Source organism: Polypterus senegalus, chromosome 1, assembly GCF_016835505.1.
Source record: "Polypterus senegalus isolate Bchr_013 chromosome 1, ASM1683550v1, whole genome shotgun sequence".
Lineage (NCBI taxonomy): Eukaryota > Metazoa > Chordata > Cladistia > Polypteriformes > Polypteridae > Polypterus > Polypterus senegalus.
In genome coordinates, this window is record NC_053154.1 from 197,249,227 (window position 1) to 197,310,174 (window position 60,948).

Here is a 60,948-nt window from a genome sequence, read left to right on the forward strand (position 1 = left end):
GCACAGGACCGCACGGAGCCATGCTCTCACTGTCCCACAGATGGTCTGCATAGCACTGCGATTCTTTGCAAGTGGCATGTTTCTGTATTCTGTCGGTGATGCAGAAAACCTCAATAAAGCCACTATTTGCCGCACAATAAGAAAAGTAAGTCTGGCATTGAAATCTCTTGTGCACATATTTATCACCTTCCTGGCCACAGAAGATTCATCCACATCAAGGAGGAGTTCTACAAGATTGCAGGTAACATGAATAATAACAGATTACTACAAAATGTTACATTAGCACAGTCACAGTATGACAGTCATTGTTTTGTGTTATAGCTTTTCCTAATGTAATTGGTACAGTGGATTGCACCCATATTCGTATCCAACGCCCTCAGGGGCACATGAGGGAGATTATGTGAACAGGAAATCCTTCCACAGTGTCAATGTTCAGGTAAGAATAAGTAATGGTTACTGTCAGCTACATAATTATTCTGTGCATTAAATTACCTTAATAGGCTATATATTGTTACAGATGATCTGTGATGCTGACTGCCTTATCACAAATTTAGAGGCAAAGTGGCCTGGCTCAGTCCACGACTCCAGAATCTTTCGGCCAGTAGAATTTACCAGAGACTCTCTCTAGGTAAACCACCCCATTTTTTAAGCACCTTGAACAGCAAGAGTACAGTACTTGTAAGAATTATGTTTTGTATTCACAGGTGAGTTCTCTGGTGTGCTGCTGGGGGACAAAGGTTATGCCTGTGAGACATTTCTGATGACTCCCCTTACAGACCCCCAAACCCCAGCACAGCAAGCTTACAACCATGCCCATGCCAAAACCAGGGCTCGAATTGAAATGACCTTCGGCCTCCTGAAATCCCGATTTCAGTGCCTGCACCACCTGAGGGTCTTCCCAGACAGAGCATGCGACGTGACTGTTGCCTGCACAGTGCTGCACAATATTGCCAGCCTAAGAAAAGAAAGGGCTCCCAGAGTTGCTTTGGATGTTGATTGGGACAATGCTGCCATATTCCCAGATAACAGAAATGGTAGACTTGTTAGAGAACAATACATTGCAAATTATTTCAGTTAATTTAGTTTTGATTTAGCCCATCCCTTAATAAAGGATAATGTAGGCTATATAACTTTTCATGTGTACATGCATTTTATTTGGCATCAGTAGCACACACTGTGGTTATCTTCCCAAATTCTAGTTCCACTTCACTGGATCGATCACTATAAAGTGTACCTGACAGTCATAAAAATTGTAGAAGACCACAATGGTTTTGGAATATTTTTCTTTTATTATTTTGCTGTTATCACTTGTCAGCTTGGAGCTGTGGACAGAACAAATTATGATGATTAATACATTGGGTTACAGTCATGGTTACAGTATGAACTGAAGTCACTTACTTCTGTTTGTAGTTTCTGGATTTCCAGTTCTAGTTTCCTCAGTGTCTTGCGTTTAATTTGCATGTCAAGGTCCATGTCCTGCAGCTTTCTTTTGTTCACATCAATCTTGACTTCTGAAAGCTCGATCTGTCTCTTAAGATGTGTTGTGTAGAGATGTCTGACAGTTTGTGAATTCTGTGAACACCTTTTTGTTAGCATAGCACAATTTTTGCATAATGTAAATTTACTTTAGGCAATACTCACTATGTTACCAGGCTGCTTATCAGACTGCCCAATGTCAGGATCCTTTAACAAATGATATTTTCTATTAGTACCACTTCCTGACTTCTTATCTATTATAAACTTAAAAATGTGTCCATTTCCACAAAATTGACATGATACCTCGAGCCTTCTAGAGTCCAACGACACGGTCTCATCATCGGCAGAAGTGCACTCCACTGCTGTAGATGTGGCTTCCCTCTGCCATATTCATTACTGGTATTGATATTTTTGACAGAACACGCAAAGCCAATGATTTAATAAAGAATACTCACCGGCAAATCATAGTCTGGGGGATCCAAAAGTGTAAGAGTGTTACCAGCCACTGCAAGGTAAAGCAAAGTCACACAGTCCACATAACAAAATATAAATGGATTTTAATATTTTCCATGCGCAGTAGTATGGCAATAATGTACATTGTATGAAGAGGCCAGTATCCCTTGCTGGGCCAGAGTCAGTGGCTGGCCCTCCTGGATCCCTTCAATCACCGGCTTCCCTTTATTTAAGTCCAGGGCCAGCTCCTCTGCTGGGGTGAAGTCTTGGGTTGGAGGGCCACCCCCCGTACCAGTAATATGACTTTTCTTTTTTATGGCTAAAATCAGCACAGATAATAAAATGTCAGCAAACATGTCACTTACCAGCCTGCAAAATATTCTTGTATTTAATCTTGACTTGCTGCCAAGTCCTTTTTTGGCCAGACATGTTTGTTCTTTAAGAGGAATAGAAAGATACAAATGATAAAATAGATTAGATGGATAAAAATAGAGCAAATTATCTGATTATAGATTACATCAAATTAATTAGAAACAAAACCTACATACAAATAGATAAGAGTAAAAGGATTAAACACATTAGAGACATAAAATAAACTAAATATATCAAATAGATGCATATAGTGGGTAAGTGTTTGCAATTATTCTTCATGTTAAATGCATGTCCACTGGACACATTTAAGGCAAAGTATACAATTATTTTTGAAAATGACAAGTAACTCCTTGAATTGTAATTATGAGGGTTTCAGTGGAGCACTGGTTATTTGGACTACTTACGCATTCAATTGGTCCGCTATTGTTTGCCAGGCATTCTCTCTTTGCTTTATTACAGCAGCTGTATTGCCTTTTTTACATATTATATGTTTCACTTCTTCATACGTTTCCATAAGAAGCTGTTGCTCATTAGGCGAAAAGTATGCCGCACGGGTTTTGTCCATTTTTGCATCGGTGATTCTGTGATCGATTTCGTGATCTTTTTAAGAATACCATGAACGCGCATTTATCCAAACTATATACACCTGGCTTAACATATGCGCGCGTTCTCATCCTGGCTCAGCAAACGTGCAACGGATTAAGCCAGGATGCACTGATTAAACTAGGTCAAGCCGCGACTGTTCTGTTATCCTGGCTTTCTTAATTCTACTTTTGTGCAATACCCCACAGTGGGGTCACTGATTAGGAAAAGATTTAGAATGAAAACCTGTACCCACTTCGGCACTCCAGGCCTGGAGTTTGCCACCCCTGTACTAGTATCTGGACTGAAATAATCCTGGACAGTCTCGAAATGTGAATTTGTTTTGTTCTTAGTTAGGATTGGTTTGTACAGACACGGTGTTATGTGTTCTATTTTTATCTATAATTTGAATTTTAAGTAAGTCACAATGCAAAGGAAAAATACTGCCATAACCTTTCAAATCTCTTAATGTAATAATCCCATGATGAAAAGAAATTGTGTATATCTATGCGGGGGTTGACTGAGAGAGTCCTGCAGAGATTCACTTGCCAAATTGGTTTCAGGAACTTCCCCTGACTTGTCATAAAATTTACAAAGACTGGAGGTTGTGCATTACATCAAACCATTGCTGTTCTTATCGATAATGTAACACTAATATTACATTGCTTTGTCTAAGTTACAAATAAAGACATTCAAAATATTAATATTAACTTATATGCAAAATTTCACACTACAGCAATACCAGTACTGGGTAGGGCCTTCTTTTGCTGTCAAATGAGTCTGTCCTTTGTGGAGTGAATTCCACAAGATGTTGGAAACATATTTTTAAGATTCTGCTCAATGTTAACATGATCCATCATACAATTTCAGCAGATTTATTAAGGTGTTCTACTGGATTCACATTCAATGAATGGGAGGGACAGTGAAGATCACTGAACTCATTCTTATATTCGTGAAACCATTTTAAGATAATTTGTGCTTTGAGACATTGTGCATTATCATGCTGGAGGTAGCCATTAGAAGATGGGTAAATTGTGGCCGTGAAAGAATACAAATGGTCAGCAACAATACTCAAATAGGCCTTGGCATTCAAGTGATGATTGATTGGTATTAATGGGCCCAAAGTGTGCTACGAAATCATTCTTCATATCATTACGCTGCCACTACCAGCCTGGACTGTTTTCACAAGACTTTGGTTGGGGGCATGGATTCATACTGTTGGTGCGAATTTCTAACTCTACCATCCGTGTGCCTTGGCAGATATTGAGAGTCATCAGACCAGGCTGTGTTTTCAACTGTCCGGTTCTGGTGAGCTTGTACCAACTGCAGCTTCAGATTTCTGTTTTTGGCTGGCAGAAGTGGAACCCAATGTGGTCTTCTATTGTTGTAGCCCATCTGTTTCAACATGTGATGTGTTGTGTCTTTTGAGGTGCTTTTCTACCCACAAGAGTTGTACAGAGTGATTATCTGAGTTACTGTAGGCTTTCATTCAGCTCAAACCAGTCTGTCCATTCTCCTTTTAACTCTTTCATCAGTTAGGTTTCTTCTAACCACATAGCTGTTGCTGTTACTTTTTTTTTTCACCATTCTGAGTAAACTTTAGAAAGTGAAAATCCCAGACGATCAGCAGTTACAGAAATTCTTAAACCAGCCCTTCTGGCACCAACAATCATGCCTCATTTGAAATAAATAAGGTTTCTCCATTGACTGGCTGATTAGATAATTACATGGATAAGCAAGTGTGCAGGAGTTACTAAAAATGTGTTCAGTGACTGCATATCACTGTTCGGAGATTATGTTGAAATTCATATGACACAGTGATTAGTGCTCTTACTTAGGAGCTTCTGAAAGCAACGTCTAAATACCAGTCTAGTTACTGCCTGGGTTGTCTTCATGTTCTGTTCATGTCTGCCTGCGGTTTCTCCTACATCATAAAGATGTGAAAGGTAGATGTATTATCATAGGGTGAGTGGTGTTCACTAGATTCATTAATGGTTAGTCTATGCTGTGCACCTTAAGCATAACACACACACAGGGCTCACGCATATAGGCACTTATTAGCACTGATTATGAATGATGGCTGCATGCCCTACTACTTCTTAGTACTCCAGACAAGGACGCTCCATAGCTTTAGCCTGAGCAGACAAGAGGGGTGTCCCCTAGACACTGTAGACTTATGCACCTTGTTTATTGCTATTTTCCATCACTACTCTACTCATTCCCATGCTACTCAGTATTGTAGATGTCCCTCCTCATGCACTAACCTTGTGGCAGAGAAATGGCAATCTGCTCAGAACTTAGTGGCTTATAGTACTTTATTGGCTCAATCATTCAAGATATGCAAAGTATAGTAAAACAGTATTGGTAAAGCAATATTTATTAAAGAAAAGTAAAAGAGTAATAGCAAAATATAAATAAAGAATATAAAAGTGTGCATATAAAGCCCACGTAAAAATAAACCTTTATTTAAAAATCAGAAGGCTTCCATCCATTCATCCATTATCCAACCCGCTATATCCTAACTACAGGGTCACAGGGGCCTGCTGGAGCCCATCCCAGCCAACACAGGGCGCAAGGCAGGAAACAAATCCCGGGCAGGGCGCCAGCCCACCACAGTCAGAAGGCTTCATGCCAGTAAAATAAAAAATGATATTTTGTTTAAGGACATGAAAGCCAACAGGTATCACCAAAGGAAGTAACTGTCTCATCAGCTACTTGTCTTAATTCATAAGTCAGGATGCTGCATGGACATTGGGACTTATGTCAGAAAAAAAGTTCACACAGTTCAGTTACTGCCTCACTGAGGCTTGTCTGAGCAACTTACAGCAAAATGCATTTCACTGTAGTTTTTAAACAAAATGTCTGCAGTCACAAAATAGTGATTTGTCCTTCGGACACAATAGGTTCATTGGAAATTTTAAACTAGCCCAGTGGAAGTTAGTAAGGGTATGGGCGTGAGTGAGCCCACTGATAGAGTTGTACCCCTTCACTTTTGACTCTAGCCTCCAGGATTTGAAAATGGGTGGATTAAAGGGAGTTTTAATTCCACCACTTTCTAGGGATAATAGTAAGTTCAACAGCGACTTTAAAATGGGTGTATGTAAGTATCACCTGCATCTCCTCTCTCACCACATTCATAAACCTTCTAGGCCTTCCTCTTTTCCTCTTCCCTGGCAGCACTATCCTTAACATCCTTCTCCCAATAAAACTCAGCATCTCTCCTCTGCACATGTCCAGACTCACACAATCTCACCTCTCTGACTTTGTCTCCCAACTGTCCAACTTGAGCTGACCCTCTAATGTACTCATTTCTAATCCTATCCATCCTCATCACACCTAGTGCAAAAGTAGCATCTTTAATCTGCCACCTCCAGCTCTGTCTCTTGCTTTTTAGTCAGTGCCACTGTCTCCAACCCATATAACATAACTGGTCTCACTACCGTCCTGTAGACCTTCCCTTTCACTCTTGCTAATACCCGTCTGTCACAAATTACTCCTGACACTCTTCTCCACCCATTCCACCCTGCCTGCACTCTCTTCTTCATCTCTCTTCCACAATCCCCATTACTCTGTACTGTTGATCCCGAATATTTAAATTCACATTTGCTAACTCTACTCTCTGCATCCTCGCCATTCCACTGACCTTCTCATTTACACACATGTATTCTGTCTTGTTCCTACTGACCTTCATTCCTGTCCTTTCTAGAGCATATCTACATCTCTCCAGGGTCTTCTCAACCTGCTCCCTACTATTGCTACAGATCACAATGTCATCAGCAAACATCATAGTCCATGAGGACTCCTGTCTAGTCTTGTCTGTCAACCTGTCCATCACCATTGCAAATAAAAAAGGGCTCAGAGCTGATCTCTGATGTAATCCCACCTTCAACTTGAATGCATCTGTCACTCCTACCGCAGACCTCACCACTGTCACACATTCCTTCGTACATATCCTGTACATCTCTTATGTACTTCTCTGCCTCTCTCGACTTCCTCATACAATACCACAGCTCTTCTCGAGGCACCCTGTCATATGCTTTCTCCAGGTCCACAAAGACACAATGCAATTCCTTCTGCCCTTCTCTAAACTTCATCAACATCCTCAGAGCAAACATTGCATCTGTGGTGCTCTTTCTTGGCATGAAACCATACTGCTGCTCACTAATCATCACCTCACTTCTTAACCTAGTTTCCACTACTCTTTCCCATAACTTCATGCCGTGGCTCATCAATTTTATTCCCCTGAAGTTACTGCAGTCTTGCACATTCCCCTTATTCTTAAATATGCACCAGTACACTTTTTCTCCACTCCTCAGGCAACCTCTCACTTTCCAAGATTCCATTAAACAATCTGATTAAAAACTCTCCTAGACACCTCCATGCGTCCATAGGCATGTCACCTGGACCAACGGCCTTTCCATTTTTCATCCTCTTCAAAGCTGTCCTTACTTCCTCCTTGCTAATCTGTTGCACTTCCTGATTCACTTTCTCCACATTATCCAACCTCTCTCTCTCTCATCGTTCTCTTCATTCATCAGCCTTTCAAAGTACTCTTTCCATCTGCTCAACACACTCTCCTCGCTTGTGAGTACGTTTCCATTTTTATCCTTTATCACCCTAACCTGCTGCACATCTTTCCCAGCTTGGTCCCTCTTTCTAGCCAATCGATACAGGTCCTTTTCTCCCTCCTTAGTGTCCAACCTCTCATACAACTCATCATACGCCTTTTCTTTAGCCTTCACCACCTCTCTCTTCACCTTGCACCTTATCTCCTTGTACTCTTGTCTACTTTCTGCATCTCTCTGACTATCCCACTTCTTCTTTGCCATCCTCTTCCTCTGTATACTCTCCTGTATTTCCTCATTCCACCACCAGGTTTCCTTTTCCTCCTTCCTCTTTCCAGATGTCACACCAAGCACCCTTCTTGCTGTCACCCTTACTACATCTGCTGTAGTTTCCCAGCTGTCTGGTAACTCTTCACTGCCACCCAGTGCCTGTCTCACCTCCTCCCTAAACTCAACCTTGCAGTCTTCCTTTTTCAACTTCCACCATTTGATCCTTGGCTCTGCCTCACTCTTTCCTCTTCTTGATCTCCAACGTCATCCTACAGACCACCATCCTATGCTGCTTAACTACACTTTCCCCTGCCACCACTTTGCAGTCTTCAATCTCCTTCAGATCAACTCTTCTGCATAGGATGTAATCTACCTGTGTGCATCTTCCTCCACTCTTGTACGTAACCCTATGTTCCTCCCTCTTCTTAAAATACGTATTCACCACAGCCATGTCCATCCTTTTGGCAAAATCCACTATCCTCTGACCTTCTTCATTCCTCTCCTTGACACCATACCTACCCATCACCTCCTCATCTCCACTGTTCCCTTCACCAACATGCCCATTGAAATCCGCTCCAATCACCACTTTCTGTCCCTTGGGTACACTGTTCATCACTTCATCCAACTCACTCCAAAAATCTTCTTTCTCACCCATTGCACACCTAACTTGCGGTGCATATGCACTAACAACATTCATCATCACACCTCCAATTTCCAGCTTCATAATCATTACTCTGCCTGACACTCTTTTCACCTCCAAAACACTCTTGACATACTGTTCCTTCAGAATAACTCCTACCCCATTTCTCCTCCCATCCACACCATGATAGAACAATTTGAATCCACCTCCAATCCACCTGATCTTACTCCCCTTTCATTTAGTCTATTGCATGCACAATATATCAACCTTCCTTCTCTCCATTATATCTGCTAACTCTCTACCCTTACCAGTCATACTGCCAACATTCAAAGTTCCTACCCTCAGTTCCACTCTCTTTACTTTCCTCCTCTCCTCCTGCCTCCAGACACGTCTCCCCCCTCTTCTTCATTTTCTTTGGCCAACAGTAGCCCAATTTCCACCAGCACCCTTTTGGCTAACAGTACTGATGGTGGTCGTTGTTTACCCGGGGCTCGACTGATCTGGTATGGAAATTTGTATTGTTGTCCTTATATTGATTTGGCACAATTTTACACTGGAAGCCCTTCCTGACGTAACCTTCACCATTTGTCCGGGCTTGGGACCGGCATGAAGAAACACACTGGTTTGTGCATCCCCTGTGGCTGGGTTAACAAACTGCAGCTTTCCATGACCCTGAAATTAGGGAAATTCAGAACATGGATAAAAGTTTTTACTAAGCATTTTGTGATGCCCACTGTTACCATGACAGTCCTATTTTTGGTGCTACTGCAGCTAACTTTTGTTTTTAGTGTTTAGTGCAGAGATAAGCTCTTAGCTGTTAAGATACCATAAACATTTTTAAGGTCACAGCTACCAGGAAATTAAAACATAAAATATACAATTATATTGCTTTATTTATAGAGTTATGATTAAGATGGGATTTCTAGGGGAATACCTGACAGATATGTCCTCAGGCATTAACTGTATTAGCAGTGCTTACTAAGGTGTATAAAATTTTAAAAAAGTATTTTAGCCCATGGTAGTAGTTTATGCAATCTCAGTCTGTTTTAGCAAACTATTCACATTTGTTTCTAGGGGGTAACTTCAGACCATCCATTTTTTCTATATCAGCTTATCCTGTTCAGGGCAATGGTGAGCCAGTTCCTATCCTGGCAGCATCATATGCACAAGGCAAGAACCAACCTGAAATGATTTGGGCCACTGTATGATTGGAAACCTTCCCAGGTACACCCACACTTGCTCATCCTGGGCATATTTAGAGGAGCCAACTAGCTTAAGATGCACATCTTTGTAATGTCGAAAGAGAACTGGAGTACTTGGAGAAAAAAATAACTCTGACTCAGGTAGAATCAGCCACACAGACAATGTATAAAAGCTGGGTCTCGAACCCACAACTCTTGTTACTATAAAGCGTAAACATACTGTATCACTCTTAGTAAATTCTGTCTTCTTCATATGCTCCTTCCTTTATTTTAATTTGAAAATCACATCATGTTCCTGCAGCCATTAACCAGAAACAAATACACACAACAGTGATGTACAACAATGTGTGTCTACTCTGAACGTTCATGTGGCATCACCAACTTACCCAGAAGATTCAGCTTTAGTGACTTAAAAGAAATTTGACATCACAATGAGTAATACATAGGAATGTTTGAAAATATGATATACAGAACCTGAAGTATTAATAAAAAGACATACAATTTTTCTTTTTATAATCAGCCTACAGTCAATCTACAACTCCATATGGTTGTTCCTTCATCTGTTAGGAATGAGGCATTCCCTCAAAGTTTGTTACATTGTTTTTGATAAACAAATTTGATGCACATTATTGATTTAAAAGTAGTCCAATAGATAGGTGTGTCAAATTGCACAATTGAAGCACTGAAGAGAGGAGTGCCTACATACACTTTATAAATATATTAGTTTATTGCATCATTTTCTCTGACACACATCTCATGAATGGGTTGTGAATTGTCCATTAGAGCATTTTGTGTTTGATTTTGTCTGAGAACACAGTGAGAGAAGAAAACATATAAACTGGTAGAACTTTACTGCAGCTTGATTGATCTGTGAAAAGAAGTAGATTTTGGTTTCAGCCATTAGAGTAAAGCATGTAGAAGGCAGTAGATGAACAAAGGAAACCCAGAGCTCATGGATTTGAACAGTACATTGTAGGAAGAACATTTTGCTCTTTCTCTTCATTTTCTAAATTATTATAAGGACACTCTTTGTTATACATCAGTTGTCCCCTTCAAGAGGCTGTTCAATACTTATTGTTATGACGGCAGGCAAGTACCACAAACGTGCCTGTAGAGATGTTAGAGGGGAAAGACTTTTACATACACTGCAGAGCAATGATAAGATAATGCTATAAAGTCGCATTGTGTTCTGTGCTGAGTCTGATTGAGTCAAAGTGCCCTACTGGAATGCTTGATGATTTCATTGTACGTTAAAGGACCCCCTATCAAAAATTGGACCTATCTCAGTAGTGCTTAGAAAAAGTCATAGCAACCTTAATTCTACTCAGACTGGAGCAGGTAGTGCAATAGTCTGTGTTGAGTGCTTCTAATTAGGGGAATAATAGTTTTGACTTCACTGGGGGCTCACATTTTGCACCATCAAACACAATCAAGGATTTGTAAGGGGTCAGTAAAGATCATCTCAACTGCAGTATATACTCTGGTTGCAACTAAGGTTGCCAGTTGTCTCCAATCACCATTACGGTTGCTCTGAAACCTAGCTTGCAATTAATTGACCAAAGAGCTCGCTTAACAATGCCTTTTTATCTGAATATCTGTTATTGAATGATGAGTGTTGTAGTTGCTGGAGAGCTGCCAGTTGCTACTTTGAATGCTTAAACCCATAATGAGGTATTAGCTGGAGTTAAGCTGCTGTAGCTACTTTTTTGTGTGACTTCTTCCATGTTCTGATCTCTTAAATGTCAAGGTGCTGCTGTGTAACATGGCATTATATTCCTTGAATACTTGACCACTGCACCAACAATAATTCTGAATGGCTTTTTTTCCATGGGCTGGACATTTGACACTGAGCTTGTCTTTGGATTTCAGAATGATTACCCATGTGTCTCCTGCAGGACTTTGACTTCAATGGCTGTGTGCTTGCTATGATTGCTATCTACCTTTAACTTTGCTTTATCAAGACCAATAAAACAACTGTACTGTATTGGTATATCGGTCTGTGACTTAGTTCATGTTTGGCCATGACTCCTTTTCTACATGTGTGCTACAATGGTTGGTATCTTTGGATATACTCCAATACAGCTATTAGTCTGCGACTTTGTGGTCTGATTATTTCTCTTTCATATAGGTACATGCTGGAATGCTTATCACAATCCCTTCTGTGTGACAATTTATATCAGCTGGATGCTTCCTACTATAGCTATCACATTACCTCAGCTACTAGAGCTAAATGAATACCACACTATAAGACTTAACACTTTCCAGTAGCTGTTGCATAAGTTGAAATTCTATAGGCTGGATGTTTGTTATTATGATAGGTATTTGGTTTATCCACACTGTCTGTATAAATAAGTGGCTTTACTTTTTTAGCTTGATATTTCCCACCATGCATTCTGACAAATTGTGCCTCTGTGCTCTGGACACTTATCATTCTATCTCCTACAACTGGAGGGTTACCACCATGACCTGGGGGTGATCTGGCCCATCATTGCAGTAACTTGTCTTCTGTGACCTCTCCTTCTGTTTAGCACCATGACACTTCTATTTGACGTCGCTAGCATATAATGTTGGTTGGTGCTTTGTAATTTAATACGGCCTCCTCTCTTGTGCCGCTAATTTCATGAGGTAGGCTGTCCAGCACCAGTGTTAACATAGCATTTCAGTCTGGGTGTATGAGTGGAGCTACTATGAAAATTTGCCTGGCTAATTGGATTTTTCCAGTGGCTCTCTGATTTTATAGACTGTTGTGTTTCTTACCAGGAAGATGAGTGACAACAAATATGCCTCCCTGGCGTTGCTCTGTTTTGGGGGTAGCCTTGCCTTATCAGGACTCTTCTACAACTTATACAGAAAGAAGAGGGAAGAAGTGCAGAAGCTTAAGGTAAGGTGTCACCTCAGTCTGCTAGTAAGTGCCATGTAAAATGTGTTAAAAACTAACTTCCATTCAATGTATATGTCTGTGCCCACTCTGCCACAATAGGAAATTCCAAAGGTGGAACTAAATGAAGATTTGATAAACTCCATAGAATCACTGCAGCCAAAGCAAATCAACTATGTGGCAGTTGAAGGTAAGCATCCTTTTGGGCTTGCTTTATTGTTAAAACAGGGATTTCAAACTCAATTTCTGGAGGACTCTACTGGCAGCAGTTTTTCCTTAGAGCAGGTTTTTCAGGTTATTTTCATATTATGTTTGTCAGGTTTGTTTGCTACAGGTACAGCGGGTATACCTCTCTCTAATAATCATTGTAACTCTGAAACTTCTGTTGCCCCTGAAGGGCTAGGACTCTAAGGCAGTCTCTCATGGTCCCATTCCCTTGAAGGAACAGCACAGTCACGTGCTTCTCATTTTTTGCCCATGTATTTACTATTGGATGGACAGAAGAGTACCAGTCCTCTCTAAACTCAGCTTCAGATGGACAATTTAGATCCTGTTTGGCAAGTAGTGGCCATGTGCTCCCACTACCCTACCCCCTGGCTAGTCCCCACAAGCTTCACCAGGAGGTCTTGTGCCCTGGTTCATACCCTCCCATGGGTCCAGCTTTCTTAATGTTCACCGCCACATGTTGACTCAAGTCTGCTCTAATGTCCTCAGAGAACATCGCATGCTTCTGCCATGGTTGAAACTCTCACATGCCCTGTGTTTGGGCAACCAGATTACATATAGGGCTTACCACTATGTAGCATTCCCTACATTCTGACTTTAAGATCTCTATTTCTGTCAGTGTATATCACCATATTTTTTTATTTTTCTGAGGAACCTTCTGTGTGACTTCCACCTGCCTTGTAGTAACGTGGTGGTGCATTGGACTCGGGCAGTTCCTTGGCAACTACACAACCTTTCACATATACAGAAAGTCATAATTGAGTGCTTTATTTGCCTCATTTGGAAACTTCAGCAAATTTGTGCAAGTTGATGTTTACTTCCTAAACACATGCAAACTATAATTAAAGTAGTTCTGTACAGTAATTGAAAGAATTTGTGGTATTTTATTCAGGGGCACTGCATAACTGCATAACCTGTAAGTAAAGAAAGTCAGGGACTTTTTGTGAGACAAGTGCCAGCTTTACTCCTTCCTTATTTACCTTATCTTTTCTTCATTGCATTGCCTTTGCTTGTGCTTTATTAATGCCAGCCAGTTATTGCTGTCTAAAATAATTTACAGTCCTAAGCCTATTTACAGCAAAAATCTAATAAAATACATTCACATTAGTGACCGTACTATAAGTTCCATCAGTAGTGGTCTTGGGTGAGCCTTGGGGGTGCATGTTATTATATTAAGCAATTGTCTTTAATTAAACGTTCTCCTTTAATTTTATGACAGTTTTATAGCTTATTTTGCTGGAAAGACAATGAAGCCCTTGATTTACAAGATTTTAGTCATCATGTTCTATTAACATTTTCATTCATTTTAAATGTTAATAATTTTTAAATCAAAGTCACAAAAAGGACTGCAGTGTATTCCTATATCAATTTCACATCAAAAATGAATGAAATCAAAAAATATTTATCAAATAACTGCATGCAGCAAATACATTAATTAAAATCAAAAAAGTAGTCTTCAATGGACCTGGACACAAAAGGAGGTGAAATGGGAAATTAAGCAGGCAACACAAAACTGTAAGAATGGAACTTTGGAATAAACTGACAACTTGAGTTCATTGTGGAATGGCATGAAGATGATGGGTGGCATTCACACTAAATGCAATAATCGTGTTGAATTAACAGGGGTTTGAAATTACTATCATTTGGCTCAAAAACTCATGTAATTCTATTTAAGATTAGAGATACACAATTTTACTTCAGAAATTAGTTAGCAAAAGAACATCCTCAGGACTGGAGCCAGTTGGAGCCCTTCTTTAAGCAAAACGACTTATAGATTTCCCAGGAGCCTTTAATACAATTCAGTCCCACGTTATAGTTGTCAATCTGATCAGTTTTCTTTGGACCATTACTTGGTGTTAGGGACTTTTTAACTAATAGAAAACAAAGTATTAATGGTTGTTTCTCTGATAGTCTTAAATTATCAATGTAATCACCTCAAGGCTCCTGTCTGTCTTCTCTTCTGTTTATCTTATATACAAAAGACTGCATTTGCACACACAAAGAGAGACTTGTCCTGAAATTTGCAGATGACTATGCTATTGTGAGTATTCTACAACATAAAGAGGCAGCCAATCACCTGTTGCTGATGAGTTTATGCAGTGGTGAATGTCCTTTTTACAATTAAATATCTCTTAAGACAAAGGATATGGCTGTAGATTTATTGTGCTCCCCTCTTCCCACTCTCTCAACAATAATTAAAAGGCAGAAAGTGGACATGGTGGAGCACTGCCCATGTCTATTTACAATTGGTACTTTTCTATTATTGTGACACAATTTTTGGATTTTAAATTATTGGACTGCCATACCCCTACCACAAATACTAACCTTAAAGTACCTATAGGTCCTTAATGTTAATGTTCCCTTTGGGTGCCTAATCTTAAAAACGATGATACGATTTGCTTCACGATAACAGAAAAGTACCTTATAATCATTGATAACAGATTAACTTGTGATCTCAACACAGAACACATTTGTAAGAAGAGGTAATTGTTTTAAAGTAAGTCGACAAAGCCATAATGACACTTTTTCTTGAATCTGTTTTTTATATGTGTTTGTATATATTGGTTTGGCAGCATCAGCATTAATAATTGTTTTGAAAACATAACATGTATTGTAGTCCTAGCTATATGAACCTCCTGTAAAAAGCATCACATAGCATCCAAAATACTTTTCTGACCAGAAAACAAAGAAGGGTTTTCTTACTGACATCTTCCATGACTTTAACTGTCTTTGTGATTTCCATGTCATTAGCTTTGACAACACTTTTCAAAAAGAATAGACTCTAACAACATTTCTAGATATGATTTTCATTGCTCTTATTTATTTTTCAGGTATTGTCCTACCAGATGGTGAAATGCTGACCAGCCATTATGTTCCAACATGTTATGGGGTCATCCAGAAGTCCATTGTTCAGCAGAACAAGAAAGTTTTTAACAAGATTACAAATACATGGTTAGTGTAAGTGGAAGGGCATTGCAAAAAATGAATCTATGGAAAATTCTTAAATTATGGGTCATTTTGGCATGTTCACCACACAACTCCACCAATTCCATGATATATTGTTTGTTGTGTCAATAATGACCTTCTAAACCCTTTTGTATACAAAAAGGAACACAGCAGGTGGGCGCCTTAGGCTGTCAGTGTTCACTTTCAGTGGTGTCCTTAGACATTACCCTTTTACTCCATTGAGTGATATATTAATAGAACAACTTTAAAGGAAAAAATTTTAAATATGCCTTTACTCTTATTATATTCTTAAGAAAATCTTGACTAATATACTATTAACAGTATCTTATTGAGCTGAAAGGCATCATGCAATCATTCTGTTTCCACATTTCTGTATAATGTAATTCCACCAATGCCACTCATTGATGAATGTTTTTGGTTGTACCTGGGATATCATTTGTAACACATGCAGCCTTATAAGACGTACAAACTGCTGAAAGCTGGTTGAATACTCACACAAACTTATTGCTGAACTCATCTGTTTTGTACTAGGCAGATTCATGCCTGCATAATTAGAGAGGCAAATGAAGTGAAGTGATCTTAGTGAATGTTTTTATATTGAATTAAGATCATGACAGTGGCTCTGAGTTCATGTGAGCTGCAGTTGTAAAATTTAAGAAAATCCAGTCTTAACTGAATTAATCTGAAACAAGTTTAGGTTTGTATACCTCATGCAATGTGTAATATTAAGTATCTTAGTAAGAAAAGTAAAAAAATGAAAAGACATTAGTGCAAATGCAAATAAACAGAGAATATTTTTCTCTGTTTTGTTTTATGAAATCCTGAGGTAAAGTTCACCAAAACTATTGACTGGAGATTTTACTCCAACAACTGGAATACTGAAAAGTCTAGTTACACAATTCACAGGACATGCCAAGGTTTTACTCCACTTGTTCTCATTTAAAAACATAATAAAAATAAATCCCACTTGGATACTAGCCAAGCTAGTGTCAAAAAATGTATTGATTGAATCCCATTGTATCATCTGTTACAGTTATGGCTTGGAAACTAAATAGAAAATTGAAGTCCAGAAGGGGTGTAGATCTCTTGAGATTTGCATATTCACATTCCATTTTTACAGTTTCGTTTTTATTGCTGATTCCTGTATTAAGATATCACAAGGCCAATAATCAACATACTTTGTTAGCAACTAATGTATCAAAATATGAAGCTTTTCGTTCAGCTATTTTCTGACAATGGCAATGTGACCTGGACTTGTGATCTCTGAATGCTGAATCCAGGAGGTTGCAGTTGTCTCCAGCTTTCAGTTCATGTTATGCAGTTCAGTAAACCTATGGTGTAACTGTTGCTATAGTTAGCAAAAAATTTGTGCTGAAGACCATTATAGCAACAGGGAATGTACAGTATGCTGCCAACCTAATGGGACACTAAATACTGTAATCACAACTATTATAACGTCACATATGCTAAAAACTCAACTGAGAAAAAGTACTACATGCATAAATTCTGTATTTAAATTAAATACATTGGACAACTTCTGTGGAGACTGACACAAATTCAGCTACAGTATAGATCAATGCTATATTTAAATGAGCCACAAGAAATAATAGTAACATGGAGCTATGTATTTTAATTCTTTCTTGGTTATCGTGGCACGGAGAGTGTTGCATGAAAGAAGGTGGACAGGCAACCAAGTATTTTACTGTACTTCCATACATATTACAATAATAGTTGATCCTGTAGTATATAGAATCTGCAATGAAAGGATTATCTCCAGTTAATAGAGCCACAACACATTACACCTTGCATTGAAGTAGGTTAGAAAATGGATGGATGAATTTTCAGTACGTGTCACTGTTCTTTTCTTACAGAGTTTATTTTTTTTATTAATGTAAAAATATTTTCTAGATATTAAAAATCAGTACAATTATTTTCTTGTTTTTTGGGATCCTTTATTCTTCACTTAGAGTTTAGGTTGATGGTTAAGTTTTGGGCTGTAGTTGTCAATCTAAGGTATAACGCTAAAATATTTTATATTTACTGTATATCTTATTTTTAATTAAACAAGTTAAGCAATATATGAATTTTTCACTATTCTGAACTATGACTTGCAACACATTCATTGACTTCCTATTTTTGTAACAATGCTGCAAGTGGCCAACAAGCGGTCTTTCAACTTGCAAGGAAATCATGGGGGTTGTTGGCAGCCACCGTTAAAAAAAAACTTCACAAAGCTCTGAGACTACAGAAAGGACTTTTTTTTGCTCTCCGCGGGAGTAGCTCTGTTGCAGCCGTCCACAGGAAGGCTGCTCGCATCATGAAGGGGATGGGGGAATGAATGCCCTCGGGAGCCCCATCCCCGGAAGAGTCGAAACCGTTGGAGAGCCAATGGGGTCAGGTCTGTTGGGGATCAGAACTGGTGTGGTGCGGAGGCGTTGCCCGCTGCACAGCAGCACTTGGGTCCCAATTTGAGGCGGCCCATACGGGTAGGCGCATGGAACGTCTTGTCTCTCCTGCAAGATGATCATCTTACTTTGTTGTCTGAGGAGCTGCGTAAACTCTGCATTTCAGTGGTGGCACTCTCTGAGGTGCGCAGACAGGGGACTGGCCAGATCTCTGCAGGTGGACACATATTTTATTGGTCTGGTCAGTCTGATGGCTTTCATACTCGGGGAGTAGCTGTTGCTGTAGTGGACTGGCATCTTCTGATGGTGTCCGATGTCATTCCTTTCAACAAGCATATTATGAAACTCGTCTCAGTGTATGCTCTGACCGCGGTGAGTGATGTCTCAGCGAGGGAGACATTTTATTTGCACTTCGCTCGGTGGTTGATGGGTGCCCACGAGGTGACACTCCTCTGGTCATGGTCGACTTCAATGGAGCCACTGGCACTGATAGGGCTCGCTATGAGGATTGCCAGGGTCCCCATGGGTCTGGTGACCATGGTGAAAGTGGCTCCATGTGCAAAGTCAAAGGCTTTGGATCGCTGGATCTTGGTTCCAGTGCCCAGAACCGCATCATTAGATTTGGTACTCCAATACTGGTGGTGCGGTTAAGGAGATTGATTTCATCCTCGTGGGCAGAGGCTGTAAGCTCTTGCAAAACTGCAGGGTCTACAGAAGTGCCGAATTTATGAATTCTGACCACAGACTTGTTGTTGCTACTCTTAGGATCCAGATAAGGTCCAGTAGGTTACCACCTGCTAGGAAAATTAGCCTGGACTTGACAAGACTCCAATACCAGGCTGTTTCTAATGAGTTTGCACGCAGTTTGTTTGAGGAACTTGTATATTTGGGTACAACTGCCAATCCTAATATGATGTGAGAGACCTTCCATGACAAGACCCTGACGGTTGCTGAGGGTTGTGTTGATGTTACTGGTGTTCCCAGAAGGAGATGGTTCATCTCGCAGGGCACCCTGGATATCATCGAGAGGAGTTGCAGCGCATGGCTCAATGGCAGCTCTGGTCTGTACCGGGAACTGAGAAGGATGGCTGCGAGGGCTCTGAGGGCAGGTAAAGAGACATTTGTTAGAGGAATCTGTGAGCAAGTAACACACCATCTATGGTCTAGCAACCCACGTCCTGCTTACAGAGGAATCGCAGCATTACGCACATCTAAATCTGTTCCTCAGAAAGTCGCAGTCAGGGCGGCTGATGGAACGGTCCATATGGATGACACTGTAGTTGTGACACGCTGGCTATTTTGAGCAGTTGTTCAAAGCTGATCCTCCGGCTAGGACGTTGGATATCTCTGGGTTCACGATTCTTGAGGCTGATCCTACAGTTAGCTGTGAACTACCCAGTCTCACTGAGATTGTACAGGTGGTGAACCAGCTGAGGGGGGGAAGGCTGCAGGTATCTGTGGCATCTGGGATGAACATCTCCAGGCTGGTGGTAAGGCTGTCCTCTTGGCATTGCAATCAATCTTTGCTTCCATTTGGGAGACTGGCATCATCCCAGCTGACTGGAAAACAGGACTTGTTGTCCCTCTAAGGAAAGGGAAGGGTGATCGCCTGGATTGCAGCAACTACAGGGGGATAACACTGCTTTCGGTGCCAGGTAAAGTCCTTGCTCGGGTCGTCCTCAATAGGATCCATGATCACTTGCTCACCTACCAACTGGAACAGTCTAGTTTTATGCCTAAGAAGTCTACTATCGACTACATCCTGGCGCTCAGGGTTCTCATGGGGCGCAAACGCGAATATCGGCAGATTTTCTTTGCAGCGTTTGTCGATTTTCATAAAGTGTTTGACTCAGTTGATCGAGCTGCCCTGTGGGACATCCTGAAGATTCGCGGGATCCCCTTGAGGTTTCTGGATATCATGGCCGGCCTGTACACTGATACTGTGAGTGCTATGCAGAGTGGAGGCAGGACCTCTGCGTTTTTCCCAGTTGATTCTGGGTTTTGTCAGGGGTGTGTTCTTGCTCCTACTCTGTTTGATGCAAGGTCGTGGGGTCCAGTGGCTGTGGGGCATCTGTTGGTGAAGAAAGATTCACAGATCTTGACTTTGCTGACAAAGCTGTGACCTTCGCGGAGTCAATGAAGGCTCTGATCGGGGCACTCGAGAGACTGAGTGAGGAGTCTGAGTGTCTGGGCTTGCGAGTGACCTGGATAAAAAAACAAGTTCCAGGCCTTTAATGACCTCTTGGGCACGGTCATCAGCAGTGTGTCTGTTTGCGGAGAGAGCGTCAACCTTGTCAAGAGGTTTACTTACCTTGGCAGTGACATTCATGTTTCTGGTGACTCTTCCTATGTGTCAGTAGTCGGATTGGGAGAGCATGAGGGGTCATGAGGTCGCTGGAAAGGGGTATGTGGTGCTCCCGATATTTATGCAAAAGGACAAAGGTCCATGTCTTTAGAGTCCTGGTGCTTCCTGTCTTGCTATATGGTTGCGAGACATGGACGCTATCCAGTGACCTGAGATGAAGACTGGACTCCTTTGGTACTGTGTCTCTCCAGAAAATCCTTGGGTACTGTTGATTTGACTTTGTGTCGAATGACCGGTTGCTCATGGAGTTCCGAATGAGGCACATTACCTGCATTGTGAGGGAGCATCAGTTACGGTACTACGGCCATGTGGCGCGTTTCCCAGAGGGTGATCTGGCTCGTTGTTGGGGACCCCAGTGGCTGGACCAGGCCAAAGGATTGCCCATGTAACACCTGGCTGCGGCAGATAGAGGGTCATTTCCGGAGGGTGGGACTGGACCGCGTGTCTTCCTGGGGGGTTGCCAACTGGGATCCCAAGTTGTTTCATTGTGTAGTGGGTGCGGCAATGCACTGTACCAGTGCATGCTCCCCAACTTGACTTGACTTGACTTGCTTCAGTCTACAGTGTTTATTTCAATATGTCTGTGCGTTTACATCTGAGCAGCGGTAAAATCTCAATACTAGTGACAGAGCTGGACCTTGTATATAATAGCTATTTCAGTATACTGTATGTTTATATATAGTAGCTTTTTCACAGTTTTTCTTTTCTCATTTTAAGTTATTGCTCAGATTTTGCTGTTTACTAAAATAAATAAAATCACTGTTTTAAATATTAATTTTAAAAGGATGGTGGTATAGATTCATTACAGTTTCTTAAAATAAGAGAAGTTTAACTTTCAATTTATGTTTTTTTCAGGGTTCCTAAGATGAAAAACCTTCAAGAGACAATCAAAACTGTGCCTTTTAGCCTGGCAGCTAACAGTGATTATGACACACGGGTGTCTGTGCATGTGGAATCCCCTCTGACTGCCATGGGTTTTAGTCTGGAGTTAGTGCATAGTCGTCTACGTTTTAAGGATTACTTTGGACATCTGTTAAACATGGAGAAGCCCTGGTGGCTGGAAGAGAAGGAAGAGATGCTAAAAGTGGGCAGCACTCTAACGGGGTTTGGGGAGTTGGTACTGGACTCCAATCGTGTACTCAGACTCCGGCCTCCTATGGACGGGAATAAGTACATGCTCATCATTTCTGACTATTGGTCTTACCTGAAGCAGCAGGAGTCTTCTGTCATGCTATGCAAGGTTTTAACAGCCGTCTTTGGCATGACTGCTGCCTTGTCATCTTTATGTTTCCTTATTGGAAGTGCTATGAGACCTGAGGTCACAGGTTTAATCAGAATGGCCTAGAATCAGAGGTCGAGACGGAAAATATTAGACTCATGTGAGGATCTCCACATTTAAACAAATCCAAAATAATAGGTGACATATGAAAGCCAGCAATTAGAAGTAACGTAAAGAATATAGAATGTTCCTTAGTCCAGTTTGGAAGAATAGTTGGAGTGAAGAGGACTCTCAATGTACTTAGTAACCTATACTAGATTTGCAAGTCTGTGCTCTACTTATTTTTTATATGAAAACACAATAGACTGGGGCTGATAAAAAGCTTTGAGCAGGCTGACTTTTCTAGCTAAAGATGGAGCAAGCAAATGTCACCAGTTTCTAACCAAGTCATAAAAATCATGAAGCAGTGGCTTGTAACTAATGCAAGGTTTCCAATTTAAATAAGCATTCTGATTGTTTTCTAGGTATATATTCAATATGTAAATATGAGATTTGAAGATATACAGGCTGTGGTGGGCTGGCGCCCTGCCCGGGGTTTGTTTCCTGCCTTGCACCTTGTGTTGGCTGGGATTGGCTGCAGTAGATCCCCGTGACCCTGTAGTTAGGATATAGCGGGTTGGATAATGGATGGATGGAAGATATAAAGGGTGCCCTCTGTCTTAGATTTTTTGAAGTTGTTTTGTTTTTGGAGACACCTAGTCCAGAAAATGTACTGTATTTGTCTTCAAGAACCTCACATTGTCCTGTCTGTCCTTAGAAAAACACTCAAACACACAGGTACTACACTACAAAGTACAACTGCCCCCAACACCTACATTATTGATCAGTAACTTTCTTACTCCAAATGTTTGAAATGAGTACACAGACTAAGAACATAAACCACTACTACTTCTACATCCTAAGGCAAATTATTCCCCAGCAATCGCTATACCCTTGAACCCGGTATGTTCACTGCTGTCCCCAACTTGGTTTGCATTAGACATTTTCAGTATAACTATATCCCATTTTTTAGTGCTGAAAATTTGCAACCTGGGGAGCGGAATGAGGGAAATATCATTTTTACCTTTTACACCACTGACATTTAGCTGTTTCATTGCCTTTTGAAAATCTGACTCAAAATCTCTATGAAAACTGAGTAATAGGTGCATTTGGCTAGTTATACTCGAGAATCAGTTAACATGTTAATCTGCTAATTAATGTAATGATACCTACTATTTTATTCTGAAGGATTTAATCCATGAACTGTTCATAAATGAGCAATTAGTTTTGTGTTTAAACATCCTTACGTCAACAATAAAAAACAAACAGGGTGTCCTATGAGACATTAATGATTCTATTTGCTACAAATTTGTTAATAGTGTTAAAACAAGAAAATGATTTTGAGAGATAAAAGTAAGAATGTCAATTGGCTTCTATGGACAAGAAAACAAGCGTTTATGTAAATACATTTTACACATTTTACATTTTTTTAGGAGCTCAGGTTTTGTAAAAGTCCATAATTGTATTTTGTAGGTTATTTTCCTCTATAGTTTCTGCTTGTTTTTCAATCTGTTACCTTAAGTAGCTCATTTTAATTATGACCTTTTATCTCTGAATAAAAAACAAGCATTAATGTATCCACCATCCATCAGTCCCAATATGTAATATGTGCTTTATCTTGGTTTAAATAAATGAGAAAAAGTTTTTAATTTGATCCACATTATTAATCAATATTGCATAATGTTACAGGAGAGTAAAACTTGACGGAATTCCCACCAAAAATTATATTTCTTACATTTGTTAATTACCCCTTGTGGTCTGTAGTGATGACTGAGAAAAAAATTATATTATGTTTTCATCAAAAATGCAAATGTTTCGAAAAGAACACGAGCCTATGGTGACCGATGCTTGTCAAGAGCAAACAATATAAAAAATATCCACTAAAAATCTCAAAACACATTCATTCTTTGCTAAAATGTTGTCAAATAAATACCTATGCAGAATACACTGCCTGAAATGAACATTTGAACTGAAGACAAGTCTCTTGACCAATGAATGAGGGGGAGAGCCAAGTGTTCAATACAAAAGTGTGAACAGACTTACTTTGTGGAATCCTTTTATTTTCCAGAGGTATTTTCTTAACAAGATGTTAGAAGAAAATCCATATGTCTTGCACATTGTGAGTATATGACTGTATGACTTGAAATGTGGATTACACTACATGAGTAACCAGAGATTTTTTTCATGGATATTTTTGATATTTATTGATGCCCAGAGTTGGTCTACATAAGATCCTATTCTATCAGAAAACTTATTATCTCAATTCTACATGAAAACATGACATGAAAAAATATTTCTTGACCATCACTACAAACCACACAGGATAAGTAACATATATAAAAAATAATTTTTGGATGGAGAATTCCTTTAATGGCAACTGTAAAACTTAGACTGTCATTTATGTTGATGACAGTCTTTAGGCTGTTTACAGGAAAATGATGTAAGCATTCTGTAATGAAATATTACATTCTGTCTGATGATGAAATTGTAGCAAATTAATTTTTTTCAGCACATCGTAAAGTTTGTTTTGATAGTCCCATGATACAATATGAAATCCAAGGCTGCTGAGTTAAAATATCTTTTGTTCTTTCATATAATTCAATAATTTAGTATTTATAATAACTTATCTTGAGGCACAGTTATCCAGATATTTGCAAATTAAGGACTTAAAAAGATACATGATGTAATAGATCTACGAAGATCTGTGAAAAATCAGATGACAGGGAATTTCTTAGCTGGGTATAAGGAAATGCTTGAGAACCTCATCATATATTTTGAGGTTCTGATTCTCAATCTTTGAAGGAGCAGCTCAGTATTTTCAGATGTCTGCACTTATTTCAGCTGTACAAAGACATGACATGAAGAACTTGTTTAAAAAAATTTAATTTGAGGGTGAGGAGGCCTACGATGTACTAAATGGGAAAGGATTTGGTGGTTGAGAAAGGTTGAGAAAATAAATAAAATGGTAATCAGAAAACAAATAAACTAAATTTAAAACAGACATTATATAAAATGTATGCATAGAAAATATGATATTCCAATTATAATTTGTATTACTAGTTATTTTAATGAACCCCTGGTACAGTATACTCTTTACTTTTAACAATGATTTCTAATTTAAATTAGTTTAAAATGTTTCCCATTTAATCAAATAACAGAATACTTTTTCAATTTGCAGAGGTTTACAAGAAATGTACACATTAGTAAATATATGTCATTTTTTATAAGTACATTAAGTAGTTTCTCAAATCTGATAAAAAAACATGTTTAAAATCTTCACCCCCTAAAAAAAAGTATTTCAGACTCTCTAGTTGACTGCCAGTGCATTATTTTTTTACATTTTTGTTCCTTGACTTCACTAAGATTTAAAAATAGATTGAAAATAAATACAAATATATAATTTCACGTGTAATAAAGCCTACAATGTACTAATTGGGGAAGGATTCAGTAATGGAGACAGGTTAAGAAATTTAATAAAATGATTGATCAGAAAAGAAAAGAAATTTAAGACAGACATCATACAAAATATATATATATATATATATATATATATATATATATATATATATATATATATACATACGATTAAGGTATCACATACAATTAAAGACACTTGTGAGAGATGGCCGGCAGCAGGCCGCCAGATGGAGTCCTCCCTGCAGCGTGGAGGTGCCCCGGAGTCTCGCAGGGCATCATGGGAGATGGAGTTCGACTTCACAGCCCTGCTGGGTGCCGTGGGTGTTATCGGAAGATGCTGCAGGAGACATAGGGATTTCTATTTTCCCTATAGCCCGGAAGTACTCTCAAGTCACAGAAGTACTTCCGGGCTGAAGAAAAATATGAATCTTTATATAACCCGGAAGTGCTATTGGATCACGTGGACTGAAGGACAGGAGCACTTCCGGGTCAGGGAATATTTAAAAGACTGTGGGAAACCCAGCAAACGGAGCTGGAGTTGGGAGGAAGTGTAATGGAGCTGCTGGGTTGAGAGGAGGATTTATTGTTGATTATTATTGTGGATTATTGATTATTATTGCGTATTGTGGAGGTGGAGGTGCTTTGTGCACATTATAAAGGAAATTAAAATTATGCCTGATACTTTTACCTGGTGTCTGGACGTGTTGACCGTGGGTTTGGAGGAGCGACACCGCCCTCTAGTGTCACACACTACAATCATAATGTGTACAATAATTCATTTTATTGAACCCATGTAGAGTATACTCACTATAATAATTTATTTTTGTATGTTTTGTAGTTTAAATTGTATTAAGAAATGTTTCTCAATCAAATAAAAGAATATTTTCTTAGTAAATTATTTCAGTTTTTTTTATAAGCACATCATTTTATCAAATTTGACAAAAGTATAATTTTTCAAATATCCAGCATTTATTAAAAAGTATCTCTGAATCTCTAGTTTACTGTCTGCAATATTTTTGTTCTTTGACCTCTCTTGTATTTGAAAATAAACTGTAAAAGAACTGCTTCTTTCAAGTTGGCTATTTTTTACTTCTGAATTTCCACAATTCTTCATATATCCTTGTATTCCTTGACATTTTGTGACCTACTGTGATCAATTAGGGCTGCTCTTGAGCAAGCCTTTAACCCAGACTATCTCTAGATTAGACCACAATATATTAACAAGAAGATTTTACTAAAGGATCCACACAAGAACACACAGGTGAGTTACAGCTGGTTGACAGATAGGGTGAAACACAAAAGATATGACTTTATACCTCTTAGAAACCTGACAGTTTAGCTGTTATATCTGTCATCTGCCATAATTAAACACAATTCTGCTATTTTCCTCCTACTTGCACTTTTCTTCCCTTGACTCTGGCTTCTAACTCTTCTTCTCTGCCAGGTAAGTCTTTTCATTTTTTCCTTTTCCAATGCCATATTCAGCTGAGTGAGAACCACATGTTCCTTTCAAAGCTTGACCTAGGAATAATTATAATAAAAAAATGATTAAAACAAATGACCATAATAAAAAACGAAGACATAAGAAATGAATAGGTAAAGAAAGGCAGTCCAGCAATATCTGCAAAGATAAAAATCAGTGCAACTTGTATTTTTAATGAGCGCATAACTATTCCAGTTAAGGAGAAAAAAACACTTCCAAGGCAGATGGTGTGATTCAGAAAGTATATCTAAAAAGGTACTCTCTGTGTATAAGTAGTGAGAAAACATAGTATTTGTAGTCACTGGAATGTAGGTGGTATACTGGTATGTTGCTACCCAGAGAAGAAACTTGTGTCTCAGCCACTTTATAATAAAGAAACTGCCTTATTTTTTGAATAGATTTCTCAAATATGCTTTTCTTTGAGCTTTTTTAAACCCTAGGGTTACCCTTTCCATCCTTTTAAACAGCAACTACAAAAACTATTGTTTGGTTTTTCCAGACATGGCAAATTGGCTAAGGCCCTGTGCCAACACAGCTTTCCCCATTGCAGGGCAGAGTTCCTATTTGTCAGTGACTGGGAGCAAACTGATTCTTATCCTTTTAGGTTTTTGTAACAGAGAATAATATCTAGCATTTAGGTTTATTAACCTTTTTTATTATAATACTTTATTATTAATGTCTAACAATAGAAATGTTTCAGCAAAAGCATTACTTTATTAGTCAGCCCAGCTAGCCTGGGGGTATACAAGCCGCTACAGGACTAGGCTAAAATAGGGGCTGGACTGGAGGACTAAGCTGTGGCTTAATAGGATTGGTATGAAATAGGAAGATGGCCTACCTGATTGCCCAGGAGGTATGGTCAAGGTGGCTGGACCAAGATAAAAGAAAGATGCAACAAAGAAACTCAGTCTGTCTGCCACTTACCATTCTGATTAGATCAGCTCTTTCTCTCTGTGTCCATATGTCTGCCTGGCCCGATACAGACAATGAGCTGACTATGAAGAGAATCAAGTGTACTAGTACTATCAGGTTGTATGGTTTGCAAAGCCACATTCTATTTGCTTTTTGTTTATGGACCTAGTTATACTTGAAAATGAAAACATCCTATAATAAATTTAAATGTGCAACTTAATAACTTCGGCTTGTTCTGGTACTCTATCTAATTGGCTAGGGTTACAGATATAAAAGGAATTGTAGAGTACTGAACTATAGCTCCAGTTAATCCTGACAGTATGGCAAGAGTATGTGATTTGAGGCATTCTTTTAAGGTCTACATCAGGGGTCCTCAATTACGGTCCTGGAGGGCCACAGTGGCTGCAGGTTTTTGCTCCAACCCAGTTGCTTAATAAGAAGCACTTATTGTTCAAGTAACACTTCTGCTTCACTTTAGTTGTCTCGCACGTTAAGATTTTGAACCCTTATTGCTTATTTTAGTCTTAAACTGCTGTATCCTTGGTTTTTAATTGCTCTTAATTAGCAAGCAATTAACATGCAAATGACAAAAGAGACCAGCATTTCTCCATTTTGCTTGTTTCCATTTATACTTGTGTGTATTTATCATGCACTCTTGGGTTTAATTAAATACTTGGAAGGAAAGTGAAGAGAAAAAAGTGAAGGACTGAGAATTACTCATCCGTTTTAGCCTCCAAGTCATTTGGATGATATCTTTAGAAAGGGAAAGAAAATCCAGGATATGAGAATGTCCTGACATAGCAGAGTTAAAGCACTAACAAGCTATGAAATTAAATTATTGGCAAGAATTGCTTTCTAATTAAGCCACCGGATTAGAACTAAAAACCTGTAGCCACTGCAGCCCTCCAGGACTGTTATTGAGGACCCCTGGTCTACATAATAAAGTGTACAAAGGGGAATAAAGTCACCCTAAGACCGAGATAGATCATGTAACTAGAAGGGATATATTCTGATGCAATGATCTTTGACTCACTGGACATGTCTTTGTTCCTTGGAATGCTGTTGAATCCTGGCATCTCTCCTTTCCTGATCTTTATCTAAGAGGAGAACATGTTAAGAATATTTTCCAATTTGTTTAAACAACTTTTGGGTTGCAGTGGGACAGAGACTAACCTGGCAGCACTGTGTGTAATGCAAGAATTCCATGCCATATGCCAGTCCATCACAGACCCCACATATATACACACAGAGTGAATTTAGAGTAACAAGCATAAAGTAAAACATGCTGAAATGGAAAGGGCACCTGCTCTTAAAATATAATATATTTTATTGCTGTATGTAAATGTGAAGAGGTAAGCATTATGCCATAGTTAAAATAAATATTAAGTAAAAAAGAAACAGGTAATTCAATATGAAGTTCTTAAATAATTATGATGGTTCAAAGAGAATATATCACTGTGGCCAGAAAATATTTCCTCATGAATACTGCTTAAAAAACTAATGATAAAATACAGTATATGCAAGAACTTACTGTGTATTTTTTAGAAATAACTTTAACTATTGGCCAGTATGAGTTTCTTAATAATCATGAAACATGAAATTGGAGAGTGGGGGTTGTGCCTGTTACAACTGAGGTCATTTTGTTAATTTGTTAAGCACAATCAGCTTTTTATGTCAATTTCTTATTTTATTATTCATTCTTAGGGACCTCAAATTTATGTTAAATTAGCAGTTAAGTTTTAGTTTTGTCATTATTGATTTAAAATATTTTTAGATTTTGGAAATGCAATGTTATTGTGGTGTTGTGGTGCTATTACTGTAACAAATGAACATGGCACCTAAAGTCATGCCGTTCCATGTCACTGGTGCTACAATACACAAGCTGGCTCCGTGAAGTATACCCAAGGCTGTGGGTGTATCTTTAAATGATTTTTTTTTAATGTTAGCACTTTTGTGTGTTTTCTGGTTTTTGACTTTGAATCAATTCACATGACTTTGAATTTTGTTTTCATTTTCAGCATTGCTATATGAGAGATAATGTTCTGATTCTTACCCTTTTTCTTGGTTTTCGAGTCATGACTCATCTCCTGGTCCTTTGGCTTAGTTCAACTACTAACGTGTGTTGGGTTCGAAAATGTTGTCCGTCTGTCTGTGCCAGGGCCAGCGTTCACAGTGGCATAGTCAGCAGGATGCTCCGCCTGGTGCAAGGCGGGGACCTGCAGTAAAACAAAAAATTTCTGTGAACGGCCCGGCGCAGCAGCGGACACGCACTGGCAGCGGGAGCGGCCCGTGCACAACCCCGCAGGAGCGTTTCACCCCAAAAACCGCCGCCGGACAGCGGAATGGCTTTCCCGGGTGCGGAGGAGAACCCGACATCGCCGGGCGCAGCGGGCCCAGTCGCGCTGTCGAGACGGACAGCCAGGCCGGCGTGGCAGCACAGAAGGCCACACCAAGACGGGGGCCTCGGCATGACGGGATCCGGGAGGTAAGTGCCCTGCCCTGCATTCGCCGGCCCTCGGGTGGTCTTACCTTCATTTCTACAGGGAGGGACGAACCGGATCCTTGTCCGTAGCAGGAGCACACCGCGCCACTGGCTGTCGGCAGCGGCGGCGGCGGCAGCAAAGAAGGCTGCGGAAACGGAGCCGCTGCGGCGATTCCACAACGCGGCGAGGAGGCACGTCTCCGCACTCGGAGCAGGGAAGGCAAGATGGCCGCGGGCCGGATGTCCCGCCCGCTGACAGGCACGGGGTTGGCTGGTGTGTCTGGTGTGCCCACCGAGGATTGGATGGAGGCGGGACCTAGGAACGCCAATCTCGTGCTGAAACGAGATCCGACTGGGCCAGAGGGAGTGGCCCACAGGAGGCAGGCGTCGAGTGGAGCTGATAGACAGGTAAGCCCACTGACGTCTGCCTCTCTGTTTCCACCAGCGGCTCGGCGTGAGTCGGGGGAATCCCCTCGGCCCGCCGGGTCGCCGCTTGATTTGAGCTTTTGCTGTGCTCAGACCCAGACCGTCGGGGTGTCCAAGAGAAGAAGGAGGAACCGAAGGGTGAATGCCGGTTCCTCCGATAGGAAGAAGCGCGGCGCTGGGTGCGCGTCGGAGAAGGGCGATCTCTGTGCGGGCAGAGGAGATCCCTGGGCGGCTGGGCGAGCTGCCTGCGAGGCGGTGCGCGGACAACAAGCGGGCGGGCATGGAACCTGCGACGGAGGACTTCAGCAGGCAAGTCAGGGGCTGTCGGAAGGGGGCAGGAGCACTGCGGGTACGGAGACCGGCAGGGCACTCGGGGGGAGTGTCCTGGCAGTGCTTCTGGCCCTCTTTTTCCTTTTTCCACAGGCCCGAAGCCCCGAAGAGCGCTGGGGACGACGTCGTCACCCCATGTGTCCTCGCTAGCGGTGGGGCACTGTGGTCCCCGGCCGGGGCGAGGGGGCGTCCGTCCTGGTTCTGTTGGGAGCCACGGGTCGAGGGCATGGAAGCCCTACCCTGTAGGGGCCCGTGGCCACCGCCAGGCGGCGCCCCGATGCCAGTTTACCCCGTGTGGTCTTTGGCCGGGGATGGAGCCCGGCTGGGACGCCTTAGAGGACCAGAGGAGGGCGTGTGCCTCCTCCAGACTGAGTGGGGGCATCCGTCCTGGTTATGTAGGGGGCCTCGGGTACAGGGCTTGGAAGCCCAGCCCTGTAGGGACCCGTGGCCACCGCCAGGCGGCGCCCCAGTGCCTGTTTATCCCAGGAGCCCCGCACTTCCGCCACACCAGGAAGTGCCGGGGGGAAGACGACCGGGGAGACACAGATGGCTTCCGGGTGCACGGCCGGCACTTCCGCCACACAGGGGTGTGGCCGCCGTTAAGTGCCGGGAAGCAGCTGGAGCCCATCCGGCTCCCCATAAAAGGGGCCGCCTCCCTCCAGTCAGTGGTGGAAGTCGGGAGGCAGAAGGACTGAGCTTGTGGAAGGACTGGAGGCGGCCAGGAAGGCACAAGGACTGTGGGCCCTGGACTTGGGGGAATCAGTGCAAGAGGCACTGGGGTGTGTGAGTGCACGAGACTTTTATATTATTGTAAATAGTGTAAATAAAAGTGTGTTGGGTGCGAAAATGTTGTCCGTCTGTCTGTGCCGGGGCCAGTGTTCACAGCTTGTTCATATGGATTCCTGCCTCTTAAGACAATGAAAATGTCTCCACTCCCTCACTTTCCCATAGCTTCCTAGCTCCTCAATCAATTTTGATCTTTATTTAAATAGACACCTTATTGTTTAATTAATAAGTTGTTAAAAACATATCACAGTGTCGGTAATGGTTGGCCCTTTAAATCAATTGAATTCTACCTATGTGGTAAATTTTGGAAGGCTGAAAAATGGCTTTTTGTTATCTAAGTTATGAAAAGAGAACTCTTAAATCTATAAAATGAATACCATTTGATTAACCTCTGAATCAGCTGAAAGTAAAATAGCCCATGTTTATTCCCTAAAGCTAGTTAATGACCAAGCATTTTAATGACACCCTTGTCTTTACTGCTGAAACTTTGTTAAGTTGAAGATCCCCCCCGTTAAAATTGGAGCAGTCTTCAAAATAATACAAAATCTCTTGGCAGGCTGGAACTCATCCCATTCTGGACCAGAGATAGTCTGTGAGGAGTGTGGCTATGCCATCACTCTAGATTTTGCCCTAAGGGACTCTTCAAAATTGATTTCCTAGTTCAAAAGGAAATCATTACTGGAAGTTAAGACAGTTGCCTGTGTTATATTGTATTATTTTATTGCCTGTCCACTGCACACTGTCATCTGTGTTTGTGTTCCTTGTCACTTCCTCATATTGAATGACTCCCTGAACAGTGGCTGGAATATACAGTATTGCTGATAGATCAGTGCTGCTAATCATCTCTATAGGTCAGTGTTTTTGTACATTTATTTTGTAACCCATGTAAACTTTACTACATAAACCCTTCACTAGTGATAAGTACTAAGGGTATCTGTCTTCATTTGACCACTTTATATGTTGCTCTTCCAGGATAATGGCTAAACCAGTCTATCATGATACTATAAAAAAAATTTCAGACAAAAAGGGCCACCATAGCCTGGCAGCTCAGACATATCCAATGAAAAATGTGTTTTTCTTCCACAATTCAGATACTCCAGACCCCATACTCCAGACCCACAATTTTACAACAATATGAAGATAATGTGATTGTGTTTAGCCCAGCCCTTCTTAATTGTATACAGTATTATGTTCTTCAATGTGAAACACAACTAATATTTTGTTGTCACACAAGTGTGAACTTGAAATACTTCCGTCACTTGCATAAACATCTCTTATCCAATCATTGCCTGAACCCACAGTTTCAAAGTATCACCATTTTCTTGGACTTGACATAGTTAAGTACTGGACTGAGTTGAAATTTCCTTATTAGCATTCTCTATCCAGTCCTTCATGAACATGAAAAATACATTAAAAACAGATGAGTGATTAAACAAGGTGTTTTTGATTATGATTTTGTTTTTGTGCTCATGTTTTCACTTTCTCAGATTAGCTGCCTTCTCATGTATTTGAACTCCTTGCATATCCTCAGACTACAAATTTGCCAGTCCATTTAAACGGAGTCCATTATTTTCTGGCAATTGTTTATAAAAATTAAAGCTAATATCTGAACACCTCCTTCTTTCCATGTGTTCTTGACATACTTTCTGGAACATACTTGTTCTGTTTTTATTCCAAAATTCTCTGGTCTACACTTGAAATGAAGTACACATATATTTCTGCTGTAGATTAAGTGCAGGGGACCTTAGACTCAGAGAATTCACAGGCATCAACATATTGCATAAATGACAAATAGTCTAGTAGTATGTAGTTATCAAATGTGATATAAAAAATTGACTGCAATTGTGATGCTACTGATAAAAACAACACAAATTACAACATTTTCCTGAATCAACAAACAATGGAAAGTTCAAACTAGTTAAAAAATGTCCTAAAAATGGACATTTTCTTTATGGATTTCATATCTTTACAGACAATAGGTTCCTTTGTAACTTTCAAAAATTTCTTGAATATAACTTTTTGAATATCTAGGGTCAGTGAAAAGTAGTGTTGTCAGTATTGAATACTGAGGTATATATTTCCTAAAATATTTCTGAAACTATTGTTAAGAATCAGTTGAAAAATTGTTGCAATATTCACCAGTCTGCAAGATATGACACATTATCTGTAATTTACAGACAAAGTGTTATATGCAGATTTGATTTGGTCATCCTAGTGAATTCTTATTAAATTGCAGGTATTTTGTAGAATAAATTTGTCAAGTCTTAATAGTTGATCTGATTTAATATATGATTAATGGCCGCAAATAGTTTAATCAAAGTAAGGTCTCAATGACTTATCTTGTGATAATGAATCATTCTTTGGTGTCTTTGCCACCCACTAAAAGTGCATATCCTATACTTCAATAATGAAGAATCACAAAGCAATTCTATTGCAATGTAACGTTTATGAATTTAGCTTAAATTACAGAAAGGGGGATTGTGTGTCTTAACAACAATGAAAAAATAAGTTCTTTCCTTTATTTAATTACCCTAGGTCATAATTTGAGGCAAGAATATTAAATTCTTCAGGAGAATCACTAACCCCTTGACTAGTCATTTTTAAAGTAATTAGCAACCTAATGCAATACTTACTTTATTTAAGTAAAAATAGCTGTGTTACCTTAAGAAAAGCAAGTTAGTAGCATTCAATTACGTGAAAAAAACTGAACAAAAGTTCTTTCATGTTCTGCATGTTCTGATGTGTAAATTGGGACAACATGCCAGTCCTCTGCAGAGTTCAATCACACAGCCAAGCACAGAAGTTTGTGCTCCATAAAGTATCTGTTTAGTTTTCATCCAGCCATTAGTATAGTATAGATATTTTGAAGCAATGTGATCTCTTGGTGTAGCAGCCAGTGTTTATACACTGAAGCTCGGGTGGCTCACTTTGAGTATAGAAAAAGGATATTGATGTTATTTACTTATTTACAGCACATAAAACACTATTTATAAAAAACAAGATAGTTCATATGAGGTCTTAGGATTTAATTAGTCAAAAAAACATGATTCATCATGATGTATAAATATAGGCAAGATCTACGAAGAAATCTATAAATATAGCAAGAAATACAAAATATACGTTTGCAAATGACTAGAAGCACAAATCAGAATGAATCGCTAAATACTGATTAATGAATTTTTACTGATTGATGCATTTCCCTGTGTTCCTTTGTTATTCTTTAGACCTGAGTCAATTTTGTTTTATTTTGTACTGAGCAGTAGTGGTGTCGATTGCTTCATTGAGCTGATATTCTGCAGTAATTCTTTCTATGAAAGGCACAATATATAATAAGTACCCATTGATTAGATGTAATCTATTTGATTTGGAAAATGCTTTGTTACTGTTGACTATGAAGATCACTATTAACAGATTACATTTATGTTGCCTGCTATCACTGATGCTCATTGTAGACACCATATCATTTATGGAACAGGGAAAGGTTAAAATTTCCATTAAATGCTGTCTAATTGTGCAGTGTCTGTTCTTCAGAAAGAAAATGGGTGACAGCATGTATTCTTCTCTGAGACTGATCAGTATTGGAGGCAGCTTTGCCTTGTCAGGCCTCTTTTATCACTTGTACACAAAGAAATTAGAAGAATTACAGAAGCTTAAGGTAAAGTACTTAGTACATACTGTGTAAAGTTTTACAGTACAAAAAAGTGACTGACTTTGCAATATTCTTTTTGTGGATTATTTCTGTTCTGCACAAATAGGAAATCCCTAGGGTTGAACTGAATGAAGACTTGATAAAAACATTAGACTCATCACATCAAAAATGCCTCCAGTATGTGGCACTTGAAGGTAAGGTAATGATATAGGGATTCTACATAAAGCAAGGACTGAATGTATTTTGTGAGAGATGGTATACATTCTTTATTTGTAACATAGAAATAGGTTCCTGTGGCAAACTTGCACAAACCATTTTTTTGACATGAAATTTAAACCTGGAACAGCATTAGTCCTATGACCTAATATAAAAAACTGATAAATTCTGCTAAGCAAACAAATTGAACTTGCATATTTTGATTGTCATTTATTGAAATGATAATACATCCTGAAAAAGGTTTCCAATTATGATCAGATTGCACTGCAAACAGGACCAACCACGCAACAAAGAGATTTTACGTGGCATTAAGCATCTATACAGAAACAGCTGAACAATCTCACTGCTGCAGTGCAACAATTATTGTAATTATTGTACAAATTAACTACAGCCAACGCATTACCTACTGTATGAGGAAAACCCAAATCAGAAAAAATCAAGGAGAGCATATTAAGAGTAATTTGTTGACAGTTGGTGTGGTGTTGCTAGGTAAGGTCATCCAAAGTGTATTGTTTAATTAAGGTACAAATGTCAACTGGTACACTTCCTGCTTGCCCAAGATTGTGGATTCTCCCAAAAGACCTTTGCATTCATTCTTTGTGAATTAGAATTCCAAATTACACATATTTTTCTTCTGCTCTTTGATTGTGATTATTGACTTATGATTTGGTACTTATTATGTGTTCCTTTTTACTTTTGAATATTAAACTTTCTCACACAGTTTCCTCACTGCGATTCTTGACACACATACGGAGCACTTTTTGCTTAACTTTTTACCTTTCTAGTACTAACCTTTGGTTTGAAATGTTGGAAATGTTTAGCACACTTATAGGCACACTTATTCTTCAAGGAAATTGGTGAAGACAGTTTCATTTTTTACAGATATCTCAAGCAGATTGCACTGTACAAAGTTTTCAGATTTCAAAATCTCCCATTGAAAAGCATTGGTGAATCTGCAAACTCATCTATATTAAATAAGAGAGACATTCAACGTGATTTCAACTATGAATTGCTTTACTATTTCAATTTTAACATGAGAGCACCAACTTGTGTATTTTTTATATTTTCCTCTTTTACACCTCTGAAAGTCGCTACTGATAGCAAACAGATCCTCAGTACAAAGTCATGAAACACCAGTAGGCTGTATGTGCAGGTAAAGATAGCAGTCACTGTATGTGTTGTTTCTGCATGTGCAGGTGGGCTGGTTAATCCTGGCACTGCAAGTCCATCTTTTTTGCATGCAGAAACCTCTCCATAAGAAAATTGTTTCTGCTTTATGATGTATTTCCAGCAGCTTGAGTGCAAATGCATACGAAACACTGTAGCAGCATTTCACTCCTCCCGATACTTTAAGTTGTAATAGGTAAATTAAACGGTCTTCCTAATGGTAAAAGTATAAAATGCATGCAAGGAAAAAAAAAAGATTATCTAGATATAAATGAAGTAACCTGTGGCATGTAAGATGTTATGCACAAAGTAAATAAACATTTACTCAGTATTAACCTTGCAATAATCAAACCTGACAGGTGCATTATCTGCAGTTTATAATGATTCTCTATTTAACAAACTATAATTTACTGGAATGACCAGACATCCCAGTGACAGCAAAGTCCTGAGTTTAGGCTATGTGTCTCAAGAAATAACTGAAGAATATCAAAATGTTTAGATTTCAACAGGCCACCCATCTTATAGTTTTTCTGTGCAGCAAATATTGCTTCACCGAAATGAACATTGTCTCAATATATTTTGAACAACTCCAATAGGGAACTCCACTCACTTAACAGCTTGTGTTAAATGTGAACAGCATTGCAAGGTGGAACATGAAGTTGATGTAAACAGAGAGTACCTTCTTTAATTTATCATTTTCCTGTACTTTGATCCCTCTGTGATGAAGATGATAATAATGATGTAAAGCATGCATTAAGCAAATGAAAATGGGCTTTACGCATGGACATGTATGTTACACAAGTGTCCTGGTTTGGGACTTTGAAATCTGGTCACTTTTTAATTTACCATCAGAGTGCCACATTTACCTGTTATTCATAATAGTCAGCTGTTATAATAAGGTTTGCCTTTCACTTCTCTTATTCCTTACAATTTCCCATAACTGAAGAGATTTGCAAGTCCCATTTCATGAAAATTACTACAGCCACACATGCTCAAGATAAGAAATAATTAACTACAAAAAGCTCTTTTTTATTATTTGTTTAGGATATGTTAATTGCCAATTGCAATTGTTTCTGTATATGGTGTGTGTGTGTGTTTATGTGAGTGTGACAGTGGTCCTTGTGATGTACTAGACTCCTGTCCAGGCTGGTTTTGAGGCCTTTTGCCCAATTCTGATGAAATAGCCTTTGACCACCAAAACCTGGAAATGGACTGAGAAGTTTCTAAAAGTGACCTACTGAGTTCAGTCCATTGAAGGCTAAAGTTCCTGCATAGCCGTTGAACGCACTGAATGTTAGGCCATGCATATGTTTTGTAACTTATTATGTATACACTGTTTTGCCCAAGCCCCAGTCTCTTCTTCTTGCCAAAAACACATTTTTCAGCCTTTTGGCTGCTAGTTTCTATCTTGGTGATAATAACTGGACTGGCATTGTACTTAAAATTTGCTCTTTGTTTTATGGGTAATGAGCCAACATAATAGCTCAAGAATCATGCATTTACAAGGCACTTCATGCGCCAAATTTGAATTTGCAGCAAAACAATTTCTCCTTGCAAAAAATGTCATTATCAGAAAAATATATACCATTGACAGGAGAGGAAAGATGTTCTGTCCTTGCTTGGAATTATTTTTCTGAGCTGACTTCCCATGTGTCTTTGAGTCATTTAACATTTAAATGAAATTCTGTAGTGATTAAAAGAAAAGATCACCAGACTAACTTCTGTCATGTGTTGACTCTTTGAGCTATGGGTGAGGGGATGTTATTGTTGTTCTATTGACAGAATACCTGCTTTGCTGTTTATTATGGCAACCTTTGGGATTTCAGTCCTAAAGATGTATCACAGACAGAAATGATACTTAATACATTTACTCATCATGCTTGCAGTATACATATCCTCATTTGTAGGAATCCAGGAAAAGGAAAAAGTGCTTGCTAACTAACAGTAAGGGCTGAGGATCTTTGTGTGGAAAATATGAAGCAAGTCACATTTTTCAAAAAGCTACTGCACTTTCCCATGGTGATGTGAATGAAGGCCGTAAAATATAATTGATTTTAACTGTGTGCTGTGAATTACCTGCCGAAAAAATACAAGTAAATGCAAATATGTGCATGAGGCTTTATGAAGCAAAATTCCTTGTTTTCCTCTCCAACAAAAATCTTTACAAAGCCCAAAAAGCTATTTTTGGGAGTTTTGTGTTTTATAGTTGTAAAATCACATGAAAAACTAATTTTAGCATTAATTTCACAAAACAGCTTTGGAAATGAAACTTAGCCATTTTGCTCATCACTACTTAATTAAATAGCCTTGCGTTAAGAAGTCTGAATGTTGACCCTAAATGTGTTCAGGGTGGAAAATTGTAAATGGGTTGACACATTCTCAATGCATATGGCATTTTGCTAGGCTACTAGATTTGTGACCCTGGTAGTCCATTTATGTAAGTAGTGGAGGGTTACCTGCAACTTTTTACAGAAAAGTTTTGTTGTACCCAAGTGCATAGCACTCTTCTACCACAATACAAATACAATTAGCATCTTGGAAGGTAATATTTTAGTAAAGAGATGATTTTTAAAGGATTAATATCAAGTTGATGCATGGCCTTTTTCCAATGTACACAAAAGTATCTTATTAAAAATGAACTGAAATACTGCATTAATATTAGGTTCTCAAATTTTATTTTCAGAACCCCCTAATTAGTTCTCTGTTAAAAACATCACCTGTTTGGCCATTAAGGTTATTATTCTGAGGTGCGGTATGTACTGTCATACACCTTTAGATGACCACAGCTAGTAATTAGACATATATAAACGAAAGACCTGTATGGGTTTGTGTGTGTGTATGGAGCAGTCCGCTCTGCTCATGCTCATCCACGGCCAGTAGATGGCACATGCCTGAATGTTTACATTTTTTTGGCGTTTGCATGCACCTCACTTCTCATTCAATCCAAGCACACAAACTCAGCTTTGTGGTACAAACACATTGTAGATTTACACAATGAACTATCATACATTTGCCTGAGACAGGTTCCAGCCTGTCCTGCTCATTTTGTGCCACAGCTGCACTCGACTACATGCCCATCTGAGACAAGACATGACCTGTCCGGGGCCCACTTAGTCGATGCATTTGCAAGTTCACCAATATAGTAAAACTGCTAGAGAGTCTTCAGGTTTTTTTTTGTCTTGAAGACACACACAGCTAATAATAACATTCACATTTATTTACTGCCTTGCTCACTACTCCAAGTGCTTTTCATAATGAGTAGAGAGCCACTTTAGCCACTAGTAATGTGTAGCCTCCACCTGGATGATTTAACGTCAGCCACTTTTGTGCCAGTATGCTACCCTCACATTAGTTATTAGGTGGTGAAATGGTGAGAAAGACAGACAGCCAGTTAAAGACAGGAGATGACGAGGGGGCCAGAATGACTATACCATCCATCCATCCATTATCCAATCCGCTATATCCAAACTACAGGGTCACAGGGGTCATGGGGTCATGGATGACAATTTAGCCTGGACATGGGATACACCCTGCCTTTTATAAAAGATGCCCAGGGATCTTTTAAGACCACAGAGAGTCAGGACCTATAGGGGTTTTACATCTGATGGATGATATGTACAGCTGTACTAAAATCTGTCATGCTTGGCCCATTTAGTGTTTTGTTGTTTTAGTAAAGATGGGTCTTAGGCCTGAAAAAGCATATTCACACACTGCAGTATTTGGCTAATAGTAAGGAGCTTTTTCACAGCTCCCACCACACCTGCTGGGAGTCCTAGGTACATATTAGTTAATGGTGAACATCTTATTTCTTATGGGATTCTTCTTGTGCCCTTCCTGCGACTGTATAAGACAAGATTTACTTGTAATAAAGTATAGCCTGCTGATTTTGAAAGATTAATATCCATTAATTAATATCCAAGGCTGAACATTTGAAATTTTGTGACAGTACCTTCGTAGTGACATTCAAGCCATCACATCTGATCAACAAGCTGCTGAATATCTTGGGTCAATCAAGTTTTATTAGTTGAAAAGAGCTGCCTGTTCCATCATTGTACATTTTTGATTCTGCACAGCATTAGCATTTATTAGACATTGTAGGCTGACTAGTATTGTAACCAGTCAAATGTTAACGTGCTTTCTCACTTTTTCAATCCTAAAATTAGTTTTGCCTGAAAAGAAAAGACTGCTTGTACATACAGTTTCTGAATGCTCTTTGTATACAGCACGTTACATTCTCTGACCTGGTTGTAATGCTGTCCCCTCCATGCAGTCATCGCTACTTTGTGGACTATCCTTAGAATCTCATGTCACTCCACTCCTCCTTTACACCACTGTTTTAACTATAGATGCTTGTTCCTATATCTACAAAAGAAGCTTCCAGCAAATATCAATTCAAAGATTCTGAAATCTTGCGTTCATGAATTATTTTGTATTAATTTTTTCACAAAGGAAAACATGTTTGTAGTTCTTTTCCACAGTGTAGACCAGCACAGGGAACTTTACAAGTTAGGAACTCTATTCTTGTGTTAAATGTGCAAACATATTAAGGTGTTTTATAACACCACCTATAGAGATAGTAGCAACTTGCACTGAAAACAGATGTGTAGCGGCGAGGGGAGCCAATGTCTGCTAATGCTCTAACATGGGTACCCTTTTCTATTTCAGGTATTGTAAAGCCAGATGGGGAATCTCTGGCCAGCCAGTTTGTCCCAAGATGCTTTGGGGTAATCCAAAGGATAATTATTCAAGAGTATAGGAGGGCATTAAACATGATAACATACATCTGGTGAGTGAGGTGCCTGACTTTTGAGACTCATACCTTACAGATGCACTTGCAAACATCAACAAATAAATGCACAAAAGTAACAAATGTATGCTGGAAAAATGTATGCAGTGACAAATGTGCACAGTTGTTGGTTTGCTCTTTCCACTGAGGACAATTGCTTTGAAAAAAAAATTTGTAATGTAGTGGAAACACAAAAAACATGTTATACGAATGTTGAAATTTAATTAATGTTAAAGTTTGTGGTTGATTTTGAAGAGCTTGTGGATACTTTTCCTAATGAGCCAGCGGTGTCAAAATTGGAGTGGGTGGATTCGGTATACCAATTTTGTTTTTTTCTTTTGTGTTTTGTGAGAAAAACATTTTACTGGTATACCAAAAATGAGTGGAACAATTGACACTTTTAAATGCAAAACATACTAATATGTACATGAAAAGGAAATTGGGAAATATCAGTTTATTTCAGTGGAGTGGTGTTGGGGGGACTGACCCATTGTGTCTAGCCTCTGATCTTTTTGTCCATAATATAAATGGTGTATTTCCCCAAGCCCCTTATCTTTTTGTTTATTGTACATAATCTATCTCCTGATCAATTTTACTTTAGTTTATGAATGTGCATGGCACCCCACAGAGGACAGTACCCTGCTCCTTGATTTTATATACTTGTAAATATGCATGTGAAATCACAAGGGCTTAGCACCCTACTCCTACTCTTGGATTTTATACATTTGTAAGTTTATATGCAAAACTAAAACAGGGCTATAACCCTGATACCTGTAAATCATAGAAATGCCCATGGATCTTAAAACATCTTGTGCATGGAATTGTAAGTGAAGTCCAAGTAAAAAATGAGCCTACAGTTTTCAGGAATATTGTTCAGAGCAGAGGTCTCCAGCTCCAGTCCCGGAGGGCTCCAGTAGCTGCTGGTTTTCATTCTAAACCTTTTCTTAATTAGTGACCAGTTTCTGCTGCTAGTTAACTTCTTTTGAATTAATTTTGAATTTAAATTGACTTGTTTTTTTAAAGATTTGTTCCCCTGAATTCCTTCATCGTTCCTCTTTTTTCCTTATTTTCTTTCCTCAAATGGTACCCAAACAGAAATGAAATGTGATGTGAGTGACCCAACAGAAGATCAACTAGGTTAGAGTCTCAAACTCCAACCAATTTCACTCCAACCAGTAGCTTAATTAGGTGTTGATTATTGTTGGTAATTAAACCCGTTCTTTAATTCCATGACTTGTTGCTGTTCTCATTGTGTAATAGCATATAGCATACATTTCCAAAATTGTTGATTTTCTCTTTCTAAGAGCCCTGTTAAAATGTTTTGGGTACCTGAGCAGATCAACAATCCTGAGACCTTCACCTTTCTTTATTTTCAGATATTGTATGATTGACACAGTGTGCTGGTTATGTTTTGTATCTCATTATTGTTTGGCTGCTAATTAAGGAAAAAGAAACAATTAAGGGGTCTGAGTCTTCAAGAGCAAGTCAATTAAAATTAATTCAAGAGATGTTAATTAGCAACAAAAATGGTCACTAATTAAGAAAAGGGTTAGAATGAAAACCTGCAGTCACAGGCCCTACAGGACTAGAGTTGGGGACCAATGGTCCAGAGTGATATGCTGTTCAGCCCACTCAGTGAGTCAGTGCTGGCTCCAGTGCCATGTGACTCCACATTGCATTAAACATGTGTGATAATATTTCAAGCTGCCTGTTTGAAACAGAGAGAGAGCATTAGAAGAAGCCAGCTGCTTAGTAGTAGCATGAGAGAATAAGTGAGTATGCACAATTTTAATAATTAGTGTTTTATTTTAAAAAGCAAATCAGTCTTAAAATTAAATGCAAATAAATAATAATAGCATTGAAACAGGAGACAAACAATGTTAAAGTGTTGGGACACTACCCTGGTAATGTGCAGGTAACTTAAAATAGCCGAGCTTCTGGTCATATAGATTCCAGACAGCAAGGGGCAGGTCCAGGAGGGCATATAAGGAATTGTCGTTAGTAGTGGAATGTCTGTCAATCTTCTATTCCACAGAGTGAAGAAGAGAGAAGGCATTAGAACACATCGCCAGCCCCTGGTTCGGTGGGCACTGTAGTTACCATCACCTGAGCACTTAAGCTGTTTCCCATGCACATTCATGTGACAATCGGTATCTACTGAAATGGCAGAATTTTTGTTATATTATGATGGGTGAATTTTGGCCATACCTCTCACCCCTTTGTCTAAATAAGAATAAGGAAGTCCCAGATTAATCATTGCCTTCAGCAGTTAATACTGACATATTGACAAGTTCTGCATTTAGGCTTGATGAGGAGATCACACATAATATGCAGTAAAATGTACAGTGCAGTTAGCCTTTTATTAATGTGATTTGTGGTTTCTCTTTTTGTGTATAATATATCTCCTTGCATTATGTTTTGTTTTGCCAGGTTTCATAATGTTTTTTATCAAAAATAAACTTTCCAGTAAATAAAACTAATCCCAAGGTGGGGTTTGCAGAGTTAATAAGCTGCACACAACTGAAATTGCATGTAATATTCCTCTTGACATTTGTCACCATGTGTGTCTGTCTGCCACCATCTGAAATATAAGAAAAGATTTATCTTAGTTAAGGCAAAGTTATTTGTTTGGGAATTTGGAAAAGCATGATTTTAACAGATCCTTGTACTTGTATATGGCCTATTATATTCCCAAAAAGAAAGGTGATTCAGGGTGTTATGATACATTTTGTTCTGCTCTGTATGAATTTTTTGTTTCAGGGTTATCTTACATATTGGAATATTTGGACATTGGGAATTTTCACTGCCTTCATTTATTTTTGTAAGTCACTGTCATTAGACATTTATTGATTATTATCATTAGTTGTTTAGCTCAATGCAATGTTGTTTATTCATTGACTCCACCATTTTGTGTTTCAGTGGACTTGATATGGTATTTGTTGGATAAGGGATGTATCCCTGAAGTCGCTCTTTGCGATGTCATTAGCATGTGGACTCGGACCCGGACACACACAGACGGACATCATTGTTCACCCAACACACGTTTATTTACAGGAATAATTATATTTACAAAGTTCAGTGCACGTCCCAGTGCCTCTTGCACCGTTCCCCTAACGTCCAGGCCTCACAGTTCTTTGTGCCTTTCTCCTGGCCGCCTCCAGTCCTCTCTCTAGCTCTGTCCTCTTCCACCCGACTTCCGCCATCGACTGAAGGGAGGCGGCCCCTTAAATAGGAACCCAGATGGGTTCCAGCTGCTTCCCGGCACTCCTCCATAGACACGCCCCAGTGTGGCGGAAGTGCCGGCTGCGCAACTGGAAGCCGTCCGGGTGTCCCCTGTCGTCTTCCCCCCAGCACTTCCTGGTGTGGAGGAAGTGCCAGGCTCCAGGGATATTCAGGCACCGGGCCGCTGCCTGGCGTTGGCCAAGGGTCCCTACAGGGCTGGGATTCCAAGCCCTTTACCCGGGGCCCCCAACATAACCAGGGCGGATGCCCCCTCACGGTCTGGAGGAGGTACAAGCCCTCCTCTGGTCCTCCTGGGCGATGCCACACACGATACTTTAAAACCTGCCACTACATGCTCATTGGCATTAACATTGCTATGGTTAATTTTTTGTCAGTTTGATTCTTCTGTGGCATTAATGATTAAATATAGCAAACATTTTTTGACTGTGAGCTTGTCTAGTGTTTTGGTTTTGGTGCCTCATTTTATTGATCTCGTAGTTTTGACTTTTTAATTAAAGGTTTTGGTCCATCTCCTGAAGCTGTTTTGCCAACTTCATTTTGTAGCAGGGAAGTTTAGTTTTTAAAAGCAAATGTGCTTTGCCTGTGCTGCGATCCAGATGAACTGCTAACTGTTTGGTCTGGTATTCAAAAGATTTTTTTTTTCTGTTACTTTTCTCAATGGAACAGAACAGAAGGTCTCATTATGGACCAAACTAAGATTAAGGAAATAACTAATGGGAAGTTCACTGAAACAGATTTAATTATTATCAGTTTTGTGAACTATTTCAGAAAATATATTAAGAATTACAGCTTAATATTTGCCACAATTATGTATCTGATGTGAAAGTCTAATCAAAGGTTCCAATGGAATTCAGAGGCTCAGGAGGTCTTTGCTGAGCTTATAAAGGCCTTTACTTCTTTTCCAATTATGAGATATCCAGATTCAATTCAATTACTATACTGTAGTTGTGGATGTCGCCCATATTAGAGTCTGGAACATTCTATCTCAATACCTGTGCTTTCTTTTTAAGGAAACTAACTACTATTGAAAAGTCCATGATATAGGAAATAGATGTTTTTGCCATAAAAATGCTTTTAAAAGTGTGGCAACACTAGTTGCAGGACACTGAACCTCCAACTATTATAAAATATACATATCATAAATCTAACCTCACAACAGCCAAATGTCTCAATGCTGAGTTTTGCTTTTTTAACTGTATTAGTATTCTAATTTCTTATCACTCTCTTGCAACAGTTTGAAACACCTGATTAAACTGTTTCTCCTGAATTAATTATAGAATCAGAGAAATCAATTGCTTATGTAGATCTGGGTAATTGAGCAGATATATTAGATAAGATTTCATCATCTCCTGTTACTTCACCTCTGTGTACCCTAACAAGAGTTACTTTCATTTCCAAGTCACCCTGGAGTGAAATGTTGTGAGTACCCTCTTGTTTCTTTGCTCCCCAGTCATGCAGATATTAACAGACCAAAGAAATTCACTTAATACAATTTTTGATGACCTTCTTTACTTATAGATGTTAAAAAGAGTAGACCTTAGCATGTGTAATTGCTTTCAAAATATGTTTTCTTCTGGGCTACCTATTGCTTTTTCATAATCTTTTCCTGTTTTTTATAATTTCTTTGTCCATCTACAACATCTCAGGGAGAGACTGAATGATTTTGTAAAAGACTAGTTTTTTGTCAATAAGGATCCTTCAGATAAAGAATTTACTGTTATATTTATCAAAGTCTACAAGGAGTTACATCTACAGTACATGGGTTCAGAAAAGCAAGAATTCTAGACTAAGGAAGGTTATCAATTTACTTTCTGGCTATATATTTATGTGCCAATTTGGATGTCTATTCCAATTTAACATGTGGATAGCATTCAGAAATCAATTTCTACTAGTTGTCAATGTCAAATAGTCTCAGTCTGATTGGTTGAATTTGTTTCCCTTTTCTGAGCTTTACAAAAATGTGTTTTTAACTACTGCTACTGGGATGTTTCCCTCTTAAAAGTGAATACACTTTGAAATCTAATTCTGTGCCAGCTCTTTCTGAACTTTTACAAAATGTTAAGAACTTATTGTCTTTGGTTCTGTTTTACCATCTGAAGATACAGATATTTTCTTTTTTTGAACAAAGGTTGGGAGATGAAATTTAGTCAAAAAGCCAGGTTCCATACCAAAACAATTTATAAATGGTGATGTTGAACTGCTAAAACTAATCCCAGTTTCTCTGTAAGGAAAACACACACAATTGTTATCCACAAAAAAAACAAGTAGAGAAACAAATGTACTGACAAGTCTTTACATATCTTATCTGCAAACTTAAGGCAACCAGAAAGTGCACGATGCTGGCCTTTATACTTTGACCCAGTGATGCCATGTGCCCCACACTCCCAGTTGATCTTGCCCTACCTAGCAATGGCAAAGCAATTGTCATCATAAAATCTTGATTATGGTAGCACCCATGGAAGAAAAAAACAAAGTTGTGTGAGAATGATAAAAATGTTTAACAATAAAAATCAAATGTCAGAAAAAGACTCCTAGGGCTTGAAACACCTAATTTACTTGTAGAGCTTTGATAACAGCCTAAACCCAAATAAATGTAATAAAGTAACTGATCATAACAAGTTCCAGACAATTTGTTGACAGCTGGAGCCATTGCCAATAGGTTTTCAAGTTGTAAACACAGACTTTATGTAGACTTTTAAGTTAGGCAGAAGATGTAGCTGTCTACGAGAGATGTTCACCTAAGGATTTCATCCGATAAACCAGAGATGGACCTTTGAATGGGCCTGTTGGGTCCAGACCCAGGGGTCTAAACCTCAGGGGAGTCTTCAGGGGAGCTGAGTTTTTGGATGCTGAACCTAGGTGATCTGGGAAATATTTTAAAACCCTGAAAGGTCAGTTTGGTTGTAAGACAGAAGCCTCTGTAAGGTAGAACAGCTGATTTACTCATTTTATTCTGTGTAGAATTTGTTCTAATTTTGTTCATTTTTTTTCTTCTAGTGTATTTAAATGTAGTGATTGGGGCAGAGGGGTGGCTTTGAGGCTAGGGATCTGCTTCGGTAATTGTAAGGTTACTGGTTTGAATTCTGTAGAAGAGAGACTACTCCATTGGCCCCTTGAGCAAGGCCCTTAACCGGCGTTTGCTTTGTCCTGGGTATGACGCTAATCTGCATTCAGCTCGGCAAGTAGGTCCTCCAATTTACAGGGAAAACTTGGGGGTTGGTGGCAGGATTGGCACTCTTCACACTATTCCAATATGGCGCTGAGGTGTCATCCACTGCACTCGGGTCCCAATACAGTTGGTTCATCGTGTGGTGAGTGCGGCAACACTCTATATCAGCACATGCTCCCAACCTCTCTCTCTCTCCTTTATTTTTTTTCTTCTAGTGTATTTAAACCTATGGATCAGTGTTGGCCTATATTAGTTAGTTGATAATTTTGATGGCTGTAACATTGTTTTTTTTTTCATTTTTGTTAATTATAAGGAATGTTCAAAAGCTTTAATTAAACTTACATACAAAAGAGAACCAATACAAACAGAAATTTCACAAAAAATTTGAACCTACATTAATTACATCCATCCATCCATCCATTCTCCAACCCGCTAAATCCGAACACAGGGTCACGGGGTCTGCTGGAGCCAATCCCAGCCAACACAGGGCACAAGGCAGGAACCAATCCTGGGCAGGGTGCCAACCCACCACAGATTAATTACATCCAATGGTGACAAATTAACATTTATGAAATTAAATTATATTTTTACACATTTTAAGCTTTCTTTTGCTTTTGCATTTTTCAAACCTTTATAGACTTTTAAATAAAATTTGAAATCCACCACAAAGATCCTGGAACAGGATGCATTCTTATGAACTTTATCCAAAATCATTATTAAATGTGTAATAAATATTAATTCCCATGTTTTATCTATAATCCAATAGAATGTCAAATTCTTAAACCTCAAATATCACTTTAAATCCTTAAAAAGAAAAAAATTAGAATTCTTACAGCTAACTAGGATATGCACCACAGCTCTCTTTATTTTTTTAAATTTTATTGAATTTATTAAAATAAATAACACTCCATACACATAACTCGAGTTTTACAATAAGAAAAAAAAGAAAAAGGTCCAAAGCAATTCAACCCCATAGGGGTTGACCTATAACTATATCTATACTAATAAAAGGCAAAGCCCTCACTGACTGACTGACTGACTGACTCACTCACTCACTCACTCACCAACGACTAATTCTCCAACTTCCCGTGTAGGTAGAAGGCTGAAATTTGGCAGGCTCATTCCTTACAGCTTACTTAAAAAAGTTGGGCAGGTTTCATTTTGAGATTCTTTTTTTTAATTATTTTTATTAATTTTATTTCATTCCATACAAATCAATCAAGTTTTACATAAAGAAAATTTGAGTTAAGAACAAATTGATCCTCACTCCTAAGAGAGAGAGCAAGCCAAACAGCATGAAATTTAAGACCTGTAAACATACCTAAATTAATAGATTCTCTGTGCTTTATGAGATTATTTTAAAATATTACTGACTAGATCCTGCCATGTTTTGAAAATAGTCTGTACAGATCTTCTTATTTGATTTTTTCCAATTTTAAATAGTATAACACATCAGTTTCCCACTGACTTAAAAGAGGAGAGTTTGGGTTCTTCCAGTTTATCAGGATAAGTCTGCGTGCCAACAGTGTAGTGAATGCAATCACAATTTGTTTGTCCTTCTCCACTTTAAGCCCCTCTGGAAGAACCCCAAACACAGCTGTTAATGGGTTAGGAGGGATTGTGAGTCCAAGGTTGTCTGAAAGGTTATTAAAAATTTTCGTCCAGAATGCTGTTAATTTGGTGCAGGCCCAGAACATGTGACCCAGTGAGGCTGGAACTAGTTTGCAGCATTCACAGGTTGGATCATGCCCTGGAAACATTTTGGAGAGTTTTAGTCGAGACAGATGTGCTCGATATACAGTATAATTTTGAGTTGTATAATTGTATGCTTTGCGCATATGGAGCTCGAGTGAATTCTCTGCATTGCTACTTTCCACTCCTTTTCTGATATATTAATTGAGAGATCTTTTTCCCAGTGACCTCTTGGATCTTTGAAAGGGAGGATTGTAAAATGGTTTTATATATTGTAGAGATGGTGTCTAAGTCCTTGAGATTGAGCAATATTTTTTCCAGCATGGATGTGGGTGCAGGATGAGGAAAATCTGGGAGGTTCTGTTTAACAAAGTTCCTGATTTGAAGATAGTGAAAGAAATGTGTAGTTGGAATGTTAAATTTGGAATGTAATTGTTCATAGGATGCAAAGACATTGTCTATATAAAGATCTCTAAGCAAGTTAATTCCAAATTTTCTGAATCTATTGAAATTCTGTGAGTGCTGTTAGGACTGCAGGCACAGAATTTTCTGGGTCCGATATATACAGTACCATATCATCTGCATATAATGAAATTTTCTGTTCCAGTCATTCTCTGCTAATCCCGTTTATCTGATCAGTATTTCGACAATGTATTGCCAGTGGTTCAACGGTAATTGCAAACAACAGCAGTGACAAGGGGCATCCTTGTCTAGTACCACGTTCTAGTTTAAAGTAGTCTGAGCAAATGTTGTTGATGCAAACTGAAGCTTCTGGGTTAGTATACAGTAATTTGATCCATGCACAAATATTCGGGCCAAACCCAAACTTCTCCAATGTAGTAAAAAGGTATTTCCATTCAATCATGTGAATGCTTTTCTGCATCCAATGATAATAATATTTCTGGGGTGTTTGATTTAGTTGGTGAGTATATTACATTAAACAGGTGTCGAAAATTTGAAGATAAGTGTCGGCCCCTAATAAATCCAGTTTGGTCTTGTGATATTACTGAGGGAGCACTTTCTCCATCCTTCTAGCTATGATTTTAGAGAGTATTTTAACGTCGTTATTCAGAAGTGAAATTGGTCTGTATGATGCACATTATAATAAGTCCTTATTTTGTTTTGGAAAAACGGTGATTAGTGCTTGGCGAAAGGTCTGAGGAAGAGATTGGTTATCTCTGGCTTCTGTAAATGTTGCTAATAGGAGGGAGCTAGCTGAGTGGAGAATTTCTTGTAAAATTCTGCAGGGTAGCCATCAGGGCCTGCTGCTTTTCCACCTTGGAGTGACTTTATAGCATCTAGTAATTCTGATAATGCCAGAGGTTTATCAAGTTCCTCCACACTAAAAGTGTCTATTTGTGGTATCTGTAATGTATCCAGAAATGCATTAGATTGTGTATTGTCTTCTTTAAACTCAGTAGTATATAGGATTTATAGTAGTCTCTGAAAGTGTGCATTATATTTTTGTGGTCGACGATTTTAACTCCATTCGTGTTGGTGATTAGATTGCGTTGCGCACTTCTTGCTTGTGAATTTGTTGAGCTAAAAGCTTATTAGCTTTCTTTCCATGTTCATAGTAATGATGTCTGGATTTGTAAATTAGTTGTTCAGTTTCTTTAGTTGTCAAGAGGTTTAGTTCTGAATGTAGAGCCTGCCTTTTCCTATGTAGAGTCTCACTTGGTAGTCTGGCATGTTCATCATCTATTTTAGTAATTTGCTTTTTATCTCTGCTACTTTCTTGGCTTCGGATTTATTTCTGTGGGAAAGATATGAGATAATCTGTCCTCTTAAGAAGGCCTTAAGAGTTTCCCAGAGTATTCCTGCAGAGATCTCGGGGATGTATTTGTCTCTAGAAAGAATTTGATTTGTTTGGATATAAATTCATACAATTCTCGTCAGCTAATAGAAGCGAGTTGAGGCGCCATCTCGGGGTGAGTGTATGGGGCTTAGTAATTTTAGCTCCAAGATCATAGGTGCATGGTCAGAAATAACAATAGCATCGTATTTACAAGATTTAATCATAGGCAAGAAGTTATTATCTATAAAGAAGTAATCAATCCTTGAGTAGCAATGATGTACTGGTGAGTAGAAAGAATATGTTCTTGAATTTGGGTTTAAAAACCTCCAGGTGTCTGATAAGTTGTGATCAGTCATAAACTTTGTAATTATCTTTGCGGTGTTAGATGCGTTCCCCTGTGGAGAAGTCCTATCTAAAAGTGGATTTAGAACACAATTAAAGTCCCCAGCCATTATAACTTTATGAGTGTTCAGATTGGGAATGGATGCAAATAAATTTTGTATAAATTCCTTATCATCAACATTAGGTGCATAAACATTTATCAAAATCATTTTACAGTTAGATAAGTCTCCCATGACCATTACATATCTCCCTTCAGGATCCAATACTACATCTGATGCTACAAATGGTACTGTTCTATGTATGAAATTCCCACACCTCTAGTTTTCTTTGTAAAACTAGAATGGAACATTTGGCCAGTCAGTCTTTTGCAGCGGAACTGATCCTTGCTTAGTAAGTGGGTCTCCTGTAAAAATACTATTTTAGCATTTAGACCTGTTAGGTGAGAGAGTACTTTCTTTCTCTTTAATTCGTGATTCAGGCCTTTAACATTCCAGCTTACGAAGTTAACTGTCCCATCATGGAGACACTGATTCTGAGTTTTTGATGTCATTTTATAGTCTTAACTGGAAGTGGACAGCTTCAGCCTTAATTTCCTATTTCCCCTAGAGTTGTTGCCATGCAGCTTATTATTACGTTGGTAGTTATAATTATAAAGATTAAGAGATAGATTAGGTACAGATCAAGCCTGCTCTTTTTCTTTCCCCTTAACCCCCCACCCTCCCTTTTTGCCTCCCCAAGTGAGGCTAGAACCCACTTCACACAGTCCCAGTCCTCTGACATACCCAGAGACAGAGCACGTCCAAAGCAAAACAAGCCCCTACGCAGCGGTGTTTTAGGATTAAAAGACAGAGATATCTATTACCAATATAGTCTAAAAAAAAAAAAAAAAAGAAGAAAAAAAATTGTGCATTTAAAATAAAATATGAATCCAGTTATTCTCATATATAATATCTTGCTTGTCTCTGAGGAGTGCCATCACCTTTAGCTTAAATGATAATCTTTCAAAGCGAATAATAAAAGATCTGGATCGAACGGTATTTGATCTGCGTACGCGGTAAGCCGCTGCTATCTCAGATTCTGCTTTAAAGTCCTCCCCAATTATTTTAGAGAAGAGTTCGGCTGCGAATTTCACTGGGTTTGGACTTTTTCGATTCTCAGGCAGACCTTCAATTCTGACATTATACCTTCTGTTTCCATCTTCCAAAGCAGCCAGTGTTTTTCCGAGTTTTTTGCATTTGGAGCTGACATTTTCTGTTTTTTCTTTGGCACTGGCAGCTAAATTTTTCAGCTATTTCAATCCTAGTCGTGAATGTCTCCTTGAGATCCTTCAATTAAAAAGTAAGTGTTTCAATATTACCCAGCACCTGTCGCATCTCCAGTTGCATTTCTTGTCGCAGCCTTTCATTTGCCTGTTGCAGCATCAGCCGCTGCGTTTCGTTTGTTTGTTGCAACTCCTGCCGCTGCGTTTCGTTTGCTTATTGCAACTCCTGTTTCAATTCCAGCAACTCCTGTTTCAATTCCTGTTTCAGTCTCTCATGTACCTTTGCCCTTGCTTTCTCATTTGCCTTCTCGGTTTTCTTTATATCTTGTATGAGCTCAGCGAACATCACCTGCAGTTTAGACATCTCGATTGTGCTTTCTTGTACCATAAGTGAAGTGTCAGGCTCTACTGTAGCCAGTGTCCCCGCTATTCCCGGCTCGTGTGGAGTAATTGAAATTGCGGACTGCAAGGCCTTTTCCAGTTTCAGGTATTCTTCTCCGATCATCAAGCTATTGAGATCTGCACTCACGATCGTACATTCGCTCCCCTTTTCACTCTCAGCCGGCGACGATGTAGCGGACCGTGGTCCCGAGGAGTTCTACTTTCGCCCATCTGATCCAGGTCTATCTCTGAAAGGCCGTATCTTGAGCTAAGGCTTGCTGATCTTAGCTTGGGTGCAGCTTTAGTTTTTGATTCTTTTGGACCCCCTTTCTTGTTGGCCATGTTTATATATGCTTACATATACTGTAGTAGTCTCCTTGGGTTGAATAGATACAGGATATCTCAGGATAATAAGCAAATAATATGAAAAAATAACACCGCTGCTAGTGGAGCTCCACTTCAGACGTCCATCTCTCGCATCGGACGAGACCAATCTCCTTTCGAGATTCTACGCGTAATGGTCATATCTGGAACCTATTTTTCTCCATATACTTGTAATGGACTTCAGCATGCTGGCCGTGGGGGGCGGAGTTGCGTGTCACATCATCACGCCTCCCACGTAATCATGTGAACTGACTGAACGCAGTACGTAGAAAACAAGGAAGAGCTCCAAAGATCGCTGAAGAAAAACGCATACAAGCTTATTCATAAATGCAGCTACTGCGGAAACAAAGCACGGTGTAAACCGTAAGTTTAAATTAAGTTTATGGAAACGCTCCTGCTGCCGTTTGTCATGCCTTCGTCGAATACTTTATTCGCGAGATACAAGTTTAATGAGAACACACGAGGTATAAACAAGGCTTTGGATCACTTTGTAACGGAGTTAAAATGGCTGTAGCGAGAAACTTTTAAGTGCCGGGTCTTGGCTAACGTTAAATAAAGCCGTGGACATCGCAACATCACACAAGAGAGCAGCTTACGTGAACTGACTGAACGCAGTACGAGTGATCACTTCCATGCATCAAACCTGTTCAAAAAACGCATTACACAATTGACAAGGTAGAAAAAGAATATGCTCCAAGCTGAGCTCCACAGCTAACACGGTCTTGCGGAAGCAACTTTTGTCACGCTGCCAACAAATACTCACAGAAAAATCCACAAGTTAATACACATGCTGTCTCTAGAGTTTCTCAACACTCAATGTATTCCTCGCATCCCTGTTATACCCTCTGATCTCCCATTTCAATTCTAATGCCTCCAATTTCCAGTAAGGCTCTGCTTCGCAATGACAAGTAATAAGTCTCAGGGACAGACCCTACAAAAGGTTGCCATTGATTTCAGGCAAGATTGCTTTTCTCCTGGACAACTATACGTTGCATTCTCAAGAGTGAGCTCGCGCAGATTCATCATATTACAACTGGAGTGCTGAACTGACAACGTGCTATACAAAGAGAACTAAACGGACAATAAAACAGCGGAGAACCCGTGGATTAAATAAAAAGGCAGCTTACTTGGCGAAGCAAGGAAAAAGGATGGACTTATATGTCGTTCGTTGATAAAACAGTGGAGAAGCTGTGTAAAGGCTGCTTCACAAAAAACTAGCGGAGAGCCTTATATGAGCAGGCAATCAGTTAAAGAAGGGAATCAATAAATATCTATAATCGTAATAGAAGCCGCGGATTAAATACAGGAAATGGGTACCTGAACAGTAAAGTAAGTCTCAAATAGCTACACAATAACTATAACAATCGTAATAAATGAACAATAAAACAGTACAGAACCGCGAAGCAAGGAGAAACGATGGCCTTATATGGCGTTCGTTTATAAAGCAACGGAGAAGCTGTGTAAAGCCAGCTACACAAAAAAACAGCAGAGCGCCACACTCTGAATGTATTCCTCGCATCACCGTTATACCCTCTGATCTCCCATTTCAATTCAAATGCCTCAGATTTCCAGTAAGGCTCTGCTTCGCGATGACAATTAATAAGTCTCAGGGACAGACCCTACAAAAGGTTGCCATTGATTTGAGGCAACATTGCTTTTCTCCTGGACAAAACTAGACGTTGCATTCTCAAGAGTAAGCTCAGTGCACAGCTTGGTCATATTACAACCGGAGTGCTGAACTGACAACGTGGTATACAAAGAGATCCTTAACAGATAGTTATTGGTATATTTTCCCTCAGTTTAAAAAGGTTTTCTTTTCTTCTTAATAAAAATTTAAAAGCAGTACTTCGTCACTGCGAAGCACAGGGATTTTGCTATATACAGTATATATATATATATATATGTAGATATGTATATATATATAATATATATGTATATATGTGTATATATATATGTAGATATGTATATGTATATGTATGTGTATATATATGTAGATATGTATATATATGTGTGTGTGTATATATGTAGATATGTATATATATGTAGATCTGTATATATGTATATATGTGTGTCTGTGTGTTGTGAAGGACCGAGGAGACAGCAATAAGGGTTGGGGTTTCCGGCCCCGTATATTGTACACAGCAAAAAAAACCGGTCAAAATTATAAACAAACAGTTCATAATGCGCGACGCCGACTCCTGGCGTCGCGGCCATTTTATTGGGGTGGAGCCGGAAGTGGAGGAATGCTGGGAAGGACCGCAAGGGAGGATGGGAAGGATGACGTCAGGGCAAGATGGCGGAGGAAGGGCGGAAGTACCGCACTGCGTTCAATCCAAGCCTATGGTGCAGGAAGGTCTTTCTTTCTACGAGGAAGCAGAGGGAGAAAGTTAATACCCGCCATTCCCTGGCGAATGGTTTCCCAGGTGTTATCGAATCAATCCGAGGCCTCCTACTACGAGCGTGCGTGACAGTGTATATACTGTATATATATATATATATATATATATGTATGTGTGTGTATGTATGTATGTATGTGTATATATATATATGTATGTGTATGTGTGTATATATGTATATTTATCTGTATGTATGTAAGTGTATATGTATGTATGTATATACTGTATGTGTGTGTATGTATGTGTATATATATATATATATATATACTGTATGACAGCAACACTCATAACAGTGACAAAACAATTACATTGATAATCATGTTACGTTATTTTTAAAATGTTTCATTTTCTTTTTCATAACTTCTTTAATACACTACTTCTTTGCTGCGAAGCGCAGGTATTTTGCTAGTTTGTAATAAAATACTTAATAGGAATTATGTCATTTTCTAACCTGCTTGATCCAGACCAGGATTGCATGGGAAGGTTGGAACCTACCTATCCTAGCCAGCAGAGGTCAGAAGGAACAAACTCTAAACAAGTTGCTAGTCTATCTCAGGCTGAACATACACAACAAACACATGCTAGGGCCAATTTAGCACCGCCAATACACCTAATCTGCATGTCTTTGGTCAGTGGGAGGATATCTGAGCACCTGGAAGAAACTCACACAGACACAAGGAGAACATGCATACTCCACACAGGGACACAAGCCCCATGTCTCCTTACTGTGAGGCAGTGCTATGCTGCTTTTATATCAATTGTCCAAACAATTTTTCAATATATCATCATCATCCTCTTTAATAAAACCCTTGTGTGCGTCCAGTGTCCATGTGTGTGTGTCTTCTGGTGAAGTGCGCATGCGCGGGGCCACACAGCACGTGTTCAGTCTCTTCCTGTGCATTCCCTGTGCAGAGAGATACACACACAGGCGCGCGCGAGTCACACACACACACACACAGTTTTTAGTTAGGAAAGCCTCAGTTTCAGCAAACTGGTAAATGTGATTTTTGTGATCACTTGTAGGGAAGGGAATGCTATTGCAGAGAATGTTATTGCAGGGTTTTGCCATTTTTGTTTTATTATTGAACATAAATTGTGTATAGGTTATTGTCTATTGCAAACGAGTCATGAAAAGCATGCTAATCCCAATGCAAATTACTATTGTGTAAAGCATACAATATCTGCTATCTACTCGACTACTATAACAATGTTATAACATTATGTTTAATGTCCTATTAATGTATTCAACAGGGCAGCTCATTGGGTCTTGCTTGTGGCTAGGTTTGAGGGATATGGAGAGCAAAGTTATACTTTCAGGCACCCATGGGCCCTTAGACTTGAGATCTGTCTCTCCCATAAACTGGGGCTACAGTTGGTCTGTACACTATATTAAGATTAGACGTTGGGAAGAATCTCTTGTAAACTGGCACTTCCCAAACATTCTAGGATTTGCATCACTTTTTCTGTCTCTGACGTACATAATAGTGTATGTACACAGCTCCCTCAACCCCGACACAGACAGGCTAAGACACAACTTCAGGACAGCGCACATGTTTATACTTCAGTGGTAAAGCAATTTTTTTCTTCACTCCCCACTACATAGCACAGTGCAAAGCACCAATATAAATAAATACAGTCCTTTCTTCTTCTTCTTCCTCTTCTTCTCTCTTTCTCTCTCTTCCTTGCTTCCATACCTCCTTGCAAGCTTTGTCCTCCACCACCTGACTCTGGCTCCCTGATTGGTGGTGAGGCGACTCCTTTTATAGTACACCTGGAAGTGCTCTGGGTGTTTCTCGACTTTCTTCCGGCTGCACTTCCGGGTGGGGTGGAAGAGGTTCCTCCAAGGACCCAGCAGTATCTTCAGCACCCCCTGTAGGCACCCACGGAACCCAAAAGAGCTGCTCCAAACTACAAGTCCCAACATGCCCTGCGAGGCTCCATGGTGCTGTAGCAACCCAGAGGGCTGTCCTCTAATGTCTTGGGGGAGATAAAGTCCTGAATACAGTCTCTCCCTCGGTTCTTCCACTCAGCCAGTGTCACGGCTGGGTAATGCTCCTGGCCATCCGTCACAACAGTTACCCTCATCCCCACAGAAGTAAATAAGAATTTAAAATATGTGATTCTTCAAGATTTTAAATTCGAGATTAAAGGGAAGTTGTGTGGCAGAATACATGCTCCCCTGACTTCTCTAGAGATTTCATAGACATTTTCATTTAAAGCTGGATGGATGAGTTTGGAACCCACATGTTAGCAGAGCGGCTCTGTTGTGATCCTATGGGCAGTTCTGTAAATTAAATTCTGACTTTTTTTTTTATACTCATGGCACCATTTTTGCCTTTCTTGAGTGATGCCATTTTGTTTAAGGTTGCTGTGGCAACCACTGGTCAACTGAAGCACAAAAGATGAAGTGTGACACTGAAAGTATAAAACATTCGGCACATTACAGTGTCTTAAATATTTGTATTTCAAAGCAAATAGCCATCACTTCATGCCTTGTTTTACTTTTTGACTCTTGACTTCATGAAAATGGTATTTAGACTTTGATTTTTGCCTAGTGATTTTGGTTTCAGTAATCATTCATCTGACTTTTGTCTCACTCCTTTTTTTCCAATTCCTTTTTATTCTGTGCTTTTTAAAACAAGCCAGTTTTTTCAGTTCAGGCATGATAATATGCAGATCAAGCATTCTTAAACTTGTGACAAATCAAACACATTTCCTTATGACAATATGACTATGATTGACAGCCTTCACATAATCTCTTTACAAATTAATACAAATAAAGTGAGCCATAAAACATGAAAATGGCGGTCTTTAGAAGAATTTAAAACAAAGCATATTTTAAAATGACATTTGTATCAAACAATCTCAACAGTTTCAATAAAATGTATTTATCTTCAGGTTCATTCAGTACTGGATAACAGCTGAAGTTTTTGAATGAGTACAGATACTGCAAGTAAGCCAATGTGTTCACTCTGCAATTAAGTATGGGATACCTGACATATCTAGCTGTAGCTGCTTATAATTTAAAGTCAAATCCTCTAGATTAGTAGGGAGAAAATTGCATTTTAAGATCTTGTAGAATCTCCTGCTACTTCATAAATAAAATGGGCTTCACATGTGATGAGCAGAGAGGTAAGGCAGGACAGTGTACACTCAACCATGTTATCTCCATTTAAACACATAGTGCCTGGGTTAACTGAAAACTCTAAAATGGCTCTGTTAGGTATGTGAATAATGAGGCCCTGCAATGGACTGGATGCTTGTCCAGGACAGATTCTCTGTGCTCAATGATGCTGGGATTGATTTAGGTTATCTGGGACCCCTAACTGAATTAAGATAATGTTAATTAGGCTATATTATACAAGTCCTCACAGATTTAGAATCAAGAAACCATTCTTTTACTTTATTCAATTGAGTTTTACTTAAAGTCCATCATTTTTCTTGGATTGATTTTTCTCCACCATAACATAGTTCAGGTTTCACCACTAGGACAGGTCACCCCATGATGATATATTCATCTTGTCCTTGGAACCACAATGTTTTCTCTTTACTCACATTCTTAATATTACTAGTATAATGTATTATTTAAGAATTGCAGATACTGGTCTTACATTTCTATAATCACACTTAAAAATATCATTAGGCCAATTGCTATTTTCACACACGATGAGCTCAGGCAATAGCCTAAAGATCCTCTCTTCTTGTAGGGACTCCAAAAAACAGAACCACAAGGAGGTGATCCACACAGTGCCATTCAGTCTTGTTCCTGTGTCTGGTTACGACCCTGGGATATCAGTGCATGTAGATTCCCCACTGAGTGCTTCAGACCTCTCCTTGGAGCCAGTATACTGTTACATCCGAAAAGCTAAGATGGCTTTCACAGATTATTTTGTACTGGAGTTGAATGGACAGAAGCCATGGTGGCTTGAAGAGAAAGAAGAAATGCTTAAAGTGGGTAGCACCCTAACTGGCTTTGGGGAACTCATATTGGATTCCAATCGAATGCTGAGGCTCCGTCCACCAGAAAATGGACAGAAATACCTGCTCATCATCTCTGATTACAGGTCCTATTTGCAGCATCAGGAGTCCACAGTGACTGTATGGAAGGTGCTCACTGGAGTCTTTGGTCTGTTGGGGGTAGCACTCCTCCTCCTAAGAATTTACAGAAGATTTAGCAGACGGCGAGGTATTAGCATTGGGAAGCGTCACACAATTGAGGAAACGTGGGGAAGGTGATGACTTGTTGTGATGTTGTGACTATACTCTTAAGTGCAATGAATAAAACAATAGTAATAAAAAAATATCCAGTTAAAAGTAGGTCGAAAACCTGAAGAGAAAAGTAAGAAAATAATTTATTTTTATTGAGGTCTGGGAGACCATAAGTGTCAATGTGTGTGTTTTCAATTTTTTTAGATTAACATTTTAGCATTTACTTAAAAATTAATAGCACTGAGAGAACCATAAAGACTGAGACACACTTTGCGAGACTTATTTTTTTAAGAAATGAAAACAAAGATGCTGAAGAATTTTCTAAAATTACTAATCAGACAAATACACATGCACAAAAAATATACCTTCTCATATATGTATACATAAATATATATTGTAATAACAAAGCAGAGACAACAAGGAGTGTTGGGGCACCCCTAGGCAAACCCTGTATAACTGAAATTTCAAAAAGTAAAAAAACGCAAGTCTGGTTCTGTCTGTCCAAGATGGTCTTTCTTCCGGTTATGATGGTTTCCAGCAGGAAGTGATGGATCCAGGTGGACGGACACTGGAAGTGATGTCAATGACAGAAAGGCTGCCAATCTTCCCATCTGCAGAAGAAGCAAAAGAATAGGCATTTTAACACAGTGCCAACCCCTGGAGCAGCAGAGAATTACCACCAAACCCCTTAAACTGTCCCC

General features: G+C 39.2%; 1 protein-coding gene across 1 annotated transcript; it reads left to right on the plus strand.

Moving 5' to 3' along the window:
• Positions 1–27,447: 27,447 nt before the first annotated feature.
• Positions 27,448–60,274, plus strand: LOC120540541 (mitochondrial ubiquitin ligase activator of nfkb 1-A-like). The gene is made up of 5 exons (XM_039771411.1): positions 27,448–27,471; positions 35,072–35,209; positions 35,310–35,397; positions 41,252–41,372; positions 59,746–60,274. Exons 1-5 carry the CDS (start codon positions 27,448–27,450, stop codon positions 60,272–60,274), a joined length of 900 nt encoding a protein of 299 aa, XP_039627345.1.
• The last annotated feature ends 674 nt before the right edge of the window (positions 60,275–60,948 follow it).

Bases quoted from the DNA above. Each gene is read 5' to 3' on its own strand.
- LOC120540541 (XM_039771411.1), top strand. From the start codon at position 27,448: ATGGCCTACCTGATTGCCCAGGAG. The intron at 27,472-35,071 runs GTATGGTCAAGG...CTAATTGTGCAG, and splicing joins CCTACCTGATTGCCCAGGAG to TGTCTGTTCTTCAGAAAGAA. The intron at 41,373-59,745 runs GTGAGTGAGGTG...CTCTTCTTGTAG, and splicing joins AACATGATAACATACATCTG to GGACTCCAAAAAACAGAACC.